The sequence below is a fragment of the Mus musculus genome, chromosome 5 (assembly GCF_000001635.26).
Source record: "Mus musculus strain C57BL/6J chromosome 5, GRCm38.p6 C57BL/6J".
NCBI classification, from domain to species: Eukaryota; Metazoa; Chordata; class Mammalia; order Rodentia; family Muridae; genus Mus; species Mus musculus.
The window spans coordinates 125,796,742-125,868,830 of NC_000071.6; the positions used below are offsets into that span (position 1 = coordinate 125,796,742).

The 72,089-nt window shown below is 44.2% G+C and overlaps 1 protein-coding gene and 2 long non-coding RNA genes across 4 annotated transcripts; all 3 read right to left on the minus strand.

The window, feature by feature from the left end:
- Window positions 1-20,035: 20,035 nt before the first annotated feature.
- Window positions 20,036-41,164, minus strand: Gm40327. Its single transcript, XR_868522.2, has 3 exons — window positions 41,026-41,164; window positions 36,337-36,428; window positions 20,036-20,299 (listed from the first exon to the last, which is right to left on the minus strand). It is a non-coding gene; the product is annotated as a predicted gene, 40327 (long non-coding RNA).
- Window positions 41,165-48,182: 7,018 nt separating this feature from the next.
- On the minus strand, window positions 48,183-53,220 carry Gm4868 (predicted gene 4868). Of its 2 annotated transcripts, none has more exons than XM_030254430.1 (2): window positions 53,025-53,220; window positions 48,183-52,080 (listed from the first exon to the last, which is right to left on the minus strand). In XM_030254430.1, exon 2 carries the CDS (start codon window positions 51,997-51,999, stop codon window positions 51,169-51,171), a length of 831 nt encoding a protein of 276 aa, XP_030110290.1. In that variant the 5' UTR covers window positions 52,000-52,080; window positions 53,025-53,220; the 3' UTR covers window positions 48,183-51,168. The 2 variants fall into 2 exon arrangements, with proteins under 2 accessions (XP_030110290.1, NP_001357804.1); NM_001370875.1 differs by having other exon boundaries at window positions 51,085-52,031; window positions 53,025-53,160.
- Window positions 53,221-63,317: 10,097 nt separating this feature from the next.
- Window positions 63,318-65,074, minus strand: Gm40328. The gene is made up of 3 exons (XR_868523.2): window positions 64,658-65,074; window positions 64,391-64,527; window positions 63,318-63,473 (listed from the first exon to the last, which is right to left on the minus strand). It is a non-coding gene; the product is annotated as a predicted gene, 40328 (long non-coding RNA).
- Between the last annotated feature and the right edge of the window lie 7,015 nt (window positions 65,075-72,089).

Consider the following 72,089-nt stretch of genomic DNA (forward strand, 5'->3'; position numbering starts at 1 on the left):
TCTCTGGTGAACACAAGATTTTATGAGCAGGACACACTGTTACAGTAATCATGTGTGTGTGTGTGTGTGTGTGTGTGTGTGTGTGTGTGTGTGTGTGTGTGTGTTTGTGTGTGTGTGTACAGGACTTGTATATGCAAGTGCCTGTGAGAGCACACATGGGCACCAAGTTTCAAAAGCTGGAGTTCCAATCGGTAGTGGATCTGGGTATTTTATGTGGCTTAGCATGATTGTTTTCCTGTGTAAGATATTTGTTCTAGTGAGCACATTTCATCTCTGCTCAGTGTTTAGACACAATGAGTTCATCAGTACAGGACCCACACACACCCAGAAATTTCGCATTTGCTTTGTCCGAATGTATGGAGCCAACTCATTGGTGGTAAGGATAATTCCTCATGGTGCTTTTGTTTAAGAGCTTATGGGAAGTACTGTTCTTTACATGTCATTATTTTTGCCCCAGGAACTCTGTTGGCTGCAGAGGTCTGGTCCTGATGCTGCTTGTATTCTAATGCTAAATACTGGTTCCTGGAAATGTGGTTGCAGATTATCACATACTCAAAGTGATGCCATATGAACCTTCTCCCCAATTTAACTGATGAAAAAAGGCTAGAACCTGTGATTTGGCAGTAGAGGGAAAAGGTAGGACTGGAGGTTCAAATGAGGGGGTTGTAGGTAGATAGAAAGAGGGAGAGAGGAGAGGAAGGCAGAGGAGGAAGAAGCTGCCATGGACCAGAAATGCATGGCTAGGAGAAACAGAAAGTAAAGGGACCTATAGCTGGGAAATACGTTAGTATGGTCCTAGATTTGTCTAATCTAGGCTATAGCTTGTAAATAAAATACCTGGATTGTGTGTCTTTAATATAGGCTTGTTAGAATTACAAATTCGTACTACAGTTGGCACCTTCCTTCTGGAAACAATGATAGTGATGGTGGTGGTGGTGGTGGTGGTGGTGGTGGTGGTGGTGGTGGTGATGATGATGCCGATGGCCCTGGTGATATTGATGTTGGTGGTGATGATGGTGGTGGTGATTGGGTTGGTCATGATGGTGCTGCTGTTGATTGTGGTAGTGGTGGTGATGAAGGTCATAACGGTGATGGAGATCATGACAATAGCAGTGTTGGGGGTAATGATGACGGTGATTGTGCTGCTGCTGGTGATGTTGATGTTGGTGATAATGATGCTGATGCTGTTGTTGCTGCTGATGGTGGTAGTGGTGCTGATAATGCGTGGTATTGATGATGACGGTCAAAATGGTGATGGTGATAATGATAATGGTCACAAAGGGGGATGCTGCTGCTGTTGGCATTTATTCATCCTTTGTCCCAACAAATATCAGTAATTTTTTTTGAGGCAGAGTCTCCATATGTAGCATAAACTGTCCTAGAACTCATAATTTCCCTGTCCTAGCATTCCAAGATCTGGGATTATAGGCCTGTGGCATCAACAATATTCACTGAACACTGCTATGTGGCAGTCAGTTTTCCAGGCATGGAGGATGGAGAATGTGGACGGAGAGAATAAACAAAGAGCTGTAGAGGGTACAGAGTTATAGAGAAAAGCCAAGTAGTAAAGAGGGAGCCAGTGTTGTATAGAGACAGGTAAAGATGGGCCATCGATAAACTGATACCTGAACAGGATGGAGTGGATAGGCTGGGGAATAGAATGTTCCAGAAAAAGAGGAGGAATCCCAAGGCTCTAAGGATATCAGGGCTGATGCTCAGGAGAAAAAGCCAACTGTCCAAGGATCACCCAGGGGGCATCAAGGTGAGGGGTTCCCAGCCAAGCAGGAATTTGTTCTGTAGTGAACTCAGGGTGACTTCAACAATGCTGGACGTTTTCTGAATCCCAACTAGCACAGGTTCCCCTCAGAACCACACCCGCTGCTTCTGCTCAGGGTCGGTCCTCAGGCCAGCTGGAATGGAAGTGATCAAAAGCCATGATCTTAGCATATTTCCAGTGAGGGGACAACCTGGAGATGCCCTGTGAACAGGACTCACAGCTGCCGAGATCATTCTTTTCTGCATATGCGCACACACACTCATGCTGATAAGCCCGCATAGGCTCTATTCCTCGGGGAGAACGTTGCCCTAGAGAAATAACAGCCAGAATATAGGTAGCGAGGCCATGGCAGCCTGAGAGGCTGAGAGACTCCACTGCCCCTTCTGTGACAATTAGTGTTGACCGTCTGGGAATTCTGAAGTGGCTTTTGTTATACTGACTGACTTGTTAGCAGAGACTGTGGGCATCGTTAAACCACACAGAGGTGGCTCTTGACTCACAGGTGTCGGACGTGGCATTTCTGCCTGTCCAGCCACCCTTTCATTGTACGCTTGTGTTTCTCTCCCACACCAAGCAGGCTTCGATGCAGGAATGTACTCCGTAATCTTGTTCTCCATAAAAGGATACTCAGTTCTGGTTCAAAAGTCAAACCATGGAGCCATGGAGCAACAATGAGGACGGATTCTTTTACGTATGCAAATGTATTCCGAGTGATACTTTGGATTTATAATTGTAAGATTATTACCAGCAGGTAATGAAATTAAGATTTAAATATCGTGCTCCATTTAAATGGCAGTTAAGCTTTTGGCTGGATCAGGAATCAGCACATTGTTGGGTAAATACTAATCGGGCTGTGATGACATCCCGTAATTAGTTAGGGCTTGGGGAAAAATAAGGTTTCCTTTGCTACCTGCCATTTTCGCTTGTGGCAACTTTGAGGCGGCAGGGAGAACTCTCTCAGTCTCAGAAGGGTTTCCATTAGAAGGAGTAGATTGCTCGAGCAGTTCTCCCGGCTCAGGGTGAGAGTCTAATTCTAGACCTGGGTAATTAGATCAACAGTTAGATCTAACTGCAGACAAACAATAGGATGGCGTTCAGGCTGATTAGCCACACAAAGCCATTATGTGGATCAATGAAAAGTAAGCATTTCTTTTCCTTAGCAGAAAATCCACACTGGAGCTGGGCTCCTGACTCTACAGGTGCTCTCTGAGCCACCTGCAGGTGCAGGATAGTATAAGATCTTTGCCCCAAGCCTACAATGAGGTACTCATCCCATCTCAGAGCCAGAAGGAACTGACGTTCGGAGATGTCTTTGTTCCAGCCCACGCGGCAAAGGGCAGGGCAGAGATCCACCTTCAGTATCTGACTCTTAAGACCTCCTCAGAGATGCTGCTGCAAATCCTCCCCCCCCGCCCCCCCTCCCCCCCTCCCAGCCATTGTTCCCAAAGCAAAAGCAAAGCAAAAGCTTAGGATCTCTAAGACTTGACTTCTCTTCCACTGTGCACAGAGAAAAACTTTTTCGATAAGAGTTGAGGTCTCTTCTAGGGTGCACAAGGAAAACCTTCCTCCAGTTCCTCCCACCAGCTCTGGGGTGGCGGGCGAGGGAGCAGGCAGAGTCCCTTCACCCTGACAGTTGCCAGGCTGTTCCAGGCTCAGTTCCCACCTTCCGGGTTTAGGGCAAGAGGAGGGGTGGAGAGACCCCTGCCTGGATCTTTGGAGATTGAAGAATGCACGGAGGGGCTCCGGGCCACGTGCGCCCTCTAGCGCCAGTCCGAGGGAAGATGTCTCTATGAGCCCACACCTGTGGGAGCTGCATCCGCCCCTGACCTGGGCACAGTCATGTCCCTCCAACTTGAGAGGGCCACTGGCTCTTTTGTAGCTCAGTGAGTTCTCAATAGGGCTCCTGGAAGAGGGTTTAGCTGCACAAGGCCCTGGATTTGGTCTCTCTGTGATATATATGTGTGTGTGTGTACTAGTATGTTTGAACGTGTGTTGTGCAGGCATGTGTGTATGTGTGACATGATGTCATGGATTTTCATTGCTTTCCCATCAGATTCTTTGCAGCAAGGTCTTTCAGTCAAACCCAGAGCTCATCGATATAACGCGTTCTGCTTGCCACTTTGCTCTCTGGATTCCCTAACTCTGCCTTCCCAGGCTTTAATTATAGGCAGCCTCCACACCCCCTCCTTTTACCCCCTCCCTTCATTTATGTGGGTTTCTGGGGGCAGGGTTGTACCTTGGTCTTTGTGCTTCCATGGAAAGTGCTTTAACTGTCGAGCCATCTCCTTGGCTTCTGTAGTGTATGTCACACGCTCATATTTAACTGAGCAAATGTTTTTAAATTGCAAAGGAATTTAAATTGCAAAGGCCTTAGCTACCCCAGGCCTGGGGAACATGGGTCTTGGTGCAGTTTGGGATGAAGGCAGTGGTCCTGAGCCTCATCAGTGTGTCTACACATCCACAGAGCTGGGTTGCATAAGGACAACTTCCTTTAAACATCCCATGTGCTTCCCCTGCTTCGTCTCCTTCCTTCTCCAGGTCTTTGTCTGCCTTCATGGCACATGGATGTAGTTATTTATTTATTTTTGGATCTGTTAAGAATCCATGAAAATTCTGTAAAGAAGTATAGGGCCCACAAATGAGTCTAAAATACAGTATTTTCTTCTCCATGTCTGGCTGATTTTGCTTAATGCAGTGGTCTCCAGTTGTATCCGTTTTCATACAAATGACATAATTCCATCCTTTCTATGGCCGAATAAAATTCCACTGTGTATGTGTGCCAGGTCTTACTTATTCGATGGTCTATCGATGGATGCTCAGGGTGATTCCACATCTTGGCTGCTGAGAATGGTGCTGCAGTAAGCGTGGTGTGCAGGTGTCCTCTGATGTGTTGCCTCTGAGTCTCTATGGACACAGTGTCCAAATGCTCATGCTGACTGCCATCCACCATGTGGCTCTGAGCCTGGGCTGTGTGCTGTCTCTTCTGAGGGGGCTTTGCATGAGATGAGATTGTGTGTGTGTGTGTGTGTGTGTGTGTGTGTGTGTGTGTGTGTGTACAGTGAATGGCTGTGTGCCCTCACATTGGGAATCTTCATGGGGTTTATGAAGACTATAGCTGTGTTGGTGAGTATTAGAGACAGATGTTTACAGCACCCACTGAAAGAGAAAAGGCTGGCAACTTCCTCCCATCATCTCTCCTTCCCTCCATCCTTTCTTCCCTCTCTGCCTCCCTTCTGCTCTTTTCCCTTTTCTTTCTTCCTCCACTCCCCCTTTTGAGACAGTGTCTCACTATATAGCCTAGGCTGACCTCAAACTTGCAGTGATTCCCCCCACCCCCGCCCCTGCCTCAGCCTTCCAAATACCAATAACTCCTTTCCTTGGAGGAAAGGAAAGCAAATTTCAGAGATGAAGTTGTGGGTATGGGTTGCTAGGCCAGGAATAAACACCAGACTGTCTGACTCTGTACAAGGAAACTAGGAATGTAACCTAGGACCAAAGCAGGTAGGCAAAGTGAGGCTGGCCACTGTGTGCACCCCATGCCTAGAGCCAGAGCTCTGGTAGATCATGTTTTCTAAGGCTCAAGGGTCATTTCAATGGTGAGACAGAACATGGCACAGGGATTCCTGGGAAGGTGGAAAGCAGAAGTTGTTACCTACAAGTCTAGGAGAAGAGAGGGCCAGGCAGTGTGTGTGTGTGTGTGTGTGTGTGTGTGTGTGTGTGTGTGTGTGTGTGTTCATGCGTTGGGTAACAGCAAGAAGGAGGGTGGAGTTAGCTGAATTTCCAGGATTCTCTGAAATTTGAGTATTTTCTTGGGCCTCTGGATACAGATAGGGCTGTGTGGGTTCGTTTGATATCTGGTCTTTTAAGCTGTGAAGGGCTTAGAGTAGGAGAGCCCATCCAAGCAAAATGGATAAATACCCCATGGTTTTCCTCATTTGGGGGACCTAAAATTCTTTAAGGCTTCATTGTGTTCACACAAAGTGGGAGGAGGCCAGGGGAGGAGGGCAGGTGAGAGTGGACCTTGCTGAATGCAGAGGAAGAGGTGCTGCTCCTCTGTTGACCAGCAGACTGGCCAGGACAGGATCACACAAACAGGCAGACCATATTAAGCTGTCAAAACTTGGGGTAACCATGGTGATTTAGGATGAAAAGCATCTCTCCCGTCCCAAGCCAGATTCTCCAGGGCCCCTGGGTCACCTCAGACACTCACTAACAGAGGCATAAATACCAGAGTTGAGATCCACGCCCGAAACTAGAGACATTCCTCAGTTTCCCCATGGAGGAAACAGATAAGTGACTGACTTTGAGGTATGTTGAAGCTGGCAGGGGCAGCTTAGGCACAGCCCCGGTTCCAGCTACCTTTTCCAGTGTCACCACCAGCCTTGTTAGTTAAGGTGATCAGGCACTGATGAGCAGGCTGCGTTTTCGGGCTACGGTTACTCTAATACAATCGCTGTAGGAGACATCTGTTGCTGGACGTAGCACCACAGGCATGACCACGCCTGGTTGGTTCCTATTAATTTCATTCATGAATCACAGGCTTAAGTGGATGGAGGAGTGAAAAGGGTTTGTGCCTGAGAGGGGGGGAGGGAACTACTTCTCTACTGGGGAATTGGCAGTACTCTGACTTTCTCCAGTACCTTCCTGTTATGTCCTCTTCAATTAAGGTGTTAAATCAGAGAGAGTGGATCCAGGTGTAGTCCTGGAGGCCATGACTCTGACATCACGGAAGCATCATGCGATCAGGCTGAATCCGCAAACACCCTGTGTTCTCATGCTCTTCTTCAAGCCGGTGGCCTCTGCACTGAGCCCCATGGTTATTGATTAATAAGTGAACGTAAGCCTGAAAGGGGGCAAGGCTGCATTATTGCCCTGTGCAGGGAAGGCTGGAAGCCTTCCTGTTGACAGAGCCCACGGTGGAAGGACTGAGGCTCCAGGCAGAGTGCCCCAGTGCTGGGGATTTGAATTCTGATCGTTGAATCGCTAATGTGACAGGCTATCTCCCAGCCCCTGGTGTTTCGTTCAATGAATCTGCAAGTGGCGTGTTTAATATGTAAGGAATGGGAACCAGGAGGAATGGGATCCAGGAGAAAAGGAAAGTGTTTGCCTCCTCTGTCTACCTTCTCTGTTCCCAGGGAGGCTTTTGACAATGGCAGGTTACCCACATCTCTGTGGACTGGAGTCCAGGGATGTTCTCAGGACCTTGGAGAGGGCCAGAGAGGCTGTCTTTTTCTGTAGGACGTTCTCCACTGTTCCTGGTGGCCAGCCTGCTTTGGTGAATCACAGGTGAATGGAGACCTTTACCTCACAGGTGGGGAAAGCAAGAGGCTGTATTATTGCACCAGCATCTGGCGTCTGTGGGACTCCTGCAGAGGACTCTGTCCTTTGTCAACCGTGGTGGGGAGACTGGACGCTGCAGTCAGAGACTGAGAAGTTCCCGTCCCACTCAGAGACCTTGACTCAGGTAAAGCTAGACCCCTAACTACACCACGGGGCGGGGGGAAATCAGTGAGTTTATTACACAGAGAATAACTGTCAATGTTTCTGATTTGAACATGGGCATTTAGAGAGAATTTTATACACAATTCTGTGGCTTTTCAGGCACCATTGTTCAGAAGGTATAATTTACAGCAAGGTTTAAAGGATGAAGTGAAACTTAAAAATTAGGTAAAAATATAGTGATTGAATTTCCTTGTTTTTTTAAAAAATTTTTTTTAGATTTATTTTATTATTTTATGTGTCTGAGTGTTTTGCCTGCATATATGTATGTGTGCTATATGCATACAGTACTCATAGAGATCAGAGGAGGGTGTCTGATCCGTTGGAGCTAGAGTTACAGTTGTCTGTGAGCTGCCATGTGGGTGCTGGGAACGGAACTCGGGTTCTCTGCAAGAGCAGCTGTTGCTTTTTAGGACTGACCCATCTCTCAAGCTCTTCACTTGTTTCTCTAAAGGGATTTTCTTTTTATAAGTAAAGTTCTAAGATGATATTACAACTTACATTGTTTGGGTTTAGGGATGAGAGTGGACTAGTAACTGTGTGAACCCCAAGGCCATGTACTTCCTAACCCTTAGTAAGGACAGTTTCAACTGTGTATGTGTGTGTGTGTGTGTGTGTGTGTTGCTTGCAGATGCTGTTGGAGTCCAGAAGAGGGCGTCAGATTCCCTGGAGCTGGATTTACAGGCAGCTGTGAGCTGCTTAAGTGGATCTTAAGAACAGAACTTGGGTTCCCTGCGAGTTTAGAACATGCTCTTAACTGATGGGCTATCTCTTCAGGCCCATGTGTTTCTTTTCTCAGCCTCGACTGAGATATCGTTAGGAAAACATGCACTATCTCTGCAGGCAGCGTTGGCTGGGTCAGTTGCATTGATGTTTCTGATGCCCAGTCATCAGGAGACATGGGCTAGATCCTAGAGGACAGGCTTCTCCATTTCACTGTCAGCTTTAACTTTCTAGTCCCTGTATCCTGTCTTGCTCGAACCCCAGGCATAACGTTGCTCCCTCCAGGACTCTGGAGGTGTCTTCTCAGTTGAACAAGGATGTGAGCCCATGAATAAAGGTCAGGGTGACTCAGTATCTCTTGCTGTACCATTTATGAAATATTTTGGCTGAAAATAAGGGCTGGGGCTGGTTCAGGTATGTAAGTTAGAGACAGCCTCAAAGTCCTTTGTGTTGACTGAGTCTCTTTTATAACCCTAGAGGCTCTCTGGGTCCTCTCCATCACCAACTCCATCACCTTTACTCCAGAAAGGAGGACTGACACACAGGCTTGAGGCTGAGATACTTCAGCAAGCTGAGAAACCCCAGGGTCAAATTGCAGTCCGGTTCTTAGCATCTCAGCACTATTGTCACATGCAGCTCTTCAGCTTGACATCACAAGCTGGAGGGGAGGAGAGCTGGGAGCTCATTACCATGGGTGTCTTGGAAAGTTTGGGGGCGAGTTCTGCATTAATTAAGCCTCATTTGAATAATGAGCACATGCTATTTATTTTCTTGGAGAGCTGCTCTGAGGGAAGCAGAGAGGCTTCTCCTACAGGAAGCCTGGTGGCCCGTGGGCCTGCCGCCCATCACTTGGGGGAGGAAGGGGGAGGCAAGGGTGCTATTTTAAACTCTCTGTTATTGCAGGGAACACCCATAACTGGAACATTGTGGGGCGGTTGTCAGCTGTTTCTGTGAGAAAAGGCCTGGGGTCAGCCAACATCTTCTCTAGTCCTCTCAATGCTGCTCTTTGCTGTGCATATGAGATGGTCTAAAATCTGCCCATCTCATCTTCCCAAATCATGTGTTCTTCTTGGTCTGTTATGGGGCCAAGCAGAATGGTGAACTTGTGATCATGAGGTCACTATAGTGGTCACGAGAGGACTCCACAGGAAGAGAGGTATTCTGATACCAAACATCTAGATCTGCCTGATATCCTTCTGGGTGCTTAAGAAGCATGCACATCGGCTGGGCAGTGGTGGCACATGCCTTTAGTCCCAGTACTTGGGAGGCAGAGGCAGGCAGATTTCTGAGTTCGAGGCCAGCCTGGTCTACAGAGTGAATCAGGACAGCCAGGGCTACACAGAGAAACCAGGTCTCGACAAAACCAAAAGAAGAAGGAGGAGGAGGAGGAGGAGGAGCAGCAGCAGCAGCAGCAGCAGCAGCAGCAGCAGCAGCAGCAGCAGCAGCAGCAGCAGCAGCAGCAGCAGCATGTGCATCTCTGAACTGAAAAGCAGTTATTCCCCAGTAATATGGGTATTTAAATCTGATCAGGGCTCATCTGATCCAGTCTAGAGAAAACAAGTGTCCCTTGTGCCTTTTCCCTGTGCAAGTGGCTTGTGCAGAGTGACTGCGTCTCTCACATAGTATGGGAAGAAACCAGCCAGATTCCCTCAACTCTGTAATTAAATCACAGACCTCCATGCCTTTGGCTGCACCCAGTAATCTTTCTTCATGAAACCACTTGCCCACTTGCCCATCAATCGAGGCCAGAGTTCTGAGTCATAAGCAAAAGTACAGAAGGCTCAGGCCTGACTCTATGAGTGTGCAGCTCAAGAGAGCCCACACATGTCAGCACTCATGAAGCCGGGCACTGGAGCTGCACACACTTAGCATCATGATGTTGCAGAGAACATGGAGGGCTGTGCAGACATGTCAGTTTCGCACTTCAGGGAGATACTTCAGCATTCAGGCCTTCATGTTCTTGGGGTTTTGGAGCCACCTATTACTAACTAATGTTCTTCACACAAACATCACGGGTCTTTAAGCAAGACTTTAAAACAATGTTGTAATTATCATATATGTGAAGAGACCCTGTGGTGGTTCGAATACGCTTGGCCCAGGAAGTGGCACTATTAGGAAGTGGTATGGCCTTGTTGGAGGAAATGTGTCACTGTGGGGTGAGTTTTTGAAACCCTCATTCTAGCCACATGGGAGAAAGACTGCTCCTGTCTTCCTTTAGATGAAGATAGCGAACTCTCTGCTCCTTCTCTAGCACCATATATGCCTGCATGCTGCCATGTTCCTACCTTGACGATGATGGTCTGAACCTTTGAACCTGTAAGTCAGCCCCAATTAAATGTTGTCCTATATGAGTTGCCTTGGTCATGGTGTCTGTTCACAGCAATGGAAACCTAACTGGATAAGACCCCAAACTGGATAGTTCACGGGATTACTCAAATGTCCTCAGTACCATCATGCCTCTATCTGCTGCAATGGCCCAACCCATCCTCTATCCAGTTCAGGGTGCTCCTCCAGTCTTGGTCCTCATAGGACCCTCCTGTACTAAGGCACTTTCTTTTAGAGTCTCCTAGTTTCTATAGCATCACCAGCTATGGCATCCTCTTCATTGATAGGGTGAAGTCTATTCTTAAGGATCGCCATCAAATCTCCCATAGGCTTTGTAGAAGCATCTCCAGGGTCAGAGCATAGATTCTGGGTCTTAGAGAGATGATTCAGCCACTAAAAACACTTGTTACTCTTGTAGAGGAACGGGGTTCTATTCCCAGCATCCACATAATGGCTCACGTTCAACTGTTAACCAGTTTCAGGAGATCACATGCCCTCTTTTGGCCTCTTCAGACACGAGGCATGCACATGGTGCACATAGTTACATGTAGCCAAGACATTCACACATTAAATAATATGAATAAATCTGATTTTAAAAAGGTGTGGGCTTTGGATCATGGGCACGGGTGATGCTGAGTGTGGACCCCAACAGCTCTCTTTAAGGGGAGGAAAGACACCAGGTATTTGGGACAGGGTGGCTGCAGGTGAGGGAGCAGTGCACGGTTTTGTCACCTCATGCATCTGATGGTGCCCAGGTAAACATGGGCAGAGGTCTCAGCACTGAGCTTGGGCACAGTCAGCACTGGGGGACGGCCACAGAATGACTGTCTCTCTTCAAATATAATGAAAGAGATTTTTTTTCTGTGTTTCCTGCCAGTGTAGATTTTTGAAAACCCCAGTAGTCCAGATTGAACTTAATTTGAAAGTCATTGCAATTGAGATGGGGGTGAACTGACAGTTCATTAAGGAAATACTTGATGAGCCAAGAAAACGTGCCAAAGTTAACATTATAAACACGATTAATGAGCAGTGTGACTACAAAATTCATAAAGGAAAATAACAACACAACACATAGGGCCTTGTCTCTGTTGGCCGGACAGGCTGCTGACAGTGTGTCCTGATTTGTCTGTGTTAAATGCCTGAGGCTCCAGGCTTGCCCACATGGCCGATGTTATCTCTCATCTGAATTTGACAGGAATAACTTTATGTTTTGTGTACACAAATTTCTAATGCTTTAATCGCTTTAGCTGATGTGGGCTCAGGGTTTGCCAGCCAATCAGACTCCATCCCCCCCCAAACAAAAAAACAACAACAAATTCATATTTTTTCCTTTTTCCTTTTCTCTTTCTTTCTTTCTTTCTTTCTTTCTTTCTTTCTTTCTTTCTTTCTTTCTTTCTTTCTTTCTTTCTTTCTCTCTCTCTCTCTCTCTCTTTCCTTCCTTCCTTCCTTCCTTTCCTTCCTTCCTTCCTTCTTTCTTCTTTCTTTCTTTCTTTCTTTCTTTCTTTCTTTCTTTCTTTCCTTCCTTTCTTTTCTTTCTTTTTCTCCTCCTCCTCCTCCTCCCCCCTCCTCCTCCTTCTTTAAAACCCACAACAACTTCATATTCACCAGAATAGCAAACTGGAAATTGTGATGCCTGGTGGGTACTTGTTACTCTCTCTTGAGTCCTATTGTATTAGTTAGGGATCTCCGAAGAAACCCAACTGGCAGAATGAATACACATTGTCTTAGTTAGGGTCTCCAATGCTGTGAAGAGACACTATGGTCAAGGTAGCTCTTATAAAGGACAACATTCCATAGGAACTGGCTTACCATTTCAGAGGTTTCGTCCATTATCATCATGGCAGAAAGCATGGCAGGGTGCAGGCAGTCTTGGTGCTGGAGGAGCCCAGAGTTCTACATCTTGATCCATAGGCAGCAGAAAAGGACTGTCTATTTCACTGAGCATAGCGTGAGCATATATAACCTTAAAGCCCAACCACCACAGGGACACACTTCCCCCAACAAGGCCACACCTATTTTAACAAGGACACACCTCCTAATAGTATCACTCCATACGGGCCAAGCATTAAAACACAGGAGTTTACGGTAGCCATTCCTGATCAAGCCGCATTAAAACTACATACTCTAAAAAGGAATTCAAACCACCATATACGTTACAAGAGAATTTGATTGGCATACAGGACACTGTCTGGATAATTCAACAATGGCTGTCTTGCATGGGAGAACCACATGGACTGCTCAGTCCATGATGCTTGATGGCTCAGCAATCCCAACCTGGTGCTGAAGGCCGGGAAGTTTCCTGGAAGTGTTGGTCTTCAGTCTACAACGAGTTATCAAAGAAGGTGGTTCTAATATTGGCAAAGGAATGCAGCAGCCACAGGAGAGATGACCTTGCCAGTGAGAGTGAAGACAAACAGGCAAAAATCAAAGCTTCCTTGTTCCAAGTCCTTAAATCTGGGTTGCCACCAGAAGGTCCCACCCAAATTTAGGGTGAATCTTCTTGATTCAAATAATCTGATCAAGAAAACCCCAAGAAAACCTGATCAAGAGCACCCAGAGGCATGCATTCTAATTGAATTCAGAGCCAGTCAAGTTAGCAATCAAGATTAATGATCATGTCTATCATGTCTCTCATACAATTTATCTTTCTCATTTGCTTTGAATTTTGGGCCTGAGATTAACCAAGTTGTGTCATTCATATTGCTTAGCTGTGAAGCATTTTTCTGCATTCTGTTCTGACTAGAAATCAGAAGCATGTTGTATGTTCACTCCACTCCTGGCTGGTTCCTGCCTCACCCAGGAACTAGCCAGCCTGCTGTCACTATAGTCTCAGCGACCGGATGGCCGATAATGAGGCTGCGAATCCAAGATCAGGACCCTGGCATATTTGCTGTTACCTGGCTTGTAAATGGAGCATTCTGTCTATATTCTTCTGTGCTGAGAAGACCCAGAGAGCTCTCTGGGGCTTTTTTTCTTTTCTCTTTTCTTTTCTTTTCTTTTCTTTTCTTTTCTTTTCTTTTCTTTTCCCTTCCCTTCCCTTCCCTTCCCTTCCCTTCCCTTCCCTTCCCTTCCCTTCCCTTCCCTTCCCTTCCCTTCCCTTCCCTTCCCTTCCCTTCTCTTCCTTCTTCCTTCCTTCCTTCCTTCCTTCCTTCCTTCCTTCCTTCCTTCCTTCCTTCCTTCCTTCCTTCCTTTTAATATAGGGGCACCAATAACATTCACAATGACTCCAACTTTATGACTAGACTCATACCCTCCAAAGCTCTGCCTCCTAATGATGTCATCTTTGGTGACATCTTCCTGGGGGTGGGGTAGGGGAGACAGACATTTAGATCACAGCAACCTCTATCGGCATGATGGCTCTCCTCCAGCTTGCACAGGCACACCAGGCTCCTATGTGGAGGCAGCACAGGCAATGTAAGTCCCAAGCATGCCCCAGTTATGTCTCCTTGGCTCTGATGTCTCCTGTACCACGATCCTCACCCTGCACCAGCTACCGTGGTGTGCACCAGAGCTCGCTTTCCCTGATGTCAGCCACTCAGGATCCACATCTACATCCTTTTAAGTCCACTTGTTAGCTAAAGGATATGGACCAGTTGCTAAAGTACTTGCTGTGCGAGTTTGGATCTCCAGAGCCCACTTAAAGTTCTATAGTATTAGCATGTACACTAATCTCAGACTCAAGGAAGACAGAGACCTAGGGATCTCTGGAGTTCACTGGCTAGCCCATAGTCAAGTGTTTTAGTTAGGGTTTTACTGCTGTGAAGAGACACCATAACCAAGGCAACTCTTATAAGGACAACATTTAATTGGGACTGGCTTACAGGTTCAGAGGTTCAGTCCAGTATCATCAAGGCAGGAGCATGGCAGCATCCAGGCAGGCCTGGTGCAGGAGGAGCTGAGAGTTCTACATCTTCATCTGAAGACTGCTGGCAGAATACTGACTTCCAGGCAGCTAGGATGAGGGTTTTAAAGCCCACACCCACAGTGACACACCTACTCCAACAAGGCCACATCTACTTACTCCAACAGAGCCATGCCCTCTAATACTGCCACTCCCTGAGCTGAGCATAGACAAACCATCACAGTCAGCAATTCCCAGATCCTGATGAGAAAAGCCTACCTCAATAAATAAGACAGGCACTGGCAAGATGGCTCAGCACGCAAGGGCACTTGCCACCAAGCCCGAGGATCTGAGTTCAATCCCTAAGACTTCCTAGGTGGAAAAGGGGACTGACTGACACCTGAAATTTTGTTCTCTAGGCTCTACACATGTGTTGTAGCATGTATGTGACTCCCCAAAGTAAATGAAACTATTTTAAAATTTTAATAAAATAAGATGAATGGCTCCAGAAACATGACACCCAAGGTTGTCCTCTGACCTCTACATGTATGCACAAACACATGTGCACACACATGCACACCACTTGTTTTGATGCCCAGTCTCATGTAGCTGTTTTTCAAGATAATATTGGTTTTAGTTCAGTTCTTGTTCTGTTGTTCAAAGAGAGACCCATCTCTTATAGAGCCACATCTGCTCAAGGCTTTCCCCATCATTATGGCTCCAAATTTCAGGATGAAAATCAATGCATCCTGCTCTGTGACCTTGCATGTGCCTGCTTATCTTCGGAGGTGATAGCCATTGCCATGCTGGTCAATCAGAAGCATCAATATGGCACTGGGGTGGGGTGGGGGATGAGAGATAACCTGGCACCGGTGTGCACACAAACCCACAGCTGTAGGGAGCTGTTTCTCACTTCATCTGGAGTGGTAAGGACAGTATCAGAGGAAAAAGAGTTCATGTCTCTTAAATAAGAAACAAGCTTAGGGCGTTTTGTAGGAACTAAACTGGCATAAGCTTGGGTTTCTGTTGATTTTTGTCTTGAGTTAATGGAGACAGTCTTCGGCTTTCCCTAATAGGCTATGGGTTGTCCTGAATGTTTTAAAAGCTGTCAAATGTTCCCTTTTAACTTTCCCATCTCAAAGCTCTGAATTCCCACTCCACATGTCAACACTCTTATGGTGTTTGAATCACACTGGTCAGGCAACTCATCCTGTTTCAAACACACTGCTTGAGATGAGGGAGATAGCTCAGTGTGAAAGTGAAGGAACAGAATCTGAACCTGGAAACAAAGTAAAAGGCGAGCACGGATATGTGTGCTTATAACTGAGAGCTGGAGAATTCCTGGGATTTACTGCCAGGCATTCTGGCCTAACTGGTGAGATTCAGGCCAGGGAAAGACACTGTGTCAAAACCAAGATGAATTAAACTTGAGGAACCATCATCCCTGAGGTGGTCTTCTGGCCTGCATGTCACACACATGAACACATACATGCACACATGCATATACACAAATGGGTAAAACATGTTATTAAGTATCCATGCATGTAGTGGATTTTCCTCAGAAAAATCCAGAGCATTTTCTTTAAATAGAAGATAGTTGCAAAAACAGATGCAAGAGAACACTAGATGTAGTGGAGTGAGCCTGACACTGCATGGGGATACCTGTAGGCTTAGATTTTTCAAAACCTAATTTAATAAGGGTTCTCAAATGCTTAGAGCCCCCTTCTAGCTCACCATTCAAAGGTAGGGGAGAAAAGATGGTAAATAGGACAAGGGGATGTGGATCTGTTTAGAAGTAGTTTTTTGGGGGATTCCACTCTCTGTTGTCAGGACACCTGCAGTCCAGTTTAGTAGTGTCAGGATACTAACGGTCCAGTTGAAAAAGTGTCACCAAACACAAATCAGCACTGGTGGCACAATCCAGCAGAAACAGCCAGGCCTCCACCAAATTGGCACAAGCCAGTGGGAGGGACCAGGACCAGCTGGAGTGCCAGGAGTTCTCTGCTGTGCTGCTCTCAACAAAGTGAAGGTCAGTGAAGAATCAAGACCAAGGAGGCGTTGCACAGCAAGCAATGCAAGCGCCCCATCACTGTCTGTTGAGTTCTACTTGTACTATCTCCAAACAACAGGTGTCTCATGGGTCTTGCTTGCCTCAGCAAAACATCATGAGTCTGCATCACATGACACAACTAGAAATTTCCACTTCAGACACCAGAGTATGAGGAACGAGGGAGGAAAGACTGAGACATACAGAGCCAACAAGGACATACCCTTGAATTATGGCATGTCCTTAAATGACTGGAAAGGGAAGATACCTCTTGGCTGAGCTGTTAAACTCCATTTGAATCAGACTGGCAGCCAAGTGGCTTGCTACCTAAAATTGTCTTTGTTGTTACCAGATACACACACCCTATACTTTGTGGCTGATGATGGACCTTCATTCAGTAGCTGTAGCTGTTCTTTTGCTACTTTGTAGGTTCTTCTTTCTCCCACCCTTCTCTGCCCATCTTCTTCCACCCTAACACTAGATAGGAGAGAAAAAAGGATAGAGGGAAAAGGCATTCTGTTATCTTTAGACTACTTCCTGCTGAATAGGGGCATTGAGTTCCTTGGGGAAAGTTTGATCCTCACTGTCAGGATCTCTAATTTCTTCTTCTTTGTGCATGACTATTTAACAAACTGCAACCAACAGTAACCAGACACCAACCAACAGCAGCCCACCTATTGAGGCTCTAGCATTTATATATTCTCTGAAAAGTCCCCAGAATCCCAAAAATCACACACTTGAAGACTCTATCTGCAGCTGACAAAATCATGCCCCTGCTAGAGCATGAGGCAAATCATAGTCAGCTGCTGAAGCAGCCCTATACGCCACAGCTGGATCAAAAGAAAAACATATTCTTACAATATGTCTGTGTTTTTTAATAAACCAAAACTCTCACTACAAGTAGCCAGTTTCATTTGGATATTAGTGTGACTGTCTTTCTATCCTTTAATCCATGGTGGGCATCCTGATTAGTTTGTATCAATCATGGTAGCTTTGTTACTCTGTGCCTGTCTCTGGTGTTGAGCTGTATCATATGACTCACTGAGACACACCAAAATTCTTCTGAAGGAAAGATTTTTCTCTGTCAAAAGTAGAAGCTATGCAAGACAGTCTCATCTCTGTTCCTTTCCTTCCCATTCAGAGTTTGAGTTCTGCTGTAGGGGAGTGTGATGTGTTCTCTGGAGATGCAGCAGCCATCTTGTGACTGTACATTATAGCCAATCTGCTGAGGGTGTAGATGGATGAGCCAGGAGCACTGTGGTAATGCTGAGCTGTTGACCCAATGCTGTGTGCTTTGGTGTTTCTTCCCAAGTAAATCACAGCCTCAGGATTAAGGGATACTGATTGGTTTTATATTACTGTGACCAGACACATTCCCAGCAGATGTATTTATTGTGTTTGCCCTTCTAAGGCCAGAATTATTGCCAGCCTCTCATTTGAACTCATCTGTATCCTGCCATCCTATCTGAATCCCACTTTGCCAGCCCCTCCCCAGGACTTCCTTAGCAATTAGCTACCACACACTCAAATAAAGGCCAGTTTCTGAGTGTGTCAGTACCCCAGGAGGTGGATATGATACAGCAATTAAAACACACACACACACACTCACACTCACACACACACACACACACACACACACACACACACACACACACCAGGAAGGACAATGGGATATTTGGAATGTTTCTGTCCAAAGAAGAGGGAAGTCAGTATAATTTTAAAAGTTACATTCTTTTATTTTTTCCCTACCTGTTAAATGTTTGATAATTATCTGCTAAATATCTGACCTTTCTCAGGACTACACAAGACAGATGATACCCGCCCCTTCTGTTCTTCATGATTACTGTGGGTGTTAAGTTATAATTCATGGACTAAAAGTATTTCCTTTCTTTCTGGAGCATAAGACAGATCAAGTTTCTTAGAGAAGCTTTGTATTTTACAAATGCAAAATGCTGCCCTATTGAGAAATAAGGCAAAATCCTTCCTATGACATAGCTCAACTTGGCTTCCTGTCTCCTGATTATTAATTTAACTCACATGGCAGGAACACACACTGTAAGGAGAGACTGTGGCTTGAGGAAGGAATGGCTTTCAAAAGTTCTTATGTGAGGTACTTGGGCTAAGGAGCTGGCTTAGCCAGTGAAGTAGTTGCCATGCAACTATGAGGGTCCAAGTTCCATCCCTAGAACCCACATTTTAAAAAAAAGTCAGACATGGTGGCCTGGAATCCTGGTAACGGGGAGGTGGACAGAGGATCCAAGGTGTGGCAGCCAGACTGGTGTGTTTAGGGTGTGAGACTTTGTTGCAAGAAAACCAAACAAGGCCGAGAGGAGCTGTCTTAGTTTCTTCTCTTTGCTCTGGTGAAATACGGTGTGAAACTAACTCAGGGAGGAAAGGGTTGACTTCAGCTTGCGTGTTTTGATCACTGTCCGTCATGGAGGGAAGTCAAGGCAGGAACTCAAGGCAGGGACACAAAGGCAGCAACAGAAGCAGAGGACATGGAGGGGTGCTGCTTACTGGCTTGCTCCTCATTGCTTGCTCACCCTGCTTTCTTATAGAACCCAGGACCACCCACCCAGAGGTGACACCATCTATATCGGGCTGGGCCCTCCACACACCAATCATTATTCTAAAAGATGCCCCACAGATTTGTCCACAGGCTAATGCAATGGAGGCAAATCCTCAATTGAGGTCCCCTGTAGTAAAAATATTTTAATGAATCCCAGGGTGGGGTTACTACTCACCTTCATGGTTTATGCTCCCAAATGAGAGATACACTCAGCCTCTATATTTAAATTTGCTTTAAGCAGCACAATAGCTGGGTAACTGCCTAACCTCCACACTGTTAGAATTCACCTCCCATCCATAACTCCAAGTTACTACTTACTAATTTCTTCGTTCCATCTTGGCTGCTCTTGACCCAGTGGAGCAGCCCTCTGGGACACGTTCTCTTGGCCCCTTAACATGGTGGCTCTGCCCTCCTGCACGTTATTTTCCTTTCATGGTGGCCTCCATCTCCTCTCCTCCACACTCTTCTAAAGCATGGCAGATCTCCTCTGTCCTGCTTCCTCGAGGTCCCAAGCCTGGGAACCCTAAATCCCATCTCCGTCTCTGTCTCCGACTCTGTCTGTCTGTCTGTCTCTGTCTTTATCTCTGTCTGTCTCTCTCTCCTTCCCAACTATTGGCTGCCAGCATCTTTATTTATCAATTAGAGTTAACTGGGAGCAGGTCCCCAGAATGTAGGTGCAGACTCTCTCACTGATCTGGGGAACCCCATCAGCATTAGAGTACAAGCAGCCACAGTTCCCTCTTCCCAGATGTATCAACTGAAGCCAGCTAAGCCAGTGACTGAGGAAGCCAGCTAAGGTTGATCTCTGACTTCCCATGTATCTGCAACAGCACACATCTGTATTCATTTATTTAATTCCAGAGCAGGATGTTGCTCTCTGAGGCAGGGAGAGTGGAACTCCGGACAAGTAGGGTAAAAAGAAGCAGGTATTTGCAGTCACCTCAGAGAGCTCCCTTCTTTCCTCTCAGAACAAAGGAGACTACAGCCCAGCATGTCCTCTGCCTGACTCTGAAGGACTTCTCAAGAGCAAACTCCAAAACTGCTGTGTTTCCCCCAAGTCTTTGTTCCACAATGCGGCAATGAGCGTTAAGCTGAAAAAAAAAAATGGGTGTAAAAGTACCGAGAACGATTAAAGCCATCTTGTTTAATGAGAGACACCTGTTTATTCCTGTTCGGCAAAATGTGGGCTCATCCAACAGATAGGATTTTTTTTTATTGTTATTAAACAAATTAGAAATACAGTAGAAAGGAAGTAAATGAGAGAAGAGCTGGTTGCTGGTCTTCTCGGGGAATGAAAGAATCAGGCAAACTTTAATTCTGGGAAAGCTCATCTTTGGCGACACGAGCTGTGTGTTACTTCATGGTTTCTCGTGAACTCATTGGAACTTTGGTTTTGCACATATGAACTCAGGCACCCAGGCTGCCCTTCATCCCCCTGACAGATATACTTTCAGCATCCCCTTGGGTGCTAAGCACAGGCCAGTGATGGTGTCCCACATGGTCCTCGCTTTGGTGAGCCTGTGAGAGAGAACAGGGCCAGGGGTCAGCTACTAATGTAGACTCTTTTACACAAGTGACAGCTTTGTAATGCTTTATTTATTAGGAAATGGTCTATCTATCTATTTATTTTACTTATTTGTGTGTGTGTGCGTGCGCACACACGCGTGCCTTTGCACATGTGTGAAGGTCAGACAACAGGTTTTGGAAATTGGTTAACTCCTCCCACAATATGGGAACTGAAATGTCTCAGGTCCTCAGGCCTGGCAGCAAGGGCCTTGACTTGCTGGGCATCTTACCAGCCTACAGCAAGACACTGACCAAAACAGGTAATGGGCCACTTTGAATGAATTTTTTAAAATCTCTTTTATTATTGTTTGAGAATTTTTTATATATGCGTGTAATGCATATTTGTTCAAATCCAGCCCCTCATTCCCTCCCCTCCATCTCCCTTTTTGCAAAGTCTGTGTTTGAGGAAATGTCTAAAGAAGTGTGGATTTGGAAGCCCCGAGTCCTGTCTGAGCTGCTCACACCAGCCCTTAACAAAAAGCTTCCAGGGAGACCTGGTGATTAGCGGGATCATTAGCCACTTAGTGATGGGAAACGTCCCATTATTTCCATTTTAGATGTCTAACTAAGCCCAAATGGGATGCAGATTCTTATCGTTTCAGAAAAGCCTTCAGTCCCTTTGACACTTGTCTCCAGCCCAGTGCTAAACCTAGAGGGCTGTTATGTTTGGTGAGGATCATTCCCAGGGTGCCCTGGAGTTTCTGTATTTGTTCGAGGACTCTGGACGCTGGTGTGACTCAGACAGTGTCTGGCTCCTGGCTTCTCTAGATTGCAGTGAGAGAACTGTAGTCTTTCTGCAGACTTGTTTGACAGTGGCAGTGGTGCTATTGGCGTTCCCATTAGTGACTAACTGCTACGCTCGACTCATTACCCCCTCACTAGAGTCTGCCTCCAAGGTTTGCCCTTCCAACTCTCTTTATCTTTAGTCTAGGGAGGGGGCATGGAACAAATCTTCGTGGGAAGGATACTGTGCTCCTGAGTTGAGGGAGAGTGTGAGCTTGGGACAACTGCAGAGCTGGCTGTCTCACGTTTGATGTCTGGATTTGCCTTCTCTGAGATTTTGTGCCCACTGCCCTGACTTCCTTTCTTTCCTCTCCCTTCCTGCCCTCCATTTCCCCCCACTTTTTTTCCATGATGAAGATCATTGCTTCCTAATATCTTATTATTAAATATAGCAGAGGCAAAGACATATGTAAATACTTGGAACCTTGTGGTCACATGGCTTCACACAGGAGACAAAGATACTCAAAATTCCAGGTCAGTCCCGTTTCCCTCTGGTATCTTCCTTTGTGTGTGTGTGTTTGTGTGTGTGTGTGTGTGTAGTTTGAATGTGAAATTCCCCTTAGAGGCTGTAATCACAAAAGCACAGCTCCCACCCTGAAGGAGTAGGGATAATTTATTCTGGTGCCTTGTAGAGTGATCATGGTCCAGGAACACAGATTTAGGTCACCCCCATATTCCATGTTCCAATGTGGAGGCAGTTTCATGAAGTTTCAGAGTTTTCCAAAACAAAGAAAGTCATAAATCAAGGTAAATGCAGAATATGTTGGTGGGTATGCAAGTGAGGCAATTACAGCAAGAAGAGTTGGGGATCTTTTCTATGGGGGCAAGATGCTGTCTGATGACATTCTTAGCTTTTGGGTTGGTGGTAGCTAAGGGTATGCTAAGTTAATAGATTCCAAAAAGTGTTTTTTTTTTAATTAAATCTATGACATAGGATGTTAGTTCTGACAAAGAGGAAGGCAAAGAATTCTGGGGGCTAAAATTAGCTTGATATCAGGTAATTAGCCTCTGGATCGGCAACATTCCAACCTCTCCTCAACAACTGCAGCTCTAACTAGCCAATCAGCTTTCACAGACAGCTTCTTCCTAGAGATTCTTCTTTAAGAGGCACATATGTTTAAACAGTCGGACGTTGGTTGCTGCACCATTTTGCGAAAGGATTGTGGGACATTCTGGACATGGGAACTAGCTGACAGACATGGAGCCACAGAGCCAGACTGTGAGGTTCCCAGCCTGCCCCTGACTCCAGGTTGCTCTCTGTCTCCTGGGAGCTCGGTGTACAGCGGTTGTTTTCCCTGTATTTCTTAAACTGTAAGTCGTCATCAACCTCTCTTTCCTCAGGTTGCTTCTGTCAGGTTTTTTTTTTTTTTGTTTTTGTTTTTGTTTTTTTTTATGCCAGTGAGGGCATTGGTTAGCGCAATTAATAGCAGTTCAACTAACTAGAAGCACTCTTGAGAGCCGACAATACTGTTCTGGCTTGGTGTTGGATGAAGAGTTGGTTAAGACCCTGTTGTCTTTTTTCAGAATGATGACATCTTACAACCAGGTGTCTGTGTGTGCCATTGATAGGAAGCAGGGTCTTAGCCATTGTAACTGAGTGAAGCTGAGCCCATTATGACTGGAGTTGGCTTCTTCTCCATTGCTGTTCACTACTGAGCCCATGTGAAGAACGGGAAGCAGGGAAGGCCACGCTGTGATAACAGAGGCAGGGGTGGGGGATGTGTCCACAGGCCAAAGGATGGTGGCAACCTGCAGAAACAAGGGGGAGGGGCAGGGAGCTCGAGCTTAGGTTTTAGACACTCACCTTTTAGAACGCTGAGAGGATGGGCATCTGTTGTGATACCCTCATGTATGGGCATGTGTTGTAGCCACTTTCGGGTGCTCATACTGGATCCGTTAGTGTTCTCAACTTGGCCAAAGTCCGGGGTGGGGGGCGGGCAGTGGGTGAAGTGACCACAGAGAAGGGGAGATGCCTGCCCTGAGATGACCCATGTAGATCCTGTAGTAGCTTTCAGCTCTCTGGGTTTAGTGGCTGTATTTCCCAGGGCCCATTTGTAGTCAAGACCCCATCCTTATACAGGTGTTAGTCTTGGTATGATGAGCAGCCAACTCTCATGGGATGTCTGCTGCTGGAGCCGCTGCTGCAGCATCTCCTGGGACAGTGGCACTGGCTGTATGTTGAGGGAAATATTTAAAAAAATGAACCCCTCAACTCTCAGTGGGGCCAGGCCACGCTCCCATCCTCCTTCGGCCACTAACAACTCTCTAGAGCTATTCCCCCACGCCAGGTGATCTCACTTGCTCGGTCTCTCGGCCTGCCAACTCACTAGCCCTGCAAGGCTTCATGGCTCCCACCAGGCCATCTCTCAGACAGACCCCTGAGTTCCTCTTGCTTTCACACAATGACTCACACACCCTTGGTTAGCCATCTCAACACCGAATTACCCTGTAAAATCAAGACTCTTAATGCTTAGTTAGCCAATCAGATTTATGTATCAATAATAACACAATTTACAAGATGCCAATTCAATAATTTCAGAGCCAAATGACAACGATAAAGCTTTAACCCAATTATTCTAACCCTTTGATAACACCACATTGGCCTCCATTCTGGTTTTCTCTCTCCTCTTGAGATCTCTCTCTCTCTCTCTCTCCTCCTTGCTCCGCCTCCCTTCTCCTGTCCCATCACAAGCCTCCCACGGCCCTAATGTGATTGGACAGGGAAAATCCTGCAAGAGCTATATGTGACAAAAGGTAAATCTACCAAAACCCAGGACGTCTCAGCGTGGGTCTCCTTCTTCCTCTTCTGTCTGAGAATTCACTGTGGGTCTTTGTGTGCGGAGCTCTGACTACTGTTCTCTGCTGGGCAGCCTGAGGCTCGGAGTTGAGCCCAGCCCTCTCCATACTCCCTCGTGTATCAGGATTCATTACTCAGTTTTGTTTGTTCATCTCAGTTTTAGGTAGCATCACACCGGACCCCCTTTGCTTGTGGTTTGCGATTTTGAGCAGATGCTAAAGTAACCTCTGGAAAGGGGTGGATCTGGGAGATGTAGTTTCTTCTGTTCAAATCACAACGTTCTAAGCTGACCGCGAGGCTGCCCTGCTCTTCAGTGCAAGCTTAGCCTTCCTCCTCTCTGGGTTTCTTACATCTCCTTCTTCCGGGAAGAGGAGAGTTGGGCAGAGATCCTGACTGTTTGACACTGTACACCTTAGGTCTTAGGGTGTGCTGCTGGAGAAACAATGGGCATTCTTCATAGCCCCCCCTCTTAGCACAGAGGTCTTGGGAGACTTGTGGCATCCAAAGTACAGCACTCAGCAAGAACAGGTTTTGCTGCTGGCTTTAGTTTCATTGACTGAATGAATGTTGTTCCGGGACCTCTGAACATTTATTTATTCATGGGTTGTGTTGGGAGTCCATCAGAATTGAAGCATTCCCTGCTGGAGGGAAGAAGGAAGCTCAGAAGATCCAGGAAGTATAAGAAACTGACAAGGATTAGGATTCTCAGGTTATAACTCTCAGGTCCTGTTCCAAAGAGCTACAAGCAGAGAACAATTGCCCTGGTGGGCTGGGGGCAGACATGATGAAGGAGTCTTGGGTGGAGCTGTCTGCAAGTTGGGCTGAAAGCTACATGGATGCAGCTGTTTTCAGTGTCACCCATGCTGGGGTGGGCTTTCCACTCATATGCTTGTGAACAGCCATGATAAACTAGACTTGGCTGGAATTGTTGGTAGTTGGTGGTATATCTGAGGTGAATGCACACTGTTCAGGTCTACCCGGGATAGGTCATGTAACATAAACTGCTAGATATTTATGTAGGTTAAAAAGTAACAGAAGTCACCATATGGTAACATAACCAGAACTAGGTAACTACTGAAAGAAGAGATGCTGCCTCCCAAGCTAACAGAGCAAAGCTGATGCTGGCTGTTGGATTAAATGTTCTAGAGGACACTGGGAGGAAGGATGCTCCTTATCCTTGCCCCTCATCCCTGCCCTGTGCTGGTCTGTATACCACCAGGTGGGAAGCCATCCTACAATCCACGTCTACACTGGTTCACTGGCCAGATCCAATACTCCAGGGACCCACACCATTGTAATGACCTCACTGGCTCCAGGGAGAACACAGTGAGTACTGATGTTGCTTAAGTTAAAAGAAAAATGTCACTCGTGTGGGGAGAGGACCTTTTCACTCTCTGGGAGCCTTGAGCTGAGAGCTCGGGCCTCCTGGGACCCACAGTTCCTACTTCAGCGCTCAGCAAAGCTAGGGTCAAATGCACTCATTGGTCACAGCTGCTTTTCTTGCTAACTAACGTGATGTTCTTTTATTTTCTGCCACAACAAAATTAACACTTAATTACAGTGGCACAGTTTTTATCTTATGATATGCAGTTCTGACCCATGAAGGCACAAGGAAAACATAAAACATCTGTTTCCAACTCTGCTGGAATAAGATGCTTGTTTCCTATGGGGAAGTTATGAGTTCCCTTGTAACACAGGCTATGTTCTGAAAGGGAAGGGGCACTTCCAGTTTGTTCTGTAGTAGATTCATTCAAATACAATACAATACTATCTATCTATCTATCTATCTATCTATCTATCTATCTATCTATCACTTACCTATCTATCTAAGATCTATCATCTATTTATTTAAGGTATGTGAGTGGGTATATATACATACATACATACATACATACATACATACATATATATATATATACACATATATATGCATATGCATATATATGTGTGTATATGTCTGCACATACAGGTAGAGGCAGAGAAAACCTCAGGTCTAATCCTCAGGCATGGTCTGTGTTTTTGAGACAGGGTCTCTCTTGGCCTGGAGCTTAACAATTAGGCCAGCTCGGGTGATCAGCAAATCCTGAGGATCCTGTCGTTGTTTCCCCAGCTGGTATTAGAAGCTTACACCACTCACGTTTTGATGTGGGTCTGGTAATCAAACCCAGGTCTTCATGCTGATGAGGTGTTCTGGTTAGTTTTGATTGACAACTTGACCTAACTTAGAGTCACCTGGGAAGAGGGAAACTCAACTGAAGAACTGCCTCCATCAGATTGTCGCTTGGCCTAGTCTGTGAGACTGTCTTGATTGACGATTGGTGAAGGTGGGTCCAGCCCTCTGTGGGTGTCATCATTCCTAGGCCAGTGGGTCTGGGTTTTATGAAAAAGCTAACTAAGCATGGGCTATTGAAAGGCCGTGAGCAGAATTCCTTTGTGATTCTCTCCTTGAGTTCCCATCTGACTGACCTCAAAAGCTGGACTGTGACTCGGGAGTATAAGCCAAAAAAATGTTTTTCCTTTACAAGTTAAGTTGTTTTTGTCTAGTGTGGTTTTTTTTTTTTTTAAATTCACTTTTTCATATCATTAGCTTTTATTACTTTTTTCTTTTTTATTATTTTCTTTATTTACATTTCAAATGTTATCCCCTTTCCTAGTTTCCCCTCCGAAAATCCCCTATCCACTCCCCCCTCCCCCTTGTCCCCAACCCACCTACTCCCATTCCTGGTCCTGGCATTCCCCTATACTGGGGCATAGAGCCTTCACAGGACCAAGGACCTCTCCTCCCATTGATGACTGACTAGGCCATCCTCTGCTACAAATATAGCTAGAGCCACAAGTTGCATCATATGTTTTCTTTGATTTGTGGTATAGTTCCAAGGAGCTCTGAGGGTACTGGTTAGTTCATATTGATGTTCCTTCTATGCGGCTTCAGTCCCCTTCAGTTCCCTGGGTATTTTTCTGGCTCCTTCATTGGGGACCTTGTGCTCTGTCCAATGGATGACTGTGAGCATCCACTTCTGTATTTGCCAGGCACTGGCAGAGCCTCACAAGAGAGAGGTATATCAGGGTCCTGTCAGCAAAATCTTGCTGGCATCTGCCTAGTGTCTGGGTTTGGTGGTTGTTAATGGGGTGGATTCCCAAGTGGGGCAGTCTCTGGATGGTCATTCCTTCAGGCTCTGATCCAAACTTTGTCTCTGTAACTCCATCTATGGGTATTTTGTTCCCCATTCTAAGAAGGAACAAAGTATCCACACTTTGGTCTTCCTTCTTCTTGAGTTTCATGTGTTTTTGCAAATTGTATCTTGGGTATTCTAAATTTCTGGGCTAATATCCACTTATCAGTGAGTGCATATCATGTGTGTTCTTTTGTGATTGGGTTATGTCTAGAGTGTTTCTAATCACAGCAACAGAGAGGCAAACTAATATGTGTGGCAGATATTTTACTGACCTAGATACCTGCTTATTTTCAATCATGTGTTTTCAAAGAAAAGCTTTAGGGATGGGCACCAAATGGCTGACTCTTTCTAGGGTGAATACAGAAACCAGATGCCACAAAGGTAGCAATATATATATTGTGCATGTATGTATGTATGTATATATGTGTGTGTGTGTGTATGCAAACATACCACATGTGTGTAACTAAGTACACTCATTATAAATATGTGTATTCATAAAATTATCAGTGTGTTTCATGTGTGTATGTTTATGTGTGTGCATGCATGTGTGCACAAGTTTTCTTGGTGTACAGGTGCATATGCATGTGAATATGTGTCATACATGTGTGTATGCATGTAAATGCATGTGTGTGTGTGTTTTGAGGCTTAGTCTTGTCCTCCACACCATGCCTGGCCTGCCTCTTGTGTCACTATAGATGGAGCTGGGTGTCTTCTCCTTCCAGTTGGAAATGATAGACAGAAAGTGACTATGATCACAGATTAGAGACCCCAGCAGAGTTCATATGCACATGGTGGGAGTGGCTGTCGACTCAGCTAGAAGTAGGTACTCTGTTCCTGAACTCTTGCCTATGAACCAGAGAAGCACACCTTGCCTCTCTTCTCTCCGGCTCTGGTTTCCATGAATTCTCCTCATGCTGCTCCTCAGAGACCCTGGGAGAATCCTCCCTGCCTGTTGTCACAAGAGACTCTGCTCCTGGAGAGGCCCAAGTGGGCACAGTGGGTGTCTACTGGTTCTGAAATCCAGGTTAACTCCAGCACTCCTGCTGCTCATGGAAGAGAGCCGTGCTGTCAGTTGTGGGGGCATAATTGATCGCTCCCACCTGCCTTGTAAAGCTAGGGTCATTATCTTTCTGGTCCAGGCTTCAGATAATGGCCATACAACGAATTTTGCTACTGCCTTGCCCTGGGAGAGAAAAAAAATTTTTTTTAGTAGATATTATTAAAAGGCTTTTAATCCATGAACACATAACCAGCTGAAATGGGCTGAAAGTGCCATTGTGACTGAAGAGAGGATGTGTGAGGCATCTTTATCTAATAACCACCATTTGCCATAATAAAGATTTCAAATCAAAGCCGATGAGTCAAGCTCTTTTCTTTAAATCTGTTTCTGCCAATAGCTCTATACACCCGTAACCCATTTTACTGCTGTCCCCTCTACTGAGAGCAGAGGCAAAGGCTTTCCATTCCCTCCAGTGTCCCAACAGACTCAGCATTGATTTCTTCCAAATCTCTGTGCAAGGGCACTTTTAAACCTAAACCCGCAGGAGCGATCTGGGGGTGTGAGGCAGGGTTGAATGTCCCCATTTGTGTGTTCAGCCTGCGCTCAGTTTTCACATCACATTCTCTTATCTGCTTGCTCGCCCACCCCAAATCATTTCGGACAATGTTGTACCTGGTTTCTTTTGTGTGGGAAGGGCCGTCTTTCTCGGGCTTCACAGAAAGGGTCTCGCCCAACAGTTCTCTGAAATAATTGACAGAGTGAGCACATCGTTCCGTGACCAGGGGTCTTCAGAGCTAACTGGCACCATAGAGGAGATATTGGTGAGATTCATTAATTCATAAAGCAGTCTCGGGACTAATAGTATATGAAAATAAGAGAAAGAAACCCAGCTTAAATAATAGCATGTGCGCATGCGCTCGCGCACACTCTCAGGAGTTCACACTTTGCATACAGGTGCCATCTTCTTCCACTTTCTGACAGTGCTCACGGCTGGCTGAACTTACTGTGGTACAGACTGCCACCTATTTGATTATTAAACACTGCCCTTGCCTCTTGGACATCCAGCTCAGTGATACCGGCTGGCATCCGTGGACCGAGCAACCGATGGGATGGTCTGTGTATGTGGCTAGGTTACTGGCAGCTTCCTCTCCAGCCCTCATGTCCTTCCCCCGCCCCCCCGCCCCCCCCCCCCCCCCATCTCTTGGCTAGCTCTTTGGGTTCTTAGGATCAAAGTCGGGTAGAGCTATGAGGAAGGGGAAACCTGGGCCCAGCAGACAATGTGGAGCCAGGCTAAGAAGGTAATTGCAGCTGGAGAGGAGATCTGGCCCTGGGTTGGCAGTTTATAGATTTCAAAAGCTCTTGGCTTAGCCATTTCTTTACTTTCTCTTCAGAGACAGCTCTTCTTGGAGAAGCAATCCTCTCTCCACCCCACCTGCTGGGAAGGAGGTTTCTTTATTGAATTTCTACATTTCATTTTTTTTCATTTTTAATTAGATATTTTCTTCATTTACATTTCAAATGCTATCCTGAAAATCCCCTATACCCTCCCCCTGCCCTGCTCCCCAACCCACCCATTCCCACTTCCTGGCCCTGGCATTCCCCTGTACAGGGGCATATGATCTTTGCAAGGGCCTCTCCTCCCAATGATGGCTGACTAGGCAATCTTCTGCTACATATGCAGCTAGAGACACAAGCTCTGGGGGTACTGGTTAGTTCATAATGTTGTTGCACCTGCAGGGTTGCCGACCCCTTCAGCTCCTTGGGTACTTTCTCTAGCTCCTTTATTGGGGACCCTGTGTTCCATCCAATAGATGACTATGAGCACCCACTTCTGTATTTGCCAGGCACTGGCACAACATCACAAGAGACAGCTATATCAGGGTCCTGTCAGCAAAATCTTGCTGGCATATGCAATAGTGTCTGGGTTTGGTGGTTGTTTATGGGATGGATCCCTGGGTGGGGCAGTCTCTGGATGGTCCTTTCTTCCATCTCAGCTCCAAACTTTGTCTCTGTAACTCCCTCCATGGGTATTTTGTTCCCCATTCTAAGGAGGAACGAAGTATCCACACTTTGGGCTTCCTTCTTCTTGAGTGTCATCTGTTTTGCAAATTATATCTTGGGTATTCTAAGTTTCTGGGCTAATATCCACTATCATGTGAGTTCTTTTGTGATTTGGGTCACCTCACTCAGGATGATAATGTACGCATGTGTGTACCCACACTTGTGCACACGTTTGTGGAGGCTGAAGGACTGGTGTCATTCTCAGGAATGCCATCCACATAATTTGAAACAAGGTCTCCCACTGGCTTGAGGCTCACCAGTTAGGCTGGATAGGCTGGCCCTCAAGCCCCAGGATCCACCTGTCTTGGCATACCAGCACTGGATTAATAATATACAGCGCACACACACGCTAACCTGCCATCTCCTTCAAAGCAAACACTGTCATGCTCACTGACTACAAAGTTAAATCAAATGTGGTATTTTTGTGGCTTCCATAGGGTTGCCTCCTCCTCTTTCTTCTCCTTCTCTTTCTTCTCCTTCTTTCCCTTTTTCTCCTTGTCATTTAAGATTTATTTATATTATTTTATGTGTCGGGGTGTTTTACTTGCATGCATGTATATGTACCATGTGTATGCCTGGAGCTCAGGGAAGCCAGCCCGAGGGTCTTGAATCCCCTGGAACTGGAGTTAGATGTTTGTGAGCCACTGTGTGGGAGCAGGGAATTGAACCTGAGTCCTCTGCAAGAGCAGCAAGTTTTTTAAGCTGCCAAGCCATCTCTCCAGCCCCCAGTAGGGTCTGATTCTCAATGGTAGAGTGATTGTGACTAATTCTGATCTGCTAAGGGGTAGATGCCAGGGTGATCATGAGAACAGCTGAATTAGAAAGGAAGGGTAGAGTAGAAAGCTCATTAACTTTTCGTACATCCTACAAGGAAAGGGCACCTAGGTTTACAGTTACAGGAGAAATAGAGATGGCCTCATGCATACATAAATCACCTATTAGAATAAATGTTGACTGGATTGTCCTCTTATCGATGTAACAACACTAAATAAAGTAAATTGCTCATGAAGAAGAAAAAAATGTCTCCCCCCTTTAACAAGAAAGGACTTAAATATGCAAATGTTTTGACAATTAAAAGGTAGGTAATGAAACTAACTTGATGCCTATTTTGACTGAAGGTTGACAAGGCTTCTTGCAAGCATTTGGGTTGGTGCCTGCAGTTGATATTTGGTTCTGTTACCTCTTCCCTTGGTTTGTCTGGTAGGTCTCCCTGCTGGAGTGCCAACAGTCTTATAGATATCAGAGTGGTTAAGATTGGATAACAGGAACTTTCAAATTCATTAATGACTAGAAGTCAGAGAAGGGTGAAGGCAGCCATTATTCTTTTAATGAGGTCTGGAATTTTCCTCGAGTTCTTTTACAGTAAGATACTGAGTTTTGTGTAAAAGGCTCAATGCCCCTTTGTGGGCATCATTGTACCCCTTTTTATCAGTTAAAAAAAACCCCACCACATGAGCAGCAGACACTCTCCCAATCTTAAAGTCTACCAGATATTGCCAGTACACGTCAGGGGTTTTCTTCTTATACAGCTTTCTTATACAGCTCAGAACCCACCTGCCCAGGGAATGGTACTGCCCACAGTGGGCTTGGCCCTCCTAAGTCAGTTAACAATCAAGGCAGTTCCTCATAGACATGTCCACAGACCAACTAACCTCAGTGCAGAGCAGCTGAGGCAGGGGCATTACTAAGGTACTTGGGTTCCTTTTATCTTATGGTTCTGTCCTTTCTTCTTGACTTAGAACCTTCTGTTTGGTTACTAGGTGGGGGAAGGGAGCGCACCGAGGAAATGTGCTACAGAGTCCAGCTTTTCCTCTGCCTTCTGGGCCTCTTGTTGACCCCATGGGAAGTATTAAGTTCCTCCTTTCTTTCTGTTCCCACTCCTAAACTTTATAATCCCCTGGGTCGTTAGCACATTTCTTGTACATGGAATAAGGACAGAAGTGACTGTGTCATCTCCCAGGTAATGCTGACTGTTCAGATTCCTTCTCTTGAGCCTGCCCAGGTCACTGTGGCTTACAAGGATGGATGAACCAGAAGCTGCAAGCTCAGGCTCCTGTGAATCTGTGAGAACATCGTTCCTCCATGCTGCCTCATGGAGTCTGTTCTAGTTTCCTTTCTGTAGCTGTGATAAAATTTTCAGATGGAAAGTAGTGTATGGGAGAAAAAATGTTTTGTTTGATTTCAACTTTCAGATCACTGAGGGAAACCAGAGCAGGAACTCAAGCAAGGTCTTGAAACTGACACCATCGAGGGACTCTGCTTGTTGGCTTGAACCAGCTCTCCTAGATTTCTTATACAGCCCAGAACCACCTGCCCAGGGAATGGTGCTGCCCACAGTGGGCTTGGCCCTCCTAAGTCAGGGAACAACTGAAGCAATTCCTCCTAGGCACGTCTACAGACCAATGCAATAAGACACGTGCTGAGTTTCTCTCTCTCTTTTTCTGTCTTTTCTCTCTCTTCAGGTGATGCTAAGCTGATCAAAGGTTATAGTTAATGCCAACCACAGCATGCATCTTTCCTTTTTGATTCTGTAGACTCATAAACAGTGAGATTTGCCCCACAGTGAATCATACCCACGTCTCACCGGGAACTGATTTAGATGAAATTTTTTGATGCAGGAGTGAGTCAGCACTCTGAAGTATTTGGCTATGGAAATGACAAGCGTTTTGGATGCCAGAGGGTAGAATTGGATTGAGTTGTATTCTCTTAAAAAAGATACACTGACATCTGTTATATAAATGGCATGGTGGGTTCCATGGAAAGGAAGAGAAGGCAAACTACTCTTTAGAAAGAACTTTATTAGGAAAGTCAGCACCACAGACAGCTGTTACAGCCATGATCAGGCCCTGAAGCAGTAGAGAAAACCTCTGGCCCTGGTGAAGAACATCCTTAGGAGAGATGGCTGTCAAAGAGAGCTGTTTAGTCCTCACTCCTTTGGCTAGAGTGTCTCAGCACAGGCAGCAACAGCATTTTGTTCTGGGAAAAGCTAAGTCTAACAGATTCCCTGAAGTGGCCCTACTGGATCTTACATCCTCTGGAAGATTAGTCTTGCGGCTAAGGCTGTGGCTGGTCCTAGTTGTTGGACTCTTGCTTCCTTTTGGGGAACAGAGTCTATTGAGTGAGTCTGGACACATAGAATCTAATCCCACATCAATTGTTTTAGAAGTGGTTTTTCTCATGTATCGCTTTAGAACAGGCCTGTTTATCAAGGACCACTGGTCCGTGTAATTCATCAGCTAAGGAAAATGCTCAAATGGTTTTCTTTCAGACTAGCAGGATTTTAAAAGGTGGTTATTTAATTATAGACTACTCGTGAGAGGGACAGATAAGCCTAATAGACCATTTTATTTAGTGGAGAATGACACCTGAAGCACAGGAATTGTGTGTGTGTGTGTGTGTGTGTGTGTGTGTGTATGTGTGTGTGTGTATGTGTGTGTATGTGCGTGTGTGTGTATGTGTGTGTATGTGTGTGTGCGTGCGCACGCACATGCATTAACACCATCAATTTCTCCCCATCTACCGTTTAGGTTTGCTGCTAATTTAAAACTTCTAATATGATTTCCCACTCTTTCCCCCATCCTTGCCTCCCTCTCTTTTCACCCTTTCTCCATCCCTCCAGGGAGGGACACCAGCTTTCAGTTTACAGTGTAGGAAAAGCCCAGGACTTGAAGATGCAGCTAGTCTCCTCTGTACCTCAGAGGCTGCAATCAGAACATGTCCACCACTGAAAAAGTTCTCCTGATAAAAGAACCACTCTATTCTGGGTGTAAACACAGAGGCAGGTGGGGCTGGAGCTGCTTCTGTGAGAGGATATACCATCCGACAGTGAGACACAAGTAGCAGAAGACGGGGCATGAAGGTTTTAATAAACCATATCCTGCCGGAGGCTGGGAAGACGGCTCAATGGTGTTCAAATCCTCTCTGTACCTTTGTAAAAAGCCAGGCATGGCTATTCAAGTCTGCAACATTGTAGGGTGGAGACGGGTAAATTGCCAAGAGCATACTGGCCAGTCAGACTAGTCAAAATGGTGGGTTGTGGTTCACTGAGAGACAGTGATGAGGAAGAGACTGGACATTCTACTCGTCTCTGCACATATGCATACATGTGTGCCCTCACACTTGGGAACAGACACTCCACTCACACGCACACATGAATCCCCCAACCACACCCCCGTGAAACCTTGAGTTCAGCAGATCTATGACCTATGTGACTCCAAGTATGAAACATGAAGGTTTATATTCTCATTGTCTCGTAAACCCTGTTTTCTGTCAGTTTACAAACTGGAGAAGGTAAACCGATGATTTTCCAGACTCAGGATGGGGTGTCACGACTTTTGGTCTTTCTGGAATAGCATCCATCTCTCAGCAGAGGGACTTTCCAACTTACCCCTCAGGACGATAAGGATCCATTTGAGGGTTTTAACTGGGTGACTGGCATGCTTAGTTTTCTATTTGAGAAATAGACTGGCCAGAATGTACAACATCGTTCAGTTACAAAATGAACACACACCAGAGCCCGGGAACAGTGAGCTGACAGTGATTGTCACTGGGGTTTTGTGTATGTGGAATATGTCAAGGGAGTGGATCTCAGAGAAACAGAGACACAGGGAGACCGAATGAGGTGATAGATGGGCTTGATCTTAGAAATGTCTGTCCAATGTATAATTTGATCAGAACACTACACCTCATACCTCAAATGTATACAGCTTCCATTTGTCAAGCACACTTGATACATCTCAAAAGACAAGGTGACAGAGAGTTGCGACAGAAAGTTCTGGAAGGGGCTAGAGAGAAAGCCTAGCAGGTAAGCACTTGCTACCCCCCCCCAAAACTTACATAAACGCCACGTGGATGTGGAGAGTATCCTGTAATTCCACCCCAGAAGGCAGAGGCAGGATGCCCAGAGCAAGATGTCTAGAAAAACGACCCATACCAAGGAGCTTTGCCTGTGAGACATCCTGCCTCAGTGAACAAGATAGACAAGACATTAGGGACATTTCCTGAATCCACTTTGGGCTTCCACATGTGTGTGCATGCACATGTAGAGGAAAAACACACACACACACACACTGAAAAGAAGGAAGTTCTGGAAGAGGTAAGCCCAGACAGGATGGCTGCTAAAATCAGAAATAACAAACTGTGTTGGAGCTCACTATAGAGGAAGAGGGGGACCAGAGGGAGAGTTAGGAGTGTGTTTGTCTGTTCATACCAAAGCATGAAGAGACATAAAACCAATGCCACCTGCTCCAGGATCTCGAAGCCACAGCTGTAGCCGAGGTACTGTTGGTAATTGATGGTCGCTCTGTGTGTGTGTGTGTGTGTGTGTGTGTGTGTGTGTGTGTGTAGTCACTTTTTGGGGTCAATGTGACCACAAGCTCATGCTCATCAGTTTGTGATTCCTCCGAAAGCACTCTGGGGCCCATCTTAAGTCATCATAGCTCTCAGTGCCTAAGGCTAACTGACTCCCAGAAACCAGTTCAGTAGAGCTGACTAACATCTCCTTACATCACAAGGACATTTTCTACTGTAGATATAATAAACACATATATTTTAGAATATACAGAAACTTGAAAAATGGAAATGGAAAAAAATACCTCTACCGACTTTGAATTAAAAAACACATTTATTTTAGAATTCTCTAGGATAGTTGCAATTTCCCGCATACCCTACACATGATTTCCATATATTAGCATCTTACATAATCGTATGAAAATAATTAGGAGAAATTAACCTTTGTAAAAAAAAAATCCGTTTTTCCTTCCCTGTTCCTGCTCCCTGAATGACGACTCTGAGACTATTTATTAACAAATGCCTAGGCCACAAGCTTTGGCTCCTTCCTGGACTAACTTATTTAACCCATTCAAACTATTCTAAGTCTTCTACATGGTTAGATACCTCTCTTTCATCCTCTTCCTTAGCATCTTCCTCAACATCTCCCTTAGCATCTGCCCCAGCATCTTTCCCTGAATCTCCTTTTATTCTCTTACTGCCAGTGTCTCACCTCCTATTTTTTGCCTCAGCTCATTGGTCATAGACTTTATTTTATTGACAGGTGATGCTTATAAGAGATTCTCTCTACAGACCTTGGGGCACTATTATCAACTAAATGACTCATTTAAAATTTTTATTTTTGCTTATGGGTCTTTTTGTGTCTGCCACATGGCTGTAGTACCTGCAAAGGCCAGAAGAAGTCAGATCTCCCAGAGTCAGAGTCAGTTGTGAGAGTGCAAAGGGTTCTGAACAGCTGAGCCATCTCTCCAGCCCCTAAATGAAACAATTTTGTCACAGCAAGGAGAAAAATGGATGCTGTCACTATTAAACTCTTTCACACTGTAGATTCCAGCCCACACTGTATTTAGTAGTCAAGAGTCCTGTAATATATTAAAGTTTTCTTACTCCCACTTTGGAAGTACCTACCCCTGGGTTTTCCCTAGTCTGTGAAGGTTGTGAAGGCATGAGTGGCCAATTTTCCAGGCTCTTTGCTAATGGTACACCTGTTTTGGTGTACTGAGCTTCCATACCGTATCCTGCATGTCCTCGATTTCTGACGGCCCTCTTACTCTTGTGGATTCATGGCTTTGAACACTGATTTACACTTTTTTCTGGTGCAGCCATAGGGAGGTTTGGCACTAACTGATTTTGTTCAGTCTGTGCTATTTAACAGATAAAGATCCACTGAATTTTAAAATATTCATTTGAATAATTTAATTTTATATAGATAGTATTATGATCTGGTATGGAATTCAAATGTTTTGACACCAATTAATTGAATTTAGGATGTTATGTAACCTTTTAAAACCATTCTCTGGTTTTAAAATTTGGTGTGTGTGTGTGTGTGTGTGTGTGTGTGTGTGTGTGTGTGTGTGACTCATAGTGGCTAGGATATCATCAAGAAAATATGCACAGAGAAATCCCAGAATAGACAGGGGGCGACTCAGAGAGTCCCACCCAAAACTGAGGAGCTATTGGCAATTGATGGTTGCAGGGGAGAGGGCCAGTTTTCTTCATGGATTTGGCTTCTGACAGGCTGCCCATGTTCCAGTGGATGTTTGTCCCTACCCCCACACATGTAGTCAGCACTAAATGGACTCAGTGGTTTTTATAAAAACGTACATGGAATTAAGGGGGGAAAGTGGAAAAGGGGAGGAATTCAAGGGGGAGAGGATGGGGATGGATTTGCTCAAACACATTATGTGTATGTACGAAGTTCTTGAGCAAAAAATTTAAAACAAAGTAAGTAAATAAATAGATAAGTGTGTGTGCATGTGCACATGTGATAGGAGTGTGTGTGTATGTGTGTGTGTGTGTGTGTGTGTGTGTGTGTATGTGTGTGTGTATACATGTGTGCAGGTATGTAGCACCTGTGACTAGAGGAAGGCAGTCATGCAGTATCATCCTCTATGTCTCTCTGCCATTTTCCTTTGATGCAGTGTGGTGATTTGAATATCCTTGGCCCATGGGAAGTGGCACTATTAGGAGGCGTGGCCTTGTTAGAGGAAGTGTGTCATTGTGTAGGTGGGCTTTGAGGGCTCCTAGTGCTCAAACTCTGCCCAGTGAGGAAGAGAGATGCTCTTCCTAGCTGCATGTGGCTACAAGTCTCCTCCTGGTTGCCTTCAGATTAAGATATAGAATACTTAGTTCCTTCTCCAGCACCATGTTTACCTGGATGCTGCCATGCTTCCCACCATGATAATAACGGGCTGAACCCCTGAAACTGTAAGACAACCTCAATTAAACGTTTTCTTTAAAAGAGTTGCCTTGGTCATGGTGTCTCTTCACATCAATGAAACCCTATCTAAGACAGGCAGTGTCTTAGCTTGGCTTTTAATGCTTACAAGACGATTACAGTCGACATGCAAGCACAAATTAGAGATGATGAACTCATCTTGATTTCATGCTGTTTTGGTATATTTGAATGAAAGCTGGGGATTGGGAGAATTAGAGAGAGATGGGACGGAGAAAGTGAGGATGCAAAGGCCTATCAGGCTCCTGCCACTTGCTTTTGCATTCAACATTTCAGATCTAAAAACAGCCACCACCACCACCACCACCATCCAACAACAGGGCACCCATACAACGGACTCACGGAGAAGACACCAAGGGGCATTACATACTTGTAACTCACTTTCCCGCTAAAGCCTGGTGTATTGAGCCGATGGATTTTGTTGTCAAACCCTGATGATGAATCCCTAGATTGGAGCCCCTAACACCGTGATGAATGACACTGTGGTCGATAGGATAGGCATTTTTTTTTTCCTTGTAAAATCAACCCAGTAGGGAAATTACAAGGACAGCTCACATATATAAATAAAAGAATCTTTCACGCTGGCAGTTGGAATTGTTACTATATATCCCAGTTCTTTGCATTTTATCTCCATTAGTGTGTTGTTTTCAGCCCTCACTTGCTACATAGAAAACTGTGCATTTTCTACACTATCGTTTGGGGTGCACTTTGCAAGCTAAAAACTAAATCAATCCATTTCAAAGGAGTTCTCTCTGTCCTTTTTACAGAATTGAAATTAAACTATTTTCAAAAAGTATTTTGCACTTTCCTGGCTCAGTGTCATTAAGGTTTGAGTGTGAAATTTCCCCACAGGCTCAGTTGTCTCAAACTGGTGGAACTGTCTAGGAAGGTTGTGGAACCTTTGGGACTGTGCCCTAGCAGAAGTAGGTCATTGGGGCAGGAAGGAGGGAGCTGGTTGGTTCTGACCTAACTCTTGGCGGTTTAATCCACCCAAACGTGAGAAGGCCCCATGCAGGCTCTCAATGCCACAGATCAACACGCTGATGCCTGCCATGCTGTTCCTGTCATGACAGTCTGTCCTTGGTGAGTGTGTGCCCTAAACCTCTCTTCTTGTACATTGATTGTGTCAGGAGTTGACACCACCTTGACATAAAAATAAGTATTGAAAGTGTACATCTGTGTGTGTGTGTGTGTGTGTGTGTGTGTGTGTGAGAGAGAGAGAGAGAGAGAGAGAGACAGAGAGAGAGAGACTTAAAGGACTAAAAAATACTCCTAATTCAAAAATAAAGGTAAGACACTTGTCAACAGGACAGTAGCGAGTTAAGGGTGGGATGACCCTGGAGCCTCCAGAAGGCAGGAACCAGAGATGGTGGCTTTACCATGAAGGGTGTCTACTATCTGTCAACACCTTCATGACTAGGATTGGTGAGCTGCAGACTAGCCATGTGGGTGTTTGGCTGAGAAGTGCACTTTTTATAGAAACTGGAGTGTGCTCCCTTGGCTGCATTTGTTCCCTCTACTTTTATGATTTTTAGGAGAGTAAGAAATGCTTCACAAAGTTCAGTGGTATTATGCAAACTTCAGTCATGGGTCACTTTCTGTGCTGTAATTGTCTACCAGGTTTGGCTCCAAAAATTCTCCAATAGCCTTTAAAGGGTTTCTGTTTAACTCATTCTAGGCTGAACTATTTTTCTTTCCCATAAAGGTTCCATGAGATAGATACAGGTTTGTTCCTAGAGATAAGCCAGTGCCTTCAGCTTCTGGATGGGGTCCTCTGCTGAGGTTTGTCAGCAGAGCTTCAACCTCCTCCCAGCAGATATCTGTGCCTGGAAATGTATCCTTTAGGTCTACTACTCCCGTGTGCGTGTGTGTGTGTGTGTGTGTGTGTGTATGTGTTGTATCACATAGATGGCTGTCAATTTTGCCTACATTTATTTTTTACTGTGTGTATGGGTTTTTTTTTTCTTCCCGATTTAAAATTGTTCTCACATTTCATAAGAGTTTCAGCACAATCTTCATTTTTAGAGAGAGGATCTTCCAAATGCATCTTCCTCTGGTCTCAAGAGATGGAAATGCCCCATAGTTTCATGGACTGAGCTTAGGATCAGTGTGCCTACCAGAGGAGCCTCTGTGTTCTTTGAGCCCTGCCTTTGGAGGTTAAGTATGTGTTGTTTGTACTGTTTGCTCTAGCATAGAGCTTCTTTTTAGATTGTTTTCCCTGCCTCACTAGACGCCATGCATTGTAAAGTCCTTCCACAAGGAAACCGCTGGCCACATTGAACGGGGGAGAAGGGAGATTCACAGTAAAATATAAATGAAGAAAGCAGAGGTGACAGCCATGTGTGTGATACCCCCACTGCTAAGGGGGAGTGGAAACACGCAGACGGTTGCAGAACTTGCAAAATTTGGTTGGAGCTCATTCCTCCACAATGCTCACATAATTTAGCACTAAATTTTCAGATCTTTTAATGGCTATCTTTCTGTAAATTCTTCTTAATTAAGCTGTGTGAGCATGTGTATTTCTCTCTCTGTGTGTATCTCTGTCTGCATCTCTGTTTTTGTGTGTCTCTGTGTGTATGTTTCAGTGCATGTCTCTTTGTATGTGTATGTCTCTGTCTGTCTCTGTTTCTCTATTTCTCCCTCCTCCTCCTCCTCCTCCTCCTCCTCCTCCTCCTCCTCCTCCTCCTCCTCCTCCTCCTCCTCCTCCCCCCTTTCTCCCTCCCACCCCCCCCAGATGTTCAGAGACTGTCCTCAGGGACTACTGGTCATTGGTGATTTTGCCGTGACAAACTCTGAAAATAAGGATGGTCTCCTGAGGCATTCCCTGTTGCTGGCCTTTTCCATTTAGTCTTTTGAATTCTTCTTCCTCTGTTTTTACAGATTCCCTCTAGTTCGTTTTACCCCATTCCACTTCCATGCCTTGCTGTCTTATGGTGGGAGCCTCCGGAGTTTCAAACTCACGTCCTGTGTGGTGTTTTGCCTGAGAAACCACATAATCTGGAGACTTGTGTTAAATTCGGTCGTTGGACACTTAAAGTTACTACTAGTTATTAAATAGAAATTGTGTTTAAATTTAAAAATCATCTCATTTGTGTTGGTATTCTCCCACGTGCTCACCTGATACTTGTAGGTAGTGCTTCCCGGTTGACCATGGCACCACTCACTTCCGATCTCACACAGACCCTGACAAGGACTACTTCTGGTGCTGTGTGATTTCTTTTTTTTTCTCTTCCAATCAAGGTGAGGACTTGAGCCACTTCCGGTGTCACGTTGTTGGGCTCACAGCGCTTACATGATCTAGTTCCGGTTTTTCACAGGCTTCCAGCGTCTACGTTGAGCCCTTGACATGGGACATCCGCAGCGTGGCCAGAGTTCCATTGGGCTGAGCAGAGGGATCCCTAGTTTTCATTGTTTTCTCTGCCCAATGTACATGAGATTAAATTTTCAGACCCCATAGTGGCTTCTATGAACTCTGTGTTATTATGTTTTCAAATCCTCTTAGTTCTTGGCTGAGTCGCTGACAGCTGCCTCGCTCTGTAACCTAGCTGCCGTTGTTCTATTACAGCGATTTGATCGATATTTTCAGCTCTCCTAATTCCTTTTTCTGAGAAACTCAGCTTCCTTCTGTGGGTGTGGTCTCAGAAGTTGTTGGAGGTTACCTCCTAGGAGGTCTCAGACCCTTCCCTGGAGGTTCTGGGTCCCTGCAGACAAGGAACTAAGGCTTTTGCAGCAACTCCTTGGTGGCTTTTTCTTGCCTTTTGAAAAATCCGAGGACCATTCTTTCCACTGGCAGCTATTCACACACATTAAAATCTCTCTAGGATGAGAGGTCCAGCTTGCATTTTAATCCTGACATCAACAGACACCTGAGTTATCAGGATGATATTTATTGAAAGAATCAAGTATGAGTTCTGACACTCCTTTGTCTCTCTCTGGGACACATTTTCCCCCCCTTGACAGCTAAAATTTCTAAGTTTATTCAAATCCATTTTTAAAAAATCCATATTATTCTTAAATTTTTGATGGGAATGACTTTAGTTATCTATAAAGTGACCCTGCTGGTCCAAACCCCCTCTTTCCATGGCTAAAAGGAAGGAAGGCTATTTTAAAAACAGTTCTACCTAATGAAAATATAGCTTTGTTGTTGTTGTTGAATGTTATTTCTTGAGTTCGGGAATTTTTTAATACTAATAAGGGACTGACTGTTCCCCAGATGTCTCCTTGTCCCCCCTCCCCAATATTATTTTTTTTCTTGTAGACATGGGATGAATCCCTCTATGCCAATTATCAAATGTTTCTGATTCAACTTGTGGACAAAAGCAATCTAGCTTCTGTCTTTTTCTATTGGTGTTCCTTTTCAAGGAAATAAAAATACCAAAACCTGCCCGAGAATAAGGATTTTTCAAAAGTCTCATCTCCTCGTGAATTCTAATTTCCAAAGTTGACATTCATTAAGGGGAATGGATATGAGCTTGCCAGGGGCATTTGGATGTGCATTTTTCTATTTCTTGTTATACTTATTTTCCCTTTGTGACTTTAGGTGCAAGCTACCCACAGACAAAAAGAGCTATCTAAAACAAGTTCCCATCATCGCCCTCTCTATAAATTGAGATTTCTAAAGTTGAAGAGGAATGAAGTGAGTCTGCAGATGTCGTCCACATACGTCCTAGAACAAGCAGCAGGAAGAATCACATTCCACAAACACATGTATCAGATGGACCCATGAAAGTGCAGGGGTCCTGGTTAAATCTAAAATCCCTGTAAATTAGGATTTGTGTGTGTGTGTGTGTGTGTGTGTGTATCTGTGACTGTGTATGTCTAGGTGTATATGTACATGTGTGTGTTAGTTAGAGTTTTACTGCTGTAAACAGACACCATGACCAATGCAAGTCTTATAAGGACAACATTTAATTGGGGCTGCCTTACAGGTTCAGAGGTTCAGTCTATTATCACCAAGGGAGGAACATGGCAGCATCCAGGCAGGCATGATGCAGGAGGAGCTGAGAGTTCTACATCTTCATCTGAAGGCTGCTAGGAGAAGACTGGCTTCCAGGCAGCTAGGAAGAGTGACTTAAAGCCCACACCCACAGTGATACATTTCTTTCAATAAGGCCATTCCTACTCCAACAAGGCTACTACCTCCAAGTAGTGCCACTCCCTGAGCCAAGCATATTCAAACCATCAAAATGTGTTTGTGAATGTTTGTAAGTGTCTTAGTTTGGGTTTGATTGCCATAAAGAGGCACCAGGATCATGGTAACTATTGAAAACTTTGTCACTTACAGTTTCAGAGGTTTAGTCTATTATTGTCATGGCTGGAAACATGGTAGCATGCAGATAGATGCAGTGCTGGAGAAGAAGCTGAGAGTTTTACATCTTGATCCACAGGTAGCAGATGAAGACTGTGTGTCACACTGGGGACAGCTTAAGCATAGAAGACCTCAAAACCCACCCCCAGAGTGATACATTTCCTCCAACAAGTCCACACCTACTCCAACAAGGCCACACCTACTCCAACAAGGCCACACCCACTCCAACAAAGCCACACCTACTCCAACAAGGTCACACCTACTCCATCAAGGCCACACCCACTCCAACAAGGCCACACCCACTCCAACAAGGCCACACCCACTCCAAGGTCACAACTACTCCAACAAGGCCACACCTACTCCAACAAGGCCACACCTCCTAACAGTGTCACTCCTATTGGCACTATTTGTTCAGTCCCTTTAAACTTATTCATAAAACTGTTCAATGGACAAAAGGTAACTTTATTGAAGCAAATACAGAACTATTAGAAAAATAAACAGGAAGATGTATGTCTTGGTTACAGTTCTATTGCTGTGAAGAAACATCATGATCAAACCATAAGAGGAAACACTTAATTAGGGTCTTACAGGTTCAGAGGGGGAGTCCAGGACATCATGGTGGATACCATGGCAACAGGCAGGCAGACATGAATGGAGCAGTAGCTGAGGGCTCACAACCTATCCTCCAGACAAGAGAGAGAGAGAGAGAGAGAGAGAGAGAGAGAGAGAGAGAGAGAGAGAGAGAGAGAGAGAGAGAGAAAGAGAGAGAGAGAGAGAAAACCTGAGCCTGATGGGCTTTTGAAATTTCAAGGCCCAGTGACACATCTCCTTTAATAAAAACACAACTCCTAATTCTTTCTAAACAGTTCACCAACTGGAAACCAAACACATTCAAATATTTGAGCCTCTGTGGGCCACACTTATTCAAACTACTAAAGTATGTAAAAAGAAAAAGAAATCAAGTAATGAGTGTCCATCCCACTTGGTAGTATATTTTTTATCTTTACACTTTGTTTCTCGGAGGTTAGGGTTATTTGCATAACAAGTTTCTAATCAGCCATCACTCTCACAAAAGCCAAAGGCGTCCTACCTCCCCTCTTTCTATTTGATTATCCACATTGGCATCACTTATCTGTATGGAAACATATCCCTTCATCCTGATTTAGTTCAAAGCATGAGAACTATTGATGTGCAATTAATTGCTATTCATATTGGGATAAAACAGAAGCCAACATGATTGAGTCTATTGTTGCTGGGAGCTGAAGATTTCCCTTCCATTTAATAAAACATGGTAAATATGATTTTAACACAAGCCTAAAACCCCATAAAGGCCTTTCGTTTTCATATTTTCATTATTTCCAGATCATTCTGTGCTATAAACAGGAACCTAGAGGAGGAGAGCTGTGTGGAGTCACTGACACACACGCTAAACTAAGGTTTCATTTGCACAGTAAGAAGATATACCTATCCTCTGTCTCTGGGATGTTGACTCCAGGACCCACCCCTCATGATATAAAAGTCCTTAGGTCTCTTGGCTAAAATGACATTGCGTTTGCATATAATCTATGCAAAGTAACCTCTTGTATACTTTAATCATATTTATGTGTGTGTGTGCATACAGACCTGTACGTGTAAGTTCAGAGACTGGGGAAGGATATAATGTGTTGTGCTCCTTCATTCTCTGCTTCATTCCCTTGTGACAGGGTCTCTTGCTGAGCTTGGAATGAGGCTGGCTGTCAGGAAGCCACAGTCATCATCTTGTCTCTGCCCCTCCCCATCCTAAGCACTGGTGTTATAGGTGCATGTGTGACCGACCACACACTTGGCTTTACTCCTGCTCCATCTCCCCAGGCCCTCCTATATTTTAAATAATCTCTGGATTACTTTTGCACTTTAATGCAATGAAACTGCTATACAAGGGGTTGTTATTTCAGAGATGACAAGAAAAATGGTCTGTATATGTTCAGTACAGATGTGGTATTTTAAGAAGCACTTTTATTAATTCCTTGAGAACTCCATACAATATATTTTGATGGAACTTACTCCCCACTTCTGTTTCTAACTCCTCACAGACCCAGACCCATCCCCACCTAACTCCTCCTCCCAACTTCACGTCTCCTTTTCTCCCCTCTGTAACAACCCACTCAAGTCATTTGTGTTGCGCATAAACTCTTGGACATGGGGCTACCACTGGAGCATGGCCAACCTACCACCAGTTATACCTTTGAAGAAAACTGACTCTCCCTCTCCCATCAACTCCCATACCTCCTCAACTAGGGATGAGGGATAGTGAAGCCCTCCCACTCCATGATGGAATGCTTACTGGCTTGATTTTGTGCAGGCACACACAGTGGCTTTGAGTTATTGAGTGTAGTGGTCCTGTCATGTATAGAAGACACTGCTTGGCTCTGGTCCTCACTGACCTCTGTGCCTTGCGAGATTTCTACTCCCTCTTCCTTGAGGGTTCCTAAGACTCAGTTCCTCCCCTTCTTGCCTCTTTCTGTGAGTATGTGTATATGTACATGTGTGTCTATATTATAGATGTTCCATTCTACATTCAAACCAACACATAGTGGGTTTTTGCAATTGACTGCTGGCAGTATCTCACCCCAGACAATATGCTTTAATGCAGACTTGGTGTGACTAAGTACCAGAAAGAAACAGGAGATGGCTAGAAATCCTCCCAGCTGGTTATAGTATAGGTGAAGTTTAAACCTCTGACTCAATCTTCTGGCCCCACCCTATGGGTTTAAGATACAAGGATGGGGGTGGGTGGGTCTTCCATTTAAGTTGCCAAGCATCTTGTAACAGTGACAAAAATGATTGCTTCCCACTCTGGTTCTTCCACTGAATTCACTTCTGTATTTTAATAGACTTCAATATCATATGAATTAGTAGAAAACGAGAGTAAAAAGGAAGGAAGCTGTAAATTTGCTTTAAAATCATTAAATTACACACTTAAAAAATAAATGGATTTTTTAGTATGTAAATTATACTTTAATAAAGCTGCTGAAAAGGGCTTGGCCAACTGTGATGCTTGTCATGTGAGTTGGTATTTGTCATAGCTCCTGTGATGTTGCTCTTAATAGTAGTGGGTTTTATTACAGATGAATCAGACACCAATATAACCACGAAGGGAGAACACTCTCTTCCCTCAGGAGAAAAAAATCAAGTCAAATTCACTGGACTTCTTGATGAGGGTTTTCCTGGTCATAGCTGAGTTGGCTGGAAGTTGGACAGTTATTGGCTGAGAACAAAGATGGAGAGAGTGAGTCTCAGTGTTCATTGGGATAACCAAAGGTTGTGCTCACTGAAAGGGTCGAGTTTCACAAAGTGCCGTTGCAGAAACTGCAGTGGCTGATGGAGCTGAGGCATAGAACCCGTACAAAGCTCACTTTATATATTTTATGATGTCATGGCCGAGTGTGAGATGGGGATAGACAAAGTGGAAATTTCTGGTTTCTTTGGAAACTCAGTTGTGTCACGTGATGTTTTTCTGGAAGCTGTCTTGTAAGAGGATGTTTTGCTGAAGCAGGCCCATGAGAAGGCATGTGATATTTTGCTGGAGCTAACACTGGAGGGGGAATGGGATGTTTAGAGAGAATATAAATGTAACTCCATAGACAGTGAGAGGATACTCTTGCATTGCTCCGCCCTGCAAGGCTTTTCTAGTCTTCTCTAGCTGTGCAGTGCTTTGATGGTCTTTGCTGGTCTTCTTCGTTCTGTATTGAGAAATGCACAAAAGAACTTCTCATGCTATTCTGGCTGCTTCTTGCTGCTTCTGCTGATTTCTGCTGATTTGTTGGAGCACTGCGGTTTCTGCCAGATCGAGCTGCTGCTACTGATTCGTGTTTTGTGTTTGCTATTGGGCTGAACTGCTGATATCCTGACAACAAAGATTGGAGTTGCCCCCAAAGAATGACTTCTTAATAGGTCCACAACTCTCTTTTCCTATTAACTGTCTTTCTCTGCTACCTCTGGTTGGTGGGGTAGAAGGGAGGTTGAAGTGTTTAAGAACCCTAAATAGAGTAGGTTTTGAAAAATCTAAGCCTACAGATAGGGTCACAGACTTTGAGAAAGGGCTATGCCTCCTGTTGAGAGGAGGTGAAGTAGGTAATTACTTTTTGGTTCTGTGGTCTACTGTGACCTGCTAAATGTCCAGTGGCAGACTGGATTGTCTTCCAGTAAGTGTAGCACACACTAGAATGTGGGGGTTGGGAGGCTATAGGACATATTCATTTCTTGTCACCTATCATGCTGGGTAACAGTAGTTACCCTTCACTTCTGCCAAGCAGGGAAGTGGGTCTATGCAGAGATAGAAGAGTGGAGATGGTGGTGAGTAATATTTGTGTGGGTTATGGAACAAGATAAATATTACTGTGCTGGGACTTTTTTTCCCCCCAACTTGGTAATCTAGAGTCACCTGAGAAGTGAGAACAATTAAAGAATTGCCTCCATTAGATTGGTCTTTGGGTAAGTCTATGGGATATTTTCTTGATTATTGATGGATGTGGGAGGGCCCACCGATGTGGACAAGCTCATCAGTAGTCATGTATAAAAAAAGGAGCCTTTTAGGCTGTATTTTTTTTATTTATTTATTTATTTATTTATTTATGAGACAGGATTTCTCTGTATAGCCCTGGCTGTCCTGGAACTCACTCTGTAGACCAGGCTGGCCTCGAACTCAGAAATCCGCCTGCCTCTGCCTCCCAAGTGCTAGGATTAAAGGTGTGCATCACCACCGCCCGGCTTAGGCTGTATTTTAAAACGTAGCTGAACAAGCCATGGGAAATGTGGTGGTTTGAATAAGAAGGTCCCCCATAGACTCATATATTTGAATATTTAGTCACCGTGGACTGGCAGTGTTTTTAAGGATTAGAAGGAATATGAGAGGTGTGGCCTCATTGGAGGAAGTGGGTATGTCAACAAGGGTGGGCTTTGAGGTTTCAAGAACCCAATGCCATGGCAGAATCAATCTCTCTCTCTCTCTCTCTCTCTCTCTCTCTCTCTGCCTACGGATCGATAGTTCGCTATTGCTCCAGTGCTATGCTCCCTGCGTGATGATGAACCAAACTTCGGAAACTGTAAGCAAGCCTTCAGTTAAAGGCTTTATCTTCTAATAGTTGCCTTGACCATGGTGTCTCTTCACAGCAATAGAACAGTGCCTGAGACAGGGGGCAAGCCAACAAACACTGTTTCTTTTTACTGCTTCAAGCTCCTGTTTTGGCTTCCCTCAGTGATAGTCTGTAACCTGTAAGCAAATAACCCTTTTATTTCCAAGTTATTTTTGGTCCTAGTATTCTCCATGGTGAGAAAGAAGCACACTAGAACAATTACATCACAGGTAGATACATGAGCACATCTAACATTTAAATTAAATCAGAGTCTACACATTTCTATTTGTGGTTATGGGATAAGCCAGAGTGGCTCTACTAGACATCTTGTTTCTATAAGAAACTCTTACTTAGGATTTCTATTGTTGTTAGGAAACACCATGACCAAAGAGCACAAATTACAGAGCAAAGGGCTTATTCAGCTTACACTTCCACATTGCTGTTCATCACCAAAGGAAGTTGGGACAGGAACTGAAACAAGACAGGGTCCTGGAGGCAGGAGCTGATGCAGAGGCTATAGAGTGGTGATGCTTACTGTCTTGCTCCTCAAGTCTTGCTTAGCCTGCTTTCTTAAAGAACCTGGGATTACCAGCCCAAGGAAGACACCACCTACAATGCTCTGGGCTCTCCCCCAATAATTAAGAAAATGCCTAACAGCTAGATCTTATGGAGGCATTTTCTCAACTGAGGCTCCCTTCTCTTTGATGACTCTAGCTCCTGTCAAGTTGCTACAAAACCAGTGTGGTGGTTTGAATGTAGTTGGTCTATGAGGAGGTGTGGCCTTGTTGGAGTGGGTGTGACCTTGTTGGAGGAAGCATATCACTATGGGGGTGGACTTTGAAGCTCCACCCAGTGTGGAAGAGACCCTCCTCCTGGCTGCCTGAAGAAGAGATAGTTTCTCCTGGCTGCAACTGGATCAAGAGGTATAACTCTCAGCTTCCTCTCCAGCACCATGTCTGTCTAGACACTGCTATGCTTCCTGCCTTGATGATAGTGGACTGAACCTCTGAACCTGTAAGCCAGCCCTAATGAAATGTTGTCCCTTAATGAGTGGCCTTGGTCATGGTGTCTTTTCACAGCAATGAAACCCTAACTAAGACAACCAGCCAGTATAGAAATTAATCAGATAACAAAATTAATCAATGATAGAAAGTGTTTTTCAAGTCCTGCAGCATAGAAACTTATTCTAGAGAGAAGGAACAGCGATGAATGAGTCCATGACAAGGCTGCCCCCAAACGACACTCTTAAGAGTGTAGATGTGGCCTAGGGAGACCCTCATGGAGCACAGAGGCTCCTCAGGAAGAGCGAGCTACGTGGTTGGGAACCTCATAGCATTTGAAAGCCAAGACAACTGGCATAGGAAAGAGCTCAGCACATCTACATTGGAGACACCTTTAGTGTTTTCTGAGAATAAGGTCACACATGAGTAAAAGACAGGAAGTTCCTGGGGATAGACAGGCTGAAAGGGCCCATAGGTGTGTAGGGAGTCATATGGCTGGAGGAGAGCCGGGTGGAACAGGCCAGTGTGGGAGCGTTTTGGTGGTCATCTGGGGCATCCAGCAGAGACCTCAAAAAGACCACAGGATGCAGCAGAGGCAAAGAGTGCTCAGGGAAGCTACGCAGGATCCGTTTAACACCTGAAAGTAGGTCACAGCATACTTATTTTCTCTTTTAAATTACCTTTTTTTAAGTGATCATACAAAATAATGGTTTTTACGATGCTTTCAGGAGTCTCATAGATATAAACTTAGTTTTGGATTCACTAGTCTGAGTTATCCTGGTAAAAATGTCCTCCTGGAAAGCCCCCATCTCACAACAACCTTCGGCAATGATAGGCTGGCTATTTGTTAAGAAACCAAAGAAGCCAATGTGGATATGGCCCAAGTTCAACTCTTTCCAGGACCTTCCTGTTCTTCCTGGGTCTCCTGCTTCGCTTTTTGAGAACTCCATCTTGGAATTCATTCGTCCCTCAGTGTTCTCTACTCCTTTATGTATCCTTTAGTCTTTCCCCAGATCACCATCAATTTGATCTCTCTTTCCTTCATCCTGGTCTCTCTTCTGCATGTGAATATTGAATTTATTTAAAAGATGACTTTAGGGGCTTAGAGAGATGACTCAGTGGTCAAGAGCACTTTTGCTCTCGAAGAAGACCTGGCGTTGGTTTCTTGCATTCACATCCAATGGCTCACAACCACCTTGAACGCCAGCTCCAGGAGACCCGGCAACTCTTGTCTCTGTGGTCATCTGTACTCACAAGCACATGCCCTACCCCCATGCACATAAGTAAAAAATAAATCTTCAAAAGAAAGACAAGTTTCATTAGTCAAATGAAACGTGATTTTCTCTGATTTCTGAGTCTGTTTGGATCAGTTTATTAGGGTTTCCCCTTGTGTTCCAAGACCACATTCCTTTTATCTGTCACTCTTTCCCCAACTGTATGTTTCTCCCTCAGACTTCACCCCAGAGAGTCCACCTATGTCCGGTCCCTCTCCCCTGCTTCCTAAATATCCATCTTTTTCTGCCATCCCTACTCCTCCAAGTCCCATCTCTAGTTCTTTGCTTTCCCTGCAGACCAGAGCAACTAAGTCCCATCCATTTTCGCCTGTGTGACATTAGGCTTACTTATTGTTCATAGCCTGAGTTGATGCTTTCATCTTCCTTTGATGTTCCTTCCACCATAGCCCATCTCTTCCACCAAAGTGTTCACACACAGCACGTCATAACACACGTTTTAAATTTTAGAGCAAAACAAATTCCATTGGCAAAGGTACTGGGGTTGTCAAAGACCCTTAGGTACCCAACACACTTGAAAACATTTATTTTTTTTTTCCCATAAGTTATCCATCTACGTCCCCACACTTTGTGAATTTCACCCTAAGGGATCTTTTCACCAGATTATAGATGTAGATATGGACGTCACCATCAAACTTGATAAAGTACACGGAAGGCTTGGCTAGAACTTGGCAAACAATCTTGCCGATCTTTTTGGACCCGTCGCCTCTGGTGTGCTTCACGAATTTACCTATCAAGATGTCGCTGTCAGCATCTGACCTCACCTCTGCCGGAGGAGTCCCTGGAAGGATGCGGAGGTTACCTTTTGTGTAGTCATCCAGGAGCTGATAGATGTAGAGGACCGGATCCTTCTCGTAGGTTATGTAAAACCAGGCCTTCATGATCGGCACCTGGGCTAGCACCACCCCCCTCCAGTTACCCTTAGAGCCATCTTTGCCCTCAAATCTGTGTTCTACAGCTCTGCCAACAATGGAGCTGGCGAGGCGGGCATCTCTCACCTGAGGAAACACGACTTTGTGAGGCAAGACCTTAAGGTTTAAAATCCTCTCATCACTGCGGAGCTCCAGTGCGTAGATACAGTCAATTCCGTCATATTTCACCAGATAGAGGGATGGGTTTGTTGGCGGTTGACCTAGAACGATGGCTTTCCAATGGGTGACAGGCTCGTTACCATCCTTCCATCCATGAGAAATTCTGCAGCCAACAATGTTCCTCAGGGCCTGGGAAGAAGGATTCTTTCTCCTCTGCTTCTGGAGGGATGGCATGCTCAGCTTCTTCAGAGTCATCATCTTCTTCATGGCTATAGACCTGGTGTGGTAGGCCACAGCACTCCTGGTCCGCTGTCTTGTGGCTATCATTCTGTGTTCAGGCTTCATACTTGCCCACTGCCTGGGTTTGAAGATCTTGCCTGTTTAAACCAGATACAACACTGTTGCCTCGGTCATATATATGAGTGCCTGCAAGAGCAATGGGTTCGGGGTGGAGGAGGATGCTGGACCAAGGCTCTTCTCTAAGAAAACTTTGGGGCAGATGAAGAAGGCTATGCTAAACAGGTTTGAGCTTCTAATCTAATTGTCATAATAAGAAGTTAGTAGGAGGGCTGGGCGGTGGTGACACACTCCTTTAATCTCAGCACTCAAGAGGCAGAGGGAGGCAGACCTTTATGAGATCAAGGCCAGCCTGGTCTACAGAGTGAGTTTCCAGACAGCCAAAGCTACACACAGAGAACCTTGTCTCAAAAATCAAGAAACAAAACAAAACAAAAAAAGTTCATAGGGAAATTAACAAGTGATTCTTTACAGCTCAGAATAACATACGCAGAGACACGTTTCTTCAGCTCTGAGGTAGTTTGCCTCTGCCGAGTAACCTCTCCTTGATAGGCTAGGTCAGTGTGGGAGTTGGCATGCTTCTCCCCCCACCCCCCTTCCCGTGAGCAAGCAGAACAGAAAAAAAAAATGAGCCAGAAGCCAGAATGGTGGCCAAACCTCTCTTCTACCCGCAAACTTTGAGCTAGGTGGCTACATTCACAAATATCTGCCCAGGAACATAGCACACCAACTGGCCTTCTGTATTGTGTCTCCTGACCCAGCCGCAGTTTTATTCCGTGAAGCCATTGCATCTCCAACCTCAACAAGACTCATTTTGTCCGGACAATATCAGCCATTTAGAGCTAATATCTTCTAAAATGCACACGGACAAAGAGGAGCTTTGGCATTTTACTGGAATTGTGAATTAGATATTGTTAGCAAGGATAATAAACTCAGGAGATTACGTAGCCTAGACCATCCCCCTAGCTCCCAAACATGGGAGACATTAGAACGTACGGTTACTCACTGTACGAGGGAAACCTTTTAGCTTTCTGGGGCTACGGGGATCCCAGTTACTTCATAAATGTATTTACCCGAAGAAAATGTGTCCTAGTTGTCAAGATTCTGTCTTCTGAAACCGGCCAGGCACCAAAGCCTGTTGAACAATTGTGGGGTTCAGGAGCTGAACTGTCTTTCACACACCACTGCGAAGATAGTGAACCCACTTTCAAGGGAGTCTAGCGCCCCCAAGTGGAATAGATGCGCAACCTCCGGCCAGTGCTCTGTGACATCACCCTAGCTCCACTTACATCATAGACCCCCCTCTCAGGCCAGTTCCTTCCCTAGTTACACTTAGAAACTTCCAGCATCTAGGCTTTAGCTTCTCATATAGCATCCTAGAGACCCAAAATAAAATCCCTACCCAAATGGTCTGATGACCTGAGTCACATTCTGCCCAAGTAGCTCGCTCCTGCATCTTTTTTCCCCCTTTCTGAGAAAGTCTCTGGTTTCTGAGTCACCAGCATCCTTGGTGGTTATTTTCCCAGCTCCCATCTTTCCCTTAGTTATCTTTAAGCCGTTCTTCGTATCAGAAATGTTGCCAGCCTCTTCGAGGCAGCCCACTGGATAGCACACCAAAATTAGCTTTATCAAAACCCACAATTAGAGGAGGGCCATTTTTATTCAAACAAAGCTGGAATTTGACAGGATTAAATACCTTGTATTGAAATCAATGGCAATCATGAATTATGGATTCTTTGCAAAGAGCGAGGAAAAATTAGCTCCTGGGCCTGCTTCCAAAGTCGGGATAAACTTATGACAAACCCGATATCGACCAGTCATATTTTAGATGTCTTTAAAATTTACCAGCATTTCTGGTTACAAGGAATTTATTAGACCAAATGCAGTAAAACAGCATGAGACAGATGAAGCAATTTTATTTTTGAACTATGGGTAGACAGAATACTGGATACAGGTAAGTATGGAATTTACTTAAAAATTAGAGGGTACTTTAATTGTTCATGCCATGTAGATCTTCAGATCTTCAAAAAACATCCTTTTCAGTCCCCTCCCCTGTCCCCCCCCCCACACTCTGTCCATCCTCTTCCTCTTCCCAAATCATTCCCTTCTACCTTAACGTTATAATTAAAAAAAAAATTATTTAGAACTCCCCTGTAAGTCTGGCCACTTTTCTGAATGTAACTTTTTCTTTTTCTTTGTTCTATGTCTGCTTTAAGCATCTTTTCCTTCACTCTTTGAGTTTCACTCTTTCTCTGCTCTTATATGACTCACCTGCCATTATGTGACCATTGGTCCACTGTGTGGCTGACCTCAGTGTGGGTTTAACTCAAATGACATGACTTTTTTTTCCTTCCCCTCATCTTCCTTCTAGAGGCACCTGCTGAGATTTACAGCCTTGGTGATTTCTTTTTAAGCCTGGAGAACACACAAACAGACACACACACACACACACATAGAGAGACAGAGATAGAGAGACAGTGACTGGGGGGGGGACAGAGACAAAGACAGACAGACAGAGACAGAGAGACACACAGAGAGAGCCCATGAGAGAAAGCATGTGGTATCATCTTTCTAAGAACAATAAACAGACACAGCTTTCAAAAAATGAAGAACAAATAGGCAGTAAATACAAGAAGAATATTCTCACCATAGCCACCAATTTGAGGAGGAAAGAGTTTATCTTACTCTACACTTTCAGTTACCAGTCTGTAACTGAGGAAAATTGGGACAAGAACTCAGGCAGGAATCTAGAGGCAGGAACAGCAGCAGAGACATCTCAGGAATGCTGAGCTATCTATGACCTACTCAGTTTTCTCTCTTTCTCATACAACCCAGAGTCATCTTGGGAGGGGATGACACTACCCATAGTGGGCTAGACCCTTCCACATCAGCCATCAAAAAATGATCATTCCTTACAGATGTGGCCACAGGCCAATGTGATGGAGGCAGTTCTTCATCTGAGGTTCTTTCTTCCCAGGTTGAGTCAAGTTGACAATAAAAACTAACCAAGACCCCTGCACATCCGTATCATCCATGTTTGATTGCCTCACTGTGTGCAATAGACAAGCCATGGAGTAACTCTAGCTGTTGACCACTGGATGAATGGCTTAAAAAATGAGAGAGATTATATTAATGTATTTCTCATCTATGTGTAAGAGTGAAGGGTTTTATTCTCAGAAAAAAATGGATGGAACTGTAAAATACAATATGTTAAATGAAACAAGCCAAACACAGAAAGATAATTGTGAAATTTGGATTTTAATAAGGGACATTAAATAAAAGGAGGTATTTAGGAAGAGGAAGGGCAGCAGCAGGGTGGGTGAGCAGGTGGAAATTGAGGATAGTGGGGAGGATGGAGATGGTTAAAGGACACTATAAACCTGTGCAAAGAGTCACAACAAAGCCCCATGAGTTGCACACGTAAAGCACACTGGTATAAAGAAACAGAGTCTAAATAATGTTTTGATTAAATTGGGGATTTATAGCTTAGAGACACTATAAAGTTTATTTGTATTTTTCTTCCCACAGGTGGCTGTTGCTATTTTGAGCTTGATTCTGGTGACAGGATATGGCAAGTTGCTTCAGTCTTTGTATATCATTAATCGTCAAGAACACATGTCACTCAGTGAGCTGCTCAGCTACCTCAGGGTAGGAGGTAGCTGGAGATCTTAAGGGTACATGAGGAAGGAAGAATAATGCCCCCACACTGCTATAGATGTCCAAATATTCACCCTCATCTCTGGTTTGAATGCATTTGCCCAAAAGTAATTTTCTGAAGATTAACATCCAGTGGGAATATATTTGGAAGAAATTGATTAGGTCAAGACTGATATGACCTACAAATAAAAATCAATTAATGATGCTATCACAGAAAAGGTTTAATTATGAAAGGGAGTTTGGCTCCCTCTTTTGTCTTTCTAGCCCGTTGGATTCCTTCTGTGACGACAGCATTTCACAAGAACACCTTCCTCTGCGGATGGTCTCTTCATTTTGAATTTCCAGGCTCCTGAACCAGAAGTCATACAAAATCTGCTTCATTATAGACTAGTTGATTGGTGTTATTCTGTTTGTCAATACAACATGTATGTTTATGCCTCAGAATTGTGAGCAGCTGGGCCATATGGGAAAAACAATTAGGTTGTTAGTGCTGACTAAAAACGAGATGGGTTCAGTGTGCTCTTCGTGAAAGAAGGCAGCATAGAGGGTGAGTATAAATCAGAGAGATACAGCCCAAGGGGGACTCAGCCATCTACTGTTGGCCTTGGGGACATAAGGGGACACTAGGTAAGGGGAGAGATTCCCTAGGAAGAGCTCCAGCCACTGCTTTAAGCTAGTGGAACCATTTTTAGAATCCCCATTTTCTAGGGTGTAAAAGAAAACCATATTACTCTAATTTACTAAGTCTGGGGTCATTTGATATACCAGTACCATCAACAAGGTGTAAAGGTGTGGACACAGGTTAGGGACCTGGGGAGAAGACTGATCTTGGAACACACTTTGCCTTCAAGAGATGGAGACTTCTGCCCAGCAACACTGGACAACTGATCTACACTGATAAGGGTAACCCCATTGTGTCCAGATCAGTGGTTTTCAAACCATGGATTGAGACTCCTCTGAGTGCTCAAACAACCTTTTCACAGGAGTCACATATCATATATCTTATATATCAGATATTTACATTACAATTCATGACGATAACAAAATTATAGTTATGAAGTCGCAATGAAATAACTTTATGGTTGGGGAGCTGTATTAAAGGATCACAACATTTGGAAGATTGGGGACCACGAGTCCTGACCCTTCTAAAGCATGCCTGCCACACACATATAGCACTGAACCCATACCTGACTCTTATGGCCTGGAGGAATAATCCCTTTTATTCAATCAGGCTAACCCAGAAAAATCAAAACATCACCAAAAAGTTATGAAAGTTAAACAGCTGTTGTATCCACAGTCTATAAGCAGGGCATGCTGACATCTTAGACAAATGAGGTCAAAATGGAAATCACTGTCACATGATGACCATTCCCCAAATGAGAAGCAGAGGGGGGAAAACCAGTTCCCTGGTGGTGACATCAAGAGGAAACCATTGTCAGAATCACCTGCAAGGATTTTAAATACCTGCCCTAAAGTCTGGATTTAAGAGTGGATGAGAAACTTCCAAAACAAAAGTAAATGCAGAATCTTGGTAAATGCAAAATCTTAGTAGGAGAAATGAGAGAAAGGCAAAGGTGAATTCACCGAAGAAAAACAGACAAAAGAAGTAGGAATTAAAGATATGCCTGGGCAAGATGAACAGTGAAGGGGAGATTAGAGCAGGCAGAAGGGGTTGGGGAGATGGCTTACTGCTTAGGAACACTGGTTGTTTTGCAGAGGACCAGGGTTCAGTTTCTAGCACCCACATGGTGGTTCACAACCACCTGCAATTCTAGTTCCAGAGGATCTGATGGCCTCTTTGGCCAACACACACACACACACACACACACACACACACACACACACACACACACACACACACAAACACACACACACACACACACACACTCACACACACACACCCCATAGAGATAAAATTTTAAAACTCTTAAAAAAAACGAAAAAACGAAAAAAGGAGCCAAGTATGGTTGTATGTCCCTTTAATCCCAGCATTCAGAAATGCTGATCTGAGCAGGTTGATCTCTATGAATTCAGTGCCTGCCTGGTTTATATAGTGAGTTCCAGGCCAGCCCTAGCTACATAATGAAATCCAGTGTCAAAACAAAACAACAACAAAAAATAAAGAGTGTTATATTCATTTCTGGTAAGGTAGGCATCAGAGAAGCTATTTCTATAGGGAAAGAGAAATAGGAAGTGTTTCGAGGATCAGTGGGCTGCAAGGAAACCCTGATTCTTTGTGTTACTACTCTATCACAGCCTCCGCAGGAAGCAAGAACGGGAAGAGCTGAAAAGGAAACAGGGCAGCTATGAGACACATGGGGACATGGATCAGCACATCAGCAACTGAGATAGGCAGCTAGGATGTGACAGCCTGCACCAGCCAAAGTCTCTGTCTGCCATTCCCCAGTAGCATCCGGATGTTCTCTTTTTCTTCAAGTACCACTGGACTATTCAACAAGGCAGACACTCAGGAATCACAGAACAGGGTGTGGCAAATACCAAAGAAAAGATGTCTCGCTGGACATGTTTGTTTGATCTTGAACTCCTGATTCTCCTCCCATTACCTTAGGTGCTGGCACTACAGGCATGCACCACACCTGGCTTATGGGATGTTGGAGGTGAAACCCAGAGCTTTGTGTGAGCCAAGTGAGCAAGCACTGTGTCCACTGAGCTGCATCTCCAGCCCCACAGGATATGATCTGCTAATGCAACAAAATCAAAATAGAAGTCCTCAGGGAGAGACAACAGGAGATCTCCAAATCCAGAAACATTAAAATTACACATTCACAAGTAAAGAAATAATGAAACTATATAACAGTTAAAAAAAAAAACCAAGGGAAACAGAGTATCAAAATGTATGAGACATAATTACGAAGGTTCAAAGAGAAAACTTTATTTACAACACTAATTCTTATATTAGAAACAAAGAGTAGTCTCAGACTAGAAGCCTAAGTTCTTAATAGAAAATAAGAAAAGAATTAATTCAATGAAAAAAAATGTTAAAATGAACTCCAAAACACTAACATTAAAAATAAGAAATTAACAAAAAAGCCAATGAAACACAATTAATTCTTTTTTTTTTTTTTAAGCAAAGAATGGTATTTTGTGGTCTTGATTAGACCAAGATAGAAAAATATAATGTCCATTCTGTTTGGTGATTTAAAAGAAGAAATTACTATGTTTTAGAGTTTATGCAGAACACTGAACCTAGTACCATAGACAAAATTTTAAAAAAATTATTCATCATTAAAACTCTTTTTAATGACAGTGTTTATTCAACTTGTCTCTCCTATAATCTGTTTAATATCAGAAAAGATTCCCAGCGTTGCCATATGGAGATTATGCAGTGTTGAAATGGAAGCAAAGCATTGTATTCCCAACACAGACTCTGGTTGAGAACATCATTGTTTTTATCATAGGAAACTAGCACAAGATCCAAGCCCAGTTTCCCCAGGCGCTGTCCCATCTTAGAGTCATCTCTTCAGACAGCGCTTCAGCTGTGTCAGATTTTTCCTGCAAAAATCGAAACAGAACTGTTTGCTGCACTGTTTGGCTTGCCGAGTTACTTTGGAGATACTGGACCATCAGACACAGTGAAAGTTCTCCCAGACAGTTGTCTCTCCCCCCACCCCCACCCCCAGCCATTGAACCACAATACCAGCATCAATTTAGAGCAAAGAGGAGAAACAGAAACCAAAAAGGAAAAAATAAATGTTGCTGCTGTTTGGAGAAGAATCATGCAAGTAGGCCAGGCTGGCCTTGGATTTACTATGTAGCCCAGACTAGCCATGGACTTACTATGTAGCCTAGGCTGGATTTGAACTTGTGATCTTTCCCAGTATTGAGATTATAGTTGTGCACTATCACACCTAGCTTTCTATCTGTTGTTATAACAGCTGCGACCCCCTCATCTGTCAGCCTCCCTCAACATCAACAATAGCAGCTACAACCACACGCCAAGATAATACTGTCCTTTAACTCCTCTGTCAAGGTATTTACTTTACAGAACAGAGATTCAGCAGAGTCTTCCTTGTTATTAGGATACACAGGTGTGGAGGGATTTGAGTGATAGTTTGAGCCAGCCATACCTTAACCTGGTTCTGATAGTATGACCAAAAAGAGAAGAAAAAAAGAATGAGAAAAACTGAAAAGAAGATGGCTCCAACATCAAGACTTGAACCTTAGTAGCTGAGAAGATGGCTCACAGGTCTCAGGTAAAGGCTCTGTGGCCTACATCTAATCCCAGGCAGGAGAGGTAGAGAGGGAGGGGTCCTCAGAGCAAGATGGCTGTCAAGGCTAGTCATATTGGTGAGCTCTGGGTTTGACTGAGAAACGCTGCTTCAATGAATAAGGTAGAAGAGAAAATGGAGGAGTCCCTACAATATATGCTGCACATGCGTACACACACACACACACACACACATGAACAAAAAAAAAAAAAACCTTGGACTTAGAAGAAACCTAAAGGCACTGCTTCACTGTAGAGTACATAGGAGGAAATGGGTGTCTAAATAAGTGTTCCTTTCCACCCCCACAAAGACCAACATACCTATGAAACCTCTGCCCTGGATTTATATGAGCTCTACAAGCTGCAGAGGACTCACACACGTTTAGTTTAACATACTCACCCTCTAACATATTCTGGGGTTCTGTTTCAGGAACCCTGAGCTGAGGCGAGGCTGATTTGAGCCTCCCTCCCAGTCTTCCATCTAAGACAACTTTCTATTGCTGTCTACCGAGCATTGGAATCCCTGCTAAGTACCCTGCATTGCATTTCTCACGAGCCCATGCCACGAAGCCAGAGAGAAGTGTGGCTTTCTTCCTCTGCCACTTATTAGCTTAGAGTATTGGGAAATTGACTCAACGTCTAAACCTCACTTCCCTCATGTATAAATGAGCAAACTGAACAATTCCAGTTCGTCAGTTCTCCATTAGGAGTGAGCCGGAAAAACACATCAAAATGATTAGTGCAAATGTGTTTTATGAATGATAAGCAGTGTTACTCATATTATTTGTAACATTGGAAATTATTGTACCTGGAATGTAATGGTTTTATTATCGTTGCATAGATGATGTGAGGAAAGCATCTAGGATACAGTCATGCTTCCCAGTTGCTTTATTTCTGAGAAGAATTTTTTTCTTTCTGCTCCAGTTCTTTTCTTTATTTGCCTTCCAATCCATCTCCCCTTAGGCGATGAGGTTAGAATGGAGTTTGGTGAGAGGGGTTTATAAGATGTTGTGTTGCAGAATATGTCTACGAGAGTAAATGTTGAGTTCAAATGGAAGACCCTCCATGGATACTCTGCTCCTCCTGAAGCCATTGATTTCTTGTGATGTCTAATCTTGGAAGAAAGAACCACAGTTGAGAAGCTGCCTCTGTCAGATTGGCCTTGGCTGTGTCTACCTGGCATTTCCTTGATTGTTAATTGATGTTGGAGAACCCAGTCTACTGTGGGCAGCACCACCCTATGCAGATGGGTCTGGGCTCTATCAAGGTAGCTTAGAAGCAAGCCATGAACAGTCTCTGCAGTTTCTGATCTTGGTTTTCCTTGGTGATGAACTGGAACAGGTAAGATGAAATAAAGTTTTCCCTTCCCAAGTTGGTTTTGGTAAGAGCATTTACCAGAGAAACAGAAAATCAAAATGGGATAGTTATTAAACAAAAATCACAGTGCCAGATGTGGGATGTCTTCCTGCAAGTTGCTGACCAGGGAGATCCCAAAAGCCCTCAAAACATTACAGGCTGTTGCCATTGCTCTTGGTATCCCACCAGAACTTGACGGTCAGACCCTATTGCTGAAGACACTGAATACTTTGGTCACAGAAGGATCAGCCTGGAGTTGAGGTGGAAGCACTCTCTGTAATGGCTAGCCTTCGTGGTTCAAGAAAGTGATTTGTAGGTTGCCAGGGGAGAAAACCATCTACAATCTTACTTGGATGTGAACCATTCAAGCTAAAATATTAGGCAAGATGTCCCACTAGTGCATTAGTGGCATGACTGTCACAGGGAAAACCAGTGGCTTTCCACTTGGATACAAGGCCTGTTCCACAGGACGGAATACACACCGAGTTCTGTAAATCTGGTCAAGAACCCATGGTCAGGGTGGTCTATGCCCTATGGAGGAATCAAATACTAGTATTTCGCTAAATATCTTGTTAAACTGCCTTCCAAATAGTCATGTTTATATCACTAGATCCGTGCTGCACTCAGCACTCACCAGAGAAGAAGCTTCTGACTGCCACGGGCAGAGACGCACAGCTGGACAAAGTAATGGGAATCAGTGATGTCAGACTGTTCAGATGGAAATAGAAGAGCTCAATCTCCTCCTCCACGGCTCAGAGAACATCATGGAAGAGTGGGTAGAAAGAATGTAAGAGTCAGAAGATGGGGAGATGAACAGCAAAAAGATGTCTTCTAGATATGACTGAGTCATTGAACCCTTAAACTCATGTGATAGTCACGGGCACAAGGCTTGGCCCCCCTCAACATTTCATCATGGATGGGAGAGGCCATAAAGTGTCTCCCCTCCCATAGAAACAATTTGACAATCAACATTTATTGGGGGAGGGGTTCTAACCTGCAAGCTTAGTTTTTTCAAGACCTCCTTTAGTAAGGGTCCTTAAATACTCTAACCTCCCTTCTAGCCCACCACCCACCAGAGATCGTGGAAAGGAAAAGTTAATTAGACAAAGGAGGACGCAGACCTGTTTAGAAATAGTTCTTTGGGGCGATTCCAGTCTTCATCGTCGGGATACCAGCAGTTCAGTTCACATGAATCAGCAGGGGTAGCTCAATCTACTTGCAAACACCATTCATGAATCACCAGTGGCAATTCAACCCAAAAGAAATTGCTAAGCTCTGCCAATCAGCCTGAGTCTGAGGGTGTAGCAAGGAGTTGCTGGAATATCACCGTGAGAAGTTCTTTGGTGTTTTCTGCTCTATGAAGTCATGACAAATGATGGTCATCGAAGAAGACGAGGTGAACCAGTATCACAATGCCATCAGTGAAGACTAGCATCAGCAGAGAGAGCCCAGTGAAGATCAGCAAAGAGTAGCAAGGCAAACCAATGCCACAGCACTGTCCACTGTCTATTGGGTTATCCTTATACCCTCTCTAAACATCACGTGTCCTCTCAAGTGTCCTCTCTAGCAAACCATCACATGCCTTTTTCTCAGGCAGCTTCCAGAGGAATATCATGTGTCTGTTCTCAGCAAAACATCCTCTCATAAGACAGTTTCCGGAAAAAAATCACATGATACAACTGAGTCTGCAAAGAAACCAGAAATGTATTCTTCACTATCTTCTTCATTAGTGTGGACATAGATAAGTTGTTCTGCTGAATACCTATGTACTTACGTAGTTAGTTTAAACTTAGGGATCACAAACACACAAAAAAAGAGGCTTGAAATAAGGGAGGGCACTTATTGAGAATGTGGTGCCAATTGAAGAGGGAATGGCATGAGAGAGGGAGTTGAGAGAGGGGATGATGGAAGGGATGAAGGAGGAAGCAAGGAGGAATTGAAGGAGGAGATGGGTGAGTGAGGAATGGGGATAAAGGGAGGGGTGAGGGAGAGGGTGAGGGAGGGGGATGAAGGAGGGGGATGAAGGAGGGGGATGAAGGAGGGGGGATATGGAATGGAAATGACTAAAACTCATTATATAAATATATGAAACTGTCAAACAATAACAAAACACCAAAATAAAGTTGTTGTTTTTTTAGTTTAACTTTATAGAGTGTCAATCATTACATCTTAGGGCTTATTTTGTTGGATCAGTTTTGTCTTTGAACCTTTCTTTTCCTTTGGGCAAACTGTCAGATGTGGAGTCTTAGCATGGGTCAGTGCAGTCCAGGGTTCTGTGTGACTGAAAAAAAAATCAAGTCAATAAATATCTTGTATTTAACATCAGAATCCCAGTGAGTTCTCTCTAGTAATTTTCCCTTTATCACACTCGACCCACAGTTCTTCTCAAAATGCTGGCTTAATTAAGTACCTGACACTGCTTTGGGCACTAGTTCAAACCAGCAGAAGTGGAAAAAAGAAACTAAAACAAACAAAGTAACAAACAATAAAATTTCTTCACTCTTCACCTGGAATTTCATTTTATGATTTTGGAGATTCTACTACACTGAACAAAATGGAAAGAGTAGATCTGAGGTGTTGCTTAACTTAGTGAAGAAAGGTAATTATGGCTGCAAATGGAGGGGCAGGGGTAGGCACTCAGGGCAGTTCCCCTCCTAAAGATGTGTGTAAACATTGAGGCTGAGAATGAAGAAAGCCTCCACTTGAAAACAGCTATGCCGGAGTTTATGAATACAAAAGCCTTGTATCACACCAACTGTGAACATTCACACAAGTAAATCACACAAGTCTTGTATGTATCTTTACACGCATCAAGTGATGCTGCGTGTTTGGGGGTTTGTACAAACAATGATTGGTGTGTGACTGAAGAGATGGCTTAGAGGTTGAGAGCCCTCACTGCTCTTGCAGAGGACCTGAGTTCAGACCCTGGCACCAACATGATGGCTCCCAAGTGTCCATTACTCTTGTTCAGCTTTTACTCTGTGCCCTTCTCCCATCTTTCACCTTTGATGTGTATACACAGGTTCATGAGGGAAACCCACTTGAGCCCTGTGGCCTCCCATGCCCTATTGACAGCTACCCCTGCTTTTCTTCCCTAAGCTGCTTCTGGCTTCTGTGGGTGTTGTATATGTATCTTTTATACATAAAAGTAGAGTAGACTCAGCTTTGAAGGTCTCACTTGGGATATCTCAAGCTAACCTGGTGAAATGGTGGCAAGGGTTGGAATTCACTGGAGGTTCAACTGAATGGGCTGTCCAAGGTGGATCCTGCACAGTGATGGTCCCCATTGCTCACTGATGACTAGCAGGTTGGCAGAGACTCTCTCTGGAGCACCTCTACAGGATACATAAAAGACACATAAAAGCAGTGGAAGCACCCATATATGGATTTTTTTTAAAAAAAGAAAAGGAAACAAAGAAACAAAGAAAGCTGAGCATCCTTCACATCCGCAGTGTGATCATCTACCTCACACTCCAGCTGCTGTGTGTTCCCTGCCTTGATGGATGGTACCAGCTCAAAGGATGGGTCAAAATAAACACTTTCTGCCTTCTTTAAGTTGCTTTTGCTGTGTATTTTGTCATAGCAACAACAAGAAGGAGAATCAATATGCTTCCTCTTCGTATCAGGGCCATGTGAATTAGTGTCAGTGCCTCAGTGAGCGCTCTAGGGTTCTCTTGGCTCCATCAAGATTGGCTGCCACTGTCAGCACAGACTCTTGATGATCTATTCTCTTTGTGAGAAACAAAACATGTCGTTGATTAAAAAAAATATCAAGGAGAGTGTCACATGCAGCTGTTGTAGAGTCTATTTTTGTACACCTATTCTTCACTTGATCTTAGCCAAAAGGCGGAGAAGCGATTGTATATCTATTCTCAGCAGCCCTTGTTGGGAGGCAAGGAGACTTTGAGGCAGTGAGAATGCCTCAGTACTATGGGCCACCTTCTGCATTCTATGACATCATAGACCTTGGCCCTGGAATGCAAATTCTTAGCTCAAATATCTAGCTCTTCCTTCCAGGTGTAGCTGTGTCGTCTTCAGTCAGGGACTTCTTGTTGTTTGTTTGTTTGTTTGTTTGTTTGTTTGTTTTGTTTAGGTTTGGTTTGCTTTTTTGTTTTTTTGATTTTTGGTTGTTGTTGTTGTTGTTTTTTTTTTTTTTTCTTTTTTTTTTTTAAGACAGGGTTTCTCTATATAGCCCTGGCTGTCCTGGAACTCACTCTGTAGATCAGGCTGGCCTCGAACTCAGAAATCCACCTGCCTCTGCCCAAGTGCTGGGATTAAAGGCGTGTGCCACCACTGCCCAGCGGTCAGGGACTTCTAACACTAGTCAAAGCTACAGGTTTGGGTGAAAAATGGTCTCATGTTACGGGAAATTTACCTGACATGTATATGCCTTCAATATACTTTTCCAAGCAAAATTTTTGGAAGAAAAGGTGTGATCAGATGCCAAAAAGACAACCCAAATTCCAAATACAAATTAATTGAGTATTTGTACTAACACAGCTCTGTGTGTGTGTGTGTGTGTGTGTGTGTGTGTGTGTGTGTGTGTGTGTGTAATGTGTAAAGGTACACATTTCTTTGTGTGTGTGTGTGCATGAGGAGAACAGAGGGAGACCTTGTGTATCTCTTCATCTTCCTCTGGTTTGGTTTTTGAAACAAAGTTTCTCACTGAAGCCCATAGTCACTGTTCCTGGCTATCACAGGCAGCCCCTAAGCTTTGGGATCTTCCTGTCATTACTCCTCCAGTCGTGGGTTACAGGCATGTATAGCTTTCACGTGGGTGCTGGTAATTTCACAGCAGGCACTGCTACCCACAAAGCTATCTCCCCAGCTTGCATTTTATACCATGTTTACTGGCTTGCTGGAGATCATGTATTTCGTTTATTTGGCCCATAGCTAGACACTCATTCTTGGACTATAAGTCAGTGGTCGACCTTCCTAATGCTGCCACCCTTTAAGACAGTTCCAATGTTGTGACAACCCTCAATGATAAATTTATTTTTGTTGCTCCTTCATAATTGTAATGTTGTTACTGTTATGAATCATAATGTAAACAGTTTGGAGGCTGAGGGTTTGTCACAGGGGCCGTGACCCACACAGGTTGTGAACCACAGCTATTACTGGTTGCAAGAAATATTAGAAGGACAGACTGAGGAGGACAGACAGTAGGGTCAGTCTCAGATCCTAAGGCCATCATCTTATCGAACTCCTTCACCTCTTTACCTCCTTAAATATGGAGTCATGGGAGGAGCATTTGTCATTCTGAATAAAACAAACCTCAATAGAGACACATGATGGATTGTTATTGCTACTACGCATATTTTCCTCCTCTAAAAATCTACATTTTAAACATCATCAAAAGCCAAGAAAATAGGCATAAAGATCTATCTGTGTGAGATACTGTTCATTATTCATTTTGTTTACCTATGCCTAGACTTTAGAAGACTGCAAACATTAGTCATTTGAGAAATCCACTTCTTCATATTTTGTTTAAGAAAAAAAAAATCAAGCTAAATGGAACAATAGAGATAGAGTCCACAAAATGGGTTGTGTGTTTAAAGCTCTTAAAGAAAGCTCTCATAAAACAAAGTATGTTAACATACCTCAGCTGACTCAGAAGCAAACAGGTGAGGACCATAGGAAGCCTCATGCAAGAACAACAGGGATGAAGGTGTGTTTTCCAGGCAAGGAGGCAGAGCAGAGGATCCTTCCTTGGGCTAGTTGAAAGTAAAGAAGCAGGTGGCTCTCCACCTAAGTCATTGTACACTGAGCCAGCTTGTGAAGTTCTGGACCTTTAGATTCTCCAGTGCCCACGGTTGAAATGCAGCTGTCCTCCCAATCCCCCCAGGAACAAGCAGCACTTGTTCCAGGGAGAAGTGCTTGAAGGCTTCATTCTTTGAAGCCATCTTCTCTGAAGTGCAGATCCTCAGTGCTTTAGCAAGAAAGGCATCTTGTCTTCGACCTTGTCATCTTTCCAAACCTGCCATCTCTGTGAAGCCCCGTCTCAAAGATCTCAGCCAGGGGAATCTGGCATCCTGAGCTGATGTCGCTAACAGGTTTCCTAACATCTCACCTCAGCAGTTTTCAACAGATTACCTGCGCTTTATCTAGAGTGGAAAAAGAGACTCAATTCTTGCTTATCTGCAGCCCTGGAGGTAGTAGGTGCTCATAGAGAGACGAGCATGTGAAGGAATTATAGACATGAAAGTGCTAATCTATCCTCACGGGCAATCTTCTCTAATTTTTAATATCATTTTTATCATTAAATTAAATAAAGTAAGTCAATATCCTAGACAGGGTGAGTGTCTGGCTTATGTATCAGACTCTCTCATCCCCAAGGTCCTAACTCCTGGCTGCTCAGGCTGCAATATCCATTGGAAGTAGAGTCTTTGCATGTGTAAGTAGTTATAACAGCCACACTGAAGTATGTTGGGTCCCTAATCCAATATGATCATCGACCATATCAGAATAGAAGTGTTTTGTGGCTGAATGACAGGCAGGATGGGTGGGACCTGCTGTCAGGCTGTCGTTGACTGGGAGCTGATTTTATTTCCCAAACAGGAGTTTGGGCTTTAGCCCGAGGTTCTAATGAGCAATGGAGAATTTTATCGGGGAGTTCCCTTCAGGGATCATTCATGTTGATCCCCTGGGGCTGCACAGAGGAGAACCTGGAGGAGACTGAAGGGGCTGTCAGCCCAGACAGCATGAAAAGCTGTTGGCTCCACAGAAGGCACATACTGCAGAATGGAGACAGTGACCTGAGCAGTTAGTGTAATGTATCTGAGCATCCCCCACCCCACAATGCCTCTATTTGCATCTGAGCATCCCAACCCTGATGCTACCCTTCCGCTCACATACATAGCTCTTGGTCTGCACCATGCAGCTCTTACACAAACAAACCATCAAAACCCAGCATGAGGAAAAAGATACCATTGCACTAAGAAACAAATCCCACACGTTATAAGACACAATGGATGGTAAGATGCTTCACAACTGAATTGATGCAAAACTGAAATAATGTCATTTAAGAGTCAGGAAACCCCAGCACTCGGGAGGCAGAGGCAGGCGGATTTCTGAGTTCGAGGCCAGCCTGGTCTACAAAGTGAGTTCCAGGACAGTCAGGGCTATACAGAGAAACCCTGTCTTGAAAAACCAAAAAAAAAAAAAAAAAAAGAGTCAGGAAACATTGAACTGGAGAGATGGTTCAACAGTTAAGAGTGTTCACATCTCTCCCAAAGGACGGGGGTTCAAGTCCCAGCACCTATATCAGATGGTTCCCAACTATCTGTAACTCCAGCTCTAGTGCGATCTGCTGCCCTCTTCTGACCTCGGTGGGCAACTGCACATAGATGAACATACATACATACATACACATACATGTAAGTAAAAATAAATCTAAAATAGTCACTCAACACTTAAGTTCACTTCAATTTTGTGTAGCTTCCCAGTTTCTCTCTCGGGTGCACTCCTGTATTCTTTGAGGACAGATTATGGCACAAGCTTCTGTAAACCCCCTACGGAGCCCATCTTTGAACTAGTTACACACAGCAAGTGGTAAGTGCACATACCGTTGTAAGCGGCCAACTGTCAGACCATTTGAAGAGCAGTAAGTTTCATAGGGTCATGGTGTAGTTCCATCTTGTAAGTGAAGAAGTTGGACATTTGGGAGAACTCTTGGAAAAGAGAGACAGGTGTTAGAAACTGCAAGGAGAAACAAATTCCCTCTTCTTCACTTTCAGCTCAAAGGACACAGTATCTGAGATATATGGACGTTATTTGCATAATGGACCATCTATCACTCCTGGGCTTAGAGGAAGTCACAGGCATCTTGGCCTCTCTCTCCTCTCTTTGTCTTCAACAACAGCCTCACTTGAGGTTGTATAATCACATCTCAATTTTGGTTCAAAGCTCAAGAGCAGCTTCACCATTATTATTGATTTTTTCCCTATAAATTTCTCTTTATCAGAAACTTTAGAAACTGTCAGGTTGAGTCCTGTCAGGCAGGATGGGTGGGACCTGATGTCAGGCTATGGCTGACTGGGAGCTGATTTTTGTTTCCCAACCAGGAGTTTGGGCTTTAACCTGAGGTTCTAATGAGCACTGGAGAATATTCATTGGGGAGTTCCCTTCAGGGATCATTCAGGATGATCCCTGAGGGTGCATAGAGGAGGACCTGGAGGAGGCTGTTGTCATGGAGGCTGAGATTAAGTATCAAGTGTTTACGGACTCCATCACCGAGATGAAATCAGCTGTAGAAATTTGAACATTGTTTTTCATTGCACACACACTCACACATGATTTTTTAGTTGAAAATTTTTATCTCATATTTTATTATGGAATCACTGTAGAAATTTGAACGTGGCCTTTCAAACTGCACACACACATATTTTTAATTGAATTTTTAATTTTCATATAATATATTATGATCATGCTTTTCTCCAAACTCCTTCCCATGTCCCTCTCACCCTGCAAATTCCATGTCCTTTCTGACTCACTTTAAAAAAAAACAAGACGAGAAACCCACACACCCTACAAAAAATATAGAATTGGAAATTAAAATATACAAGCAGAAGATGAATAAGAAAAACAAATGTCCAAACAAAGCTGCATGAGATGGAAAGTCTACAGCAATGTCTACTGAATTTGTTGTGTTGGCCTTGTCTGTATACCTGAAGTGTGCTTACTATACTCAGTGAGATTCCACTGGGAAAGACTAATATTTTCCTCCACAAGAAGGTAAAAATTGCAGAAAGCTTGGTTAAGGGTAGGGACCTATTTCCACTTTCCTCTCTTAACCCTAGGACCCTGTCTGGCTTGACCCTGTGGAGGTTTTTTGTGTGATGCCACGGTCTCTGTAGATGTGACTGTCCTGTTGTGTCTGGAAGATTCTGTTTCCTCAGAGTCGTCTGTTGCTCCTGGCTCTTCTAGTTTTTCCACTTGCTCTTCTGCACTGATCCCTGAGCCCGAGGGAAGGATTTGATGAAGATGTCCCATTTAGGATGGAAAGCTTCTCTGCACATTGTCTAGCACACACACATACTTGTGCATATAGAGAAAGAGAGGAGAGAGATGGTCTTCTGTTGTCTCTGTAATGTATGCATGTATGTGTGTATCTTCATCAGTATGAGTGTAACTTGTACATGTGCTGTGTGCATGCAAGTCTACATGCAACTCTACATGTACAGCGAATGCGTGTGCATATTCACATGGAGACCAGAGGTGGACACCGAATGTTTTTCTTAAGCATACTTGATTTTATTTTAATATTTATTTATGTTCATATAACATGTATGAGCGTTTTGTCTACACGTGTGTCTGTGTACCATGTGTGTACAGATGCACGTGGGGGCCAGAAGAGGGCATTGGATTTCCCTCAGAACTGCAGTTATAAATGACTGTAAGTTCATTACAAACCCTAATTCAACCATAAGATAAGAACCTAAGAATTAAAGCTAGCAGGTTAAGACAGGAAAGAGATTAAGTAATAAGAGAAATAGCGTCTTCTTTAGAAAGACTCATTATGTAACTCAAATACTTACAGGCTTATTTAGTAAACGTGAATAACCTCATTGTGTAGATTATTGGGAGTGGAGATTACATCATAATAAAAGTGGGAGAGATTATAAAAAACAAAAAAAAAAAAAAAAACAAAAAAGCAAGCAAACAAATAAACAAAACTACTACCATAGAAGTTCTACAAGAGCTGGGTACTTTTCTATAGAGATCCATAAAATCTATTTGGATTTATGACTGACTTTTGTTTTGTTGTCACGAAGCTTCACAAAACTGTTGCCAAGTAGGATTTTTGGGGTAACCTGACTCCCCAGGTTCTAGGGCCACGACAACTCAAACTTTGTCTTAAATGTCCACTTGTCATTTAGGCTTTTTGCCACCTGCTACTTAAAGCTGCCTAATTGTCATCAAACTGCTATTGTACCTTGCTTTCTCTTTTTGTAGCCTTCACCAGTTTGTAATAGCTGTTCTAATTTGCTCACCCATTTTGCCCATACCAGGACATTCCCTCAAAGTGCTACAGAGGTGCCTCAGAGGTTTAAAATATGTGCTACTCCTACAGAGGACCCAGTTTAGTTCCCAGCAACCCATATCAGGAGGCTCACAACCATCTCTATCTCCAGGGGCTCCAACAATCACTTCTGACCTCTGCAGAGCCCAGCACTTACATGCACAAACACACATAACAGATGTACGCAAGCACACAATTAAACACAAAATGAAATAGAATATTAATTTCACAGGGGAGGGATTTGGTTTTTAGCTAGGATGCTTCTATTAAGGCTTCTTTGGGGATAGAAGTCCTGATTTCTCCTGCGGCTGCACACAGTGAGTTATAGAAATGGCTCCATTTGGTTTTTTGAAGTAATTGGATTCTAGAATAAATGAAATGCAGCTGATATGTACGTATAGCTTAGAATACACGTGCCCTGGGCATAGTTACTGCTTCACAGTGATAACTGTTATTCCTGTGTTATAAACTTACTGATGCCTTCTCTAAATAGAGAAGCTAAACCCAGTCTCAGGACCTGTTGGGAAGCACTTTCCAGGCTATTTCCACCGCATTTTCCCATTCTTCTGTACCCAACTAAATAGCGCCCCCTCTATTAAAGCAAACTCACGATGCATGCCTATTAACCTGCACAGGCTTACCATTCCCGCCAGCTGCCGTATGAGTGTCTACAGAGCAAGGTTTCCTCTGAGTACCCCAGCTCCACAGAGAATGATACTCGGGCATTATTCTTTATGGGATTATATAAAAGCTGTTTTATTTGAGCCATTAAGACAATCTGTGTAAACATGGTTTTTATGGCAGAAAGATATTCCAGCATACGGCTATACTGTCATGGAGTTGACTATTTCCCTGTTATTGGATGCTTAGGATGTT

Excerpts from the sequence above, each read along its gene's own strand:
- Gm4868 (XM_030254430.1), bottom strand. The coding sequence starts at position 51,999 with ATGAAGCCTGAACACAGAATGATAGCCACAAGACAGCGGACCAGGAGT.